The sequence below is a fragment of the Phaseolus vulgaris genome, chromosome 9, assembly GCF_051622355.1.
Source record: "Phaseolus vulgaris cultivar YP4 chromosome 9, ASM5162235v1, whole genome shotgun sequence".
Taxonomy (NCBI): Eukaryota; Viridiplantae; Streptophyta; class Magnoliopsida; order Fabales; family Fabaceae; genus Phaseolus; species Phaseolus vulgaris.
Window position 1 is genome coordinate 3,297,901 of NC_143506.1, and position 60,948 is coordinate 3,358,848.

Here is a 60,948-nt window from a genome sequence, read left to right on the forward strand (position 1 = left end):
ACGAGGACGCGATGCACCCTCCTTCCTACTGTTACTATCGAAATCACCACTGAATCATTGTCATGCGGAACGACGTCCTGGCGATCGGCCTTGGTGAAGACGAGGTCGACATCGGGAGTCTGATATGCCTCTTGTACCTCTACTACTATCACCTCTCGTGCATACTTCTTCCGTTGGGAGGCGGTGCATCCTCCTCCTGAGAACCCTCTAGAGATGGTGTTGATATCACCATGAATAGGCACCTCGTGCCCTTGATCACCTCCTGGGGCTGCTGACGCTTGAGCCCCTTGTGACTTTTGGAGGTAGTCCTTCAAGAAGCCGTTTTTCACTAGTTCGTCCAATTGGTACCCCAATGACAAGCAGTTGCGTATGGCGTGGCCATAGGCTTGGTGGAATTCGCACCAAGCGTTCTTGCTGGACCTCAACTATTTGTCAGTCTTCAGGGGTGTCTTCAACCTTTCCATTATGTTAGGAATAGCGATTAGTTCCTTGATGATGGAGGAGGGCCCAAGCTCACCACACGATGAAAGTCAAGCCTCCAAGACTAGACAGTCTAGCCTATGATGAGGAGCGTCTAGACTCAAAAAGGAGTGTCTAGCCCATGAAGAGGAGCGTCTAGGCCATGATGAGGAGCAGCTACATAAGGAGCGTCTAGGCCATGATGAGGATTCCTTCTAGACCGTCTAGCTTCACATACACATGGGTCAAAGCTACGGTTTTGGGAAGAGAAGACCTTTGTAATTGTTACATAAAGGCCCATTAGGGGTGCTTAGTAATTAGAGTAGTGTAGAAAGCATATTTGTGTGAACATTCTAGAAAGACCATGGAGGGGGTGAGCATAAAAACTAGACACACCCCTCCCCATGTGCTCATTTGTGCACCCATGTGCCATGTGCACCCATGTGCTTCACATTTACATTTCATTTGGCTAGCATTAGGGTTGCATTATGGTCCTCCTTAGCCTATAAAAGGAGGAGCCTACACCTTGTATTTTCAAGTTTATTGTGAGTAAAGTTATGCTGCCATTTTGTGCCAAACTTTGCTTATCCCTAGAATCCTAGGCTCTAAACTTCAATTCCTTCATCTTTTCCCTTGGGCTGGCCGAACCACCCAATAACCACACATAGCATGCACCTACAAGATCAACACCACTCCTAGGAGGATCTTGCTCACCTTCATTCATTGCTTCCGCCCCATTACTCTACATTGATTCAAGAAGAACTTCATGAAAATGCCATCATTTGGTATCATGAGCTTTGGTTCTTCAAGATGAGTAGCTCTTAGTCTTTTCAATTTTAGTTCTTCTTTATTTCATATTGTCATTTAATTTCCATACTTGTCTTGCTGTTTTTTACATTTTAATTTGTTTGGTGTGCTTTGTGAAAGATCCAACCGAAGCACTCTTGTTCAATTGATCTTGAACAAGTTCTTGTGCAATTTGTGATAGGATTCCATACACCTTGAGTTGCTATTTTCTTTTAGGCTTTTGAGTCTTTATTGCTTTCATTATTTGGTTCATATTATGCTTTGAGTCTTTAATTTTCTGAATCTATACATGTTTTGTCAAGTCATGTTCATCCATATTGTCAACAATTCATAGTAGTCCTTTTATTTGGCTTGATTGTTTCTTGATTTTGGGTCTCTTTAATTGCTTAAATCTGCTGTTCTTTGATCTTTTGGTGCCTTTTTAATTTTAGTTTGAGTTCATATTGTGTTTAGATCCTACACAATTCTATTTCACAAATTTCCATTGTGTCTAAACTTTGGTATCTTGCTGTTTTTGTTTCCAGTTTTCAGATTCCCCTGTTTTCACCTTCTCTGTTTTGGCTGTTTTGATCCAGAAAAATATTTCCACTCATAGGAAAATTTTGATTCTCTGGAATATGCAAGTTTAAAGTGTTATAGAAAGGAAAAAAAAAAGAATTAGGTCAAAAGAAGCAACAGAAAAAAATGATAAATCTTTTAAAATCAGAGTGCAAATCTGAGGCGCTCCAGCTGGCCTAACTGAACACCAAAATTGCAAAATTTATTAAAAAAAAATGGTGCATGCATTTTGAGTGATTCCAAAGCCAGATTTTAGATAAGATCCTGAATATCTTGCATATCAAATTTCAGAGTCAAATTTTAAAAATACAGCTCAGCATAAATTGGGGAACAAACACGTTTCTGGCCCACAACATTTTCCAGTGGTGCTGTTTTTTTTTCTTTGGTCATCTAATCTAGTGGTTTTCTTTAGGAATTCTTTTGTGTGCCAACCTTTAATTGAGTACCTTTATTTGTTTGCTTTAATTTCTTGACTCTCTTTCTAGTTGTCATCATCTAAATCCTTTTGGTGGTACTGTTTTATTCAATTAAATTTGTTTCTTGCTTTTGTTCTTTGACCTCTAATTTGGGTGTTGGAATTTATTCTTCTTTGGTGCTTATATGAATGGGAACTTGATTTGGTTAAGGTTTAGCCCTTTGCTAGGTGCTGAAAATTGGAGAATTAAATACCATCATTCTAAGGAGAAGACAAGGCCAAAGCCGAAACAAGCATTCTTGAAAAAAAATTCTACAAACACTTGGAAGATCAACAAGCAAAGACAACAAGGAAGTGCACTAACCAAAAAGAGGATCAACAAAGGGAGTTCTCTTATTTCCTTTGCAACTTGGTTTATTGTTAATTACCTTTTTAATTACGTTTTAGATGGTGAGTGTGTCTTCAAGGGCTCTAAGTGTCCAAGAAGCCTCACCTAGGGCCGAATAATATAGCATTCTTGTTTAGTAATTGTTACTTGTTTGAATTTGCTATTTTATTGCTTTAGTAGAAACGCTTTGCATGTTTAATTTTGTTTAAATTTTGTGCTAAAACCGAATAGCTTTGTTGCATAGTTAGCTTACATTGTTTTCTTGCATTTATTTCTCAACTTATTTGTGTTCTAAGTGTTTCACTAAGAGAAAGTCTTGTGTGAAGATATTGGAGGATAGGTTTTGGCAAGGAAAAGGCTTGGTACTTAAGTAGTCATTTGTGACTCACCTCCCTTACCTGGAAAACTACCTTCTTTAACTTTCCTAAACTTTCTCAAAGTAAAACACCTATATACACAAAGTTTTAGCCATGTCTTCTTCTCCTCACTCTCCAAAGTCTATAGAAAGTGAAGTAAAATCTTTGAAAACTCTTTTGAAAGAAGTATCACAAGCGGTCCAATTAATTTCTTTTAGACAATTGGAGAATGAGAACAAAACCAATGAGTTGGCTAAAGCTCAAGAAGAGAAATCACAAAAAACACAAAAATAAAAAAAAACGCTTACTCATGCATCTCAAAGTATTGAGTCTCTAGGGGAGGGAAGCCGTAGAATCAATGATTATTACCAACCACCCCCTAGAAGAACTAGGCAAAGGGAACAAGAGGTGCCAAGGGAAACTAGAGTAGACCTACCTCATTTTCATGGTAAGGAAGATGTAGAAGCCTACCTAGATTGGGAGATGAAAGTAGAACAACTCTTTGCTTGCCATAGAGTGAGTGAAGAGAGGAAAGTACCCTTAGTAACCCTTAGTTTCCAAAGCAATGCCATGTATTGGTGGACCTCTCTAGAGAGAGACCGACGTCTTCATAGGGAGCCTTCCATAGAATATTGGAATGACCTTAGGGGAGCCCTAAGACGTCGCCACATACCTTCCTACTACCATAGGGAGTTGATGGACAAGCTCCAAAGACTCCAACAAAAGAACTTAAGTGTGGAAGAGTATAGGCAGAAAATGGAACTCTACATGATGAGAGCATCCATTAGAGAGGAAGAAACCACCACCATATCTAGGTTTCTAAGTGGGCTCAACCTTGAGATAAGGGATAGAGTAGAACTATTACCCTACCAAGACTCGAATGATTTGGTTCAACTTTGCATTAAAGTTGAACAACAAAATTTGCGCAAAACTTCAAGTCAAAGGGTGGGTTCTTACTCCAACTCTTATCCCAAGAAAGACTTTAAAAGGGAGGGTAGTACACCTAGAGACGAATCCAAAGAAACTACCAAACCCTTAGTAAAAGATGCCTCCACCCCATACATCCGTGCTAGGGACACCAAGTGTTTTAAATGTTTTGGAAGAGGGCATGTGCAAGCGCAATGTCCAAACCAAAGGGTTTTGTTTTTAAAGGGAAAAGATGAGTACACAAGTGGTGAGGATGAACCTAGTACACAAGGAAAGGGGGAAGGAGAGAGGATAAATCCTTTGGAGGGGGACTTATTGATGATTCAAAGAATCCTCCACAATCAACCTAGTGCATCCATTGAGACACAACGAGAGAACATTTTTCATACTAGATGCAATATTTTAGAAAATATATGTTCTCTTATTGTGGATGGTGGATCATGCTGCAATTGTTGTAGCACTAGATTGATTGAGAAACTAAATCTACAAGTAGTTCCTCATCCAAAACCTTACAATTTACAATGGATCAATGAGGATGGAGAACTACGTGTAGACAAACAAGTGGAAATCGAGTTTTCTATAGGTAACTACGAAGACAATGTTTTGTGTGATGTAGTACCTATGGAAGCTTGCCACGTCTTATTAGGTAGACCATGGCAATTTGATAAGAAAACCTCGCATAATGGTCTAACTAACGAGATTTCTTTCATCCACAAGCACAAAAAGTTTGTACTTAGTCCTTTACCACATTCCCAAGTGGTAAAAGACCAAATACAAATGAAACACAAAAGGGATGAAGAAAAAATAGAAAAAGAAAAAAATTTTGGGAAACAAAAGGCGTGGGAGAATAGTGTTCCTTCCCACAAGGTCATTCAACAAGTCAATCACAATAAAACTACCTTTACAAACATGCTTCTTGTTGAACAACCTAGCCTTTCCTATTGTAAAGGAACACTTGCAAGCATGAGCACAAAAGAAAAGTCTTTAAAAGAAGCTTGCATAGATCAAGACTATTTCTCAAATGTGTTAAGATATCCCCAAATGAATGACAAGTTATCTATAAGCACCTACCAATTTTTGTATGAAGTAGTGCCTAGAACAACTTGCCATGTCTTATTGAGACAACCATTGCAAAATGTACAAATTTTCATAAACAATGGTTGTACCAACGAGACTCTCTTTGCACATAAGAGAAAAAGTCTACAAGAAGGAGAACTCATGGGACAAATGAGAGTTGATAAAACTCTAGAGCTTTTAAGAGGAAAACTTTTGTCACCCATGAGAAAAGAAGTTCAAAGACATTACTTTAGGTATAACTCTTGTTTTCAAACTACACCTAAGGCAACGTCCCAAGAACTCTATACTCCTTCACCTTTTGTAAAAGATCCATGGGAAGACACACATTTCAAATTAGAGCTTCCTAGGACGACAAAAGGTCTTGATTCTTTCTTCATGGAAGTGGATAAACTCTTCTTAAGAAAAGTGACAAGCCTCCATGATTTATTTTCAAAAATAAGGGATAGAGCTCCAAAATTTGAAAACATAGCTCTCCCTTCTATGTTTCACGAAATCATGAGGGACACCCACAATTCTTGGGATAAGAATCCTTTTCCTTTTATGCATGCATACAATGGAGTAGTCCACAAGATTACTCATATCTCTCCATTTGAAGTTGTATGTGAACATAGTCCTCTTGCCTTTTTAAAGTTGTCACCATTTCCTAAAGGGATTATGCCTAAGGAAAAAGTAACTACTTTTGGAAATTTTAGAAAACATAAGAGGATTAGAAGGCACCTACAACCATCAAAAGGGAAGCATTGTGAGAAGTTGACCAAAACAAGAGAAAAACAAAGATGGCAACTTCACACAATTAATTGTTCTCCAAATACTCACTCTAACTCCTTTGCTTTGTTTCAGGATTCTCATAGGTTGATATTTGATCCGGGACGACACACCTTGACGAAGCAAGAGGCTGCTATCCGAGATCAAGTTAGCAAATCTGAGGATAGATCTTTTCCCGAAGGAGGAGATGATGGACACCATCCAGCCACAACAAGCCCCCTCAAAAGCAAAAGCTTTGGATTTGAGGAAAAATCCTTTTCAAGAGGGAGAGGATGATGGAGGAGGGCCCAAGCTCACCACACGATGAAAGCCAAGCCTCCAAGACTAGACGGTCTAGCCTATGATGAGGAGCGTCTAGACTCAAAAAGGAGTGTCTAGCCCATGAAGAGGAGCGTCTAGGCCATGATGAGGAGCGGCTACATAAGGAGCGTCTAGGCCATGATGAGGATTCCTTCTAGACCGTCTAGCTTCACATACACATGGGTCAAAGCTACGGTTTTGGGAAGAGAAGACCTTTGTAATTGTTACATAAAGGCCCATTAGGGGTGCTTAGTAATTAGAGTAGTGTAGAAAGCATATTTGTGTGAACATTCTAGAAAGACCATGGAGGGGGTGAGCATAAAAACTAGACACACCCCTCCCCATGTGCTCATTTGTGCACCCATGTGCCATGTGCACCCATGTGCTTCACATTTACATTTCATTTGGCTAGCATTAGGGTTGCATTATGGTCCTCCTTAGCCTATAAAAGGAGGAGCCTACACCTTGTATTTTCAAGTTTATTGTGAGTAAAGTTATGCTGCCATTTTGTGCCAAACTTTGCTTATCCCTAGAATCCTAGGCTCTAAACTTCAATTCCTTCATCTTTTCCCTTGGGCTGGCCGAACCACCCAATAACCACACATAGCATGCACCTACAAGATCAACACCACTCCTAGGAGGATCTTGCTCACCTTCATTCATTGCTTCCGCCCCATTACTCTACATTGATTCAAGAAGAACTTCATGAAAATGCCATCACTTGAGCTCTACTCGAAAATTGTGTTTGGGGGTGCGTCTTCCCTCGTTCGTGCCCTGGTCTGGGGCTTCCTTGTCTCATATGGTTGCTGCTTTCCCGAGTCTTTCTTCTCCGTTGTCGCCTCATGCACCCTCATGGGTTGAGCTCGACTGGTTCCTCGAGGTCAGACATGGCCAACGCTACTGCGTTTTTCTGTGACCCGATCTTCCGCGACGATGTGCGCCATAGGTCGACGCCTGATCTAGCAAAACGTATTTGGGAAACATCTTATCAGTGAGTCGCTGAAGGGCCCTGGTAGCACTCCTTTGGTGAAGGCATACACCGTCATGGCTTCATCCTTGGTGTTTAGCCTCACCACTTGGACCCCAAATCCATTTAAGAACTTTTTCAAGGACTCTCCCCGGTATTGCTTTATGTCAAAGACATCGTAAGAGATCGGAGGGGGAGCCCTGTTGATAAGGTACTGTTCTCTGAACAACGTTGAGAGTTGGTCGAATGAAGTAATGTGTCCGTCAGGGAGACTGACGAACCAGTCCAACGCTGCGTCTGCCAACGTGCTCATAAATAGCTTGCAGTACACAACATCGAAACCTCCTGAAAACATCATCTGGGTGTGGAACACTGTGAGGTGAGCCTCTGCGTCCTCTACACATGTGAAGGTGACCTTTGGGCCCATGGAAATGGCTAAAAGCACAACGTCCATGATTGCCTGAGAGAACGGCATGAGACGTGCCCTAGTTGGTATGGGTGGGGCACACTCATCCACTGCACGCTCCCCCGCCTGTTGCAAACTCCTGCACAGTGTTAGAATGGATGGCTTTAAACTAGAGGGAGGGTGAATTGTTTAAAGAGGGTTTTCGCAAACTTTTAAGTAAAGAATGAAATTACTTCAAGAAACAATTGATAAGGAATCCAGTTTGCCAAATCAACAAGCAAAAACAACAACACCAGAAAAACAATCGGTTGTTTATACCAGTTTGCAAATATCAAAACTGAATTTAAAGAGTTTAAGGATATAGAGAATGCACATAGATGTTTATACTGGTTCACTCCAAACCCAGAGCTACATCCAGTCTTCTCAGAAACCACTGAGGAAATCCACTAAGCAATCAAACCTAGATCACTTACAACACAACCAAGAAAGTGACCTTGATCCCCTCAAGACACACACTTCTCTTGGCCAACACACCAACACTAAGAATGCTGATCTTGATCCCCTCAAGAACACACAACACTTCTCAGCAAACACACAAACAAACTTGTTCTACAGAATACAAGGATTACACTTGTTACAGAAGCAAATCTGAAATCAATACAAACAGAAATCCTATCTCACACTCTTTGATCAATCACAAACTCTAAGCAATCTCAACTCTTTGAAAAACTAAAAAACTTTTGTTCAAAAGATTGTTACTCAAATCTGTTTTTCTGAATTTATTCAAAGATATTGTTTGTTATCAAATTTTAACAAACTTATTCATTGCATTTAATGATTGGTCAATGCATTTAAAGACTGGAGCGTAAACAATTAAAGCATTTAAAACTCAGTCAAATCTAAAACAGTTTTTCTGTTATGTTACCAAAACAAACAATCAGTTGTTTCCTCGAATCAATCGGTTGTTTTGGTTTTAACAGCTCAACCATTTGAAAAACAGTTTTCAATCTTTTCTCAAAACATCTAAGTATAAAACAATCGGTTGTTTCGACTAAACAATCAGTTTTTTTCACTTAGTTTGAAAAACACTTTTTCTTTTAAAAGATTGAGAATGCCTATGCTTTGGATTCAATCTAGAGTGGATTACAAAACTCAAACTACCCAGATCCTAACTAAGACAGCTCAGCAACAGCAAGCACAGCCAAGCCTTCAACATCCTTCAAAGGGTTTGGATTCTTCAAAGCTTGAACACCACTTGGTTCAACACACAGTTCCTCATTGGTTCTGCGCAACTTTTCGTTGCTTGCTTGTGACGCGGCTAGGTTAACCTGGAAACGGTCTTGGTCGACCCTAGACGTCGCTACCGCCTGCTGAAGGGAACGTATGGTCTCCATCATTTGTTGTAAGGTAACGTTCTCCCCTCCTTCGTTCGCAGTTGATCCTTGCCTCGTACTCCTCATATTGCTGGTAAGCTCTTAACACGATTGTGAGTGAGACCTAGTTTTATTGGGCCCCATGGTGAGCGCTAAATGTTCTCGCCGGTTGACTTGGTTTTCGTTTGACTCCAATGACAGCTTCAGGCCCCACCTGTCTCCTCCTTCTCACGCCCTCCTCTTGATTGAAGAACATTGTACCTGTAGAGACAAAAGGCGCCCTAACGGTCGTTTGCACTCCGACACTCAAGTCAGTACTGGGGCAAAGAAACAATAAGTGAATAAACTAGTTTCAGTCTTAGAAACGGTGTACCTTGTTAGGGTTCTTTGCACCCTTTATAGAGGTTGTAACTAGGGTTAATTCTGTTACCCATATCTAGGGTTCCTGGGAGAATGTTCTTGCACCACTATTACACAATCTTAGCGTAATCTAGCACATAGGACTTCCCTTTACCGGAGTGTAACGACTAATAGTATGGCCGCCAAGGTACTAACTCATGCATCAATGTTGCGGGGTCATCCGTTTTATGGGTGCTCTAAGTATTCACGTGCCATGAATGCAGTCTTCTCTTGGAAACCTTAACCCTAACAGGCCTCAGTGCCTCCAAGGAACACTTGCTTGTGTCGTACCCGAATGTACCATACACACCCCATGCATGATCCTCTCGTGACTTAGGTCCTTTACTGGTATCTGGGTGTTGACTTCATGTCAACTCATAGTGCTTGTGGGACTCAGCTTGCAAAGCCCACCATTACTATCAGTCCACCGATGTCCGATGTCTTTCTCTTAGGCCGATGACCGAGGTCTGGCCTGTACAACACCCAATCCATAAAGGAATGGTTATAAGAGGGTACCTTATGTTTTAGCCACAACCAAGATTTGAGTTATGCCTTCTAAAAGTTCTCTTCTGCATCATCAATGTCTTGCTTGAAGATAAATTTATTCTTTGGTCCCATATACTCCATACTAACGTTGCCTGTATACCTTTCCAAATCAGGTTTTGTTTATTGCTAACCTAAAAAAGATGGAAACTCTCGAAGTGACGCTTCAAATCATTATGTTGGACACCGAGGATACCTATCCATCTATAACACAAAGACCAGACGCTTTGAGCATGTTTACACTCTAGAAACAAATGTTGGCTAGTCTCTTCCTTAGCTTGGCACATACCACATAATGTGGTTTCAACCAAAACCCCTCTCCTTCTTAAACACATCTTAGTAGGAAGTCTGTCCAACAACACCCTCCAGACTGTAGTCAACACATTGGGTAGAGTTTTGACCTTCCACATACATGTGAATAAGTCATTGTGCTATCCACTCGCGTGCTTAGCAAGTGTATCATACGCAGACTTCAAGGAGAACACCTGATGGCATTTCATGAAGGTCTTCTTGAATCATGTAAGAAAAAGTGGTGCGGAAGCTATGAAGGTGTGTGAGGAAGATCCTCCTAAGAGTGGTGTTGATCTTGAAGGTGCATGATGAGTATGAAGCTAGGGAGGTTCGGCCAACCCAAGGAGAGGTGAAGGAGATGAAGTTTAGAGCCTGGAATTCTATGGAGAAGCAAAGCTTGGCACAAAATGGCAGCATAACTTTACTCACAATAAACTTGAAAATACAAGGTGTAGGCTCCTCCTTTTATAGGCTAAGGAGGACCATAATGCAACCCTAATGCTAGCCAAATGAAATGTAAATGTGAAGCACATGGGTGCACATGGCACATGGGTGCACAAATGAGCACATGGGGAGGGGTGTGTCTAGTTTTTATGCTCACCCCCTCCATGGGCTTTCTAGACCGGCCTTGGTAAATTTAGAGGTTTTTTTAGAAACTCTAAGTTTACCTAGGTTGGTGTTTTAGGTGCCAAAATTAATTCTAAGAAAATTACAAATAAAGTTCCTATGCTAATTTTGACAAGAAATTAAAGTCTACTTTACACTAGAGTTTATGGCATTTGAACATGTAAAAGAACGTCTTCTTGGATCCTCTTGGCCATAACTCTATGGTTGGCCCAAATCTACCCTTTGGTGGGCTTGCATGTGGGCTTGTGCTTGGGCCTCTTCCATCATCCCCTCCCTCTTGAAAAGGATTTGTCCTCAAATCCATTGCTTCTTCTTCTTTATGGCTAGGGGAATGGATGTGGCTGGATGGTGTCCATCATCTCCTTCTCCTTGAGAAGATCTATCCTCAGATCTAGAGATTTGATCTCAGATAGCAGCCTCTTGCTTCTTCAACTATGCTTGCCCTCCCGGATCAAACGTCCATCTAGGGGAATTATCAAATAAAGCAAATGAGTTAGTTGAAGCAGTTATATACAAATCAATTTTATGAAGTTGCCATTTTTGTTTTTCTTTTGTTTTTGGCAACTTTTTACAATATTTCTCTTTTGATGGTTGCATGTGTTCTCTAATCCTCTCATGCTTTGTAAAATTTTCAATAGTGGTTACTTGTTCCTTAGGCATAATTCCTTTAGGAAGTGGTAACAACGCAAAAAGAGAAAGAGGACTATGTTCACATACAACTTCAAATGTAGAAATATTAGTAGTCTTGTGGACTACTCTATTGTATGCATGCTCAATAGAAAAAGGATACTCATCCCAAGAATTGTGGTTGTCTTTCATGATTTCCCTAGGCATAGTAACAAGAGCTATGTTTTCAATTTTATTTTGACCATTCTTTTGAGGATGATAAGAATTTGAAAAGGACAACTTAGTTGCAAGTTTTTCCAAGAGAATCCTCAAATGATGGTTTTCAAATTTTGGAGCTCTATCCAACACTAAGTTTGAAGAGAAATCATGAAGACTTGTCACTTCTTTAAGGAAGAGTTTATCCATGTCCATGAAAATGGAATCAAAACCTTTTGTTGTCCTAGGAAGATCTAATATGAAATTTAGGCTTATGTCTTCCCAAGGATCATTTGCAAAAGGTGAAGGAGTATAGAGTTCATGAGACATCGCCTTAGATGTATTTTTAAAACACGGAATGTATCTAGGGTAATGTCTTTGAACATCTTTTCTCATGGGTGACAATAATTTTCCTTTTAAAAGCTCTAGAGTTTTATCAACTCTAATTTGACCCATGAGTTCTCCTTCATGAAGAATTTCTCTTTTATGTGTGAAGGTAGTCTCGTTGATACAACCTTTGTTCATGGAAATTTCAATTCTTTGCAAAGGTTGTCTCAATAAGACATGACAAGTTTCTTTAGTCACTACTTCACATAAAAAATTGTCTTTGTAGATGCCTATAGATGACTTGACCTTCACTTGGTGATATCTTGGCATGTATGTAAAATAATCTACTATATTTTTACCTATGCAAGCCTTTTTTAAGGATTCTTCTTTTTTTTCTAGGCTTGCAAGTGTTCCTTTACAAAAGGTAAGGCTAGGTTGTTCAACAAGAGGTATATTTTCAAATGTATTTTCAACTTTTCCTTCTTGTTGAATGACCTTGTGGGAAGGAACACTCTTCTCCCACGCCTTTTGTTTCCCAAGGGTTTTCTCTTGCTTTTCTATTTTTACATTTTCTTCACTCTCACTAGCTTCTTTTTCTTGTCTACTATTCTCATCTTTGTCCCTTAAGATCATAGATCTTTCATTGAAACATTGAGATGCTAATTGATCATTGCCAAGGTATTCTAAACATGGAATTTCTCTAGCTTGAGTGTGAGAGTTATGCTTGGTTAGGTTTTCTTGTCTCTCTTTCCTAGCTCTCCTAGGGAATTGTTGATGATATTCATTTTTCCTAAGACTTTCTTCCCCAAGATAATTATGATGTTTAGAGCTAGATGCATGAAAATGTAATTTTTTTGAAAATTGAGACTTCTCATTCTTTGCTTTAGTCAAAACATTAAGTTTAGTCTCACTCTCCAATTGTCTATAAGCAATTGATTGCACAGTTTGTGAAACTTCTTTCAAAAGAGTTTTTAAAGATTTTAATTCACTTCCAATAGACTTTGTAGAATGAGAAGAAGAAGACATGGCTAAAGCTTTGTGTATACAAGTATTTTACCTTGAGAAAACTTAGGAAAGTGATGGCATTTTCATGAAGTTCTTCTTGAATCAATGTAGAGTAATGGGGCGGAAGCAATGAATGAAGGTGAGCAAGATCCTCCTAGGAGTGGTGTTGATCTTGTAGGTGCATGCTATGTGTGGTTATTGGGTGGTTCGGCCAGCCCAAGGGAAAAGATGAAGGAATTGAAGTTTAGAGCCTAGGATTCTAGGGAGAAGCAAAGTTTGGCACAAAATGGCAGCATAACTTTACTCACAATAAACTTGCAAATACAAAGAGATGGCCTCCCTATTTATAAGCTAGATGGCCGTGATTCTTAAGCTAATACATAATGAAATGTAAACCAAATGAAATGCAAAGCATAGGCCATGTGCTATGACTGGTCACACCTAGCAAGTTTCTAGAATGTTTCCATCAAATGTGCTTTCTACACTACCCTATCTACTAAGTACCCCTATTGGGCCTTTATGCAACATGTACAAGGCTTTCTCTCTTCCATCCGTGGCTTCATCCACTTGTGCTTGTACATGCTTAGCCATTGACCTTGTGAGAGGACCTAGACGGTCTAGTTCCACATCTAGACGCTCCATGGGTAGCCTCCCTTCTTCACGTCCTAGACGCTCATTCCTTGGAACTAGACGCTCTCCTTGGTCTAGACGCTCTTCATGGTTTGGGCTTTGGCTGCCTTGGCTAGACGTGCTTGGCCCTCCTCCATCAGAAAGTCAAAGAAGGTAGTTTTCCAGGTAAGGGAGGTGAGTCACAAAGGACTACTTAAATACCAAGCCTTTGCCTTAGCCAAAAACTATCCCTCAATGTCTTCACACAAAACTTTCTCTTAGTAAACCACTTAGAACACAATTAAGTTGAGAAATCAAATTTTCAATGAAAGAAAACAATGCAAGCTACTAATCAACAAAGCTAGTCGGTTTAACACAAACTTAACAAAATAACCATGCAAAGCGTCACTAACTAAGCAAAAGAAAAGGCAATTACAAACAATTAACAATTGCTAATTAAGAATTCTATACTAGTCGGCCCTAGGTGAGGCTTCTTGGACACTTGGAGCCCTTGAAGACACACTCACCGTCTAAAACGTAATTAAGAGGTAATTAACACAAATTAAGTTGTAAGGAAATTAAGAAAAACTCCCTTTGTTGATCCTCTTTTTGCTAAATGCACTTCCTTGTTGTCTTTGCTTGTTGGTCCTCCAAGTGTTTGTAGTGTTTTTCAAGAAAGCTTGATTCGGCCTTGGCTTTGTTTCCGCTTAGAATGAAGGTCTTAATTCTCCAATTCCAGCACCTATCAAAAGACTAGACCTTACCCAAGTCAAGTTTCAATTCAATTAAGCACCAAAGGAGAATAATTTCCAGCACCAAATTAGAGGTCAAAGAACAAAAGCAAGAAACAATTTAATTGAATAAAACAGTACCACCAAAAGGGGTTAGATTATGACAACTAGAAAGAGGTCCAAGAAATATTAAGCAAGCAAAAAAAAGGTACCAAAATAAAGGTAGGCACACAAAAGAATCCTAAGAATAGCACTAGAATTAGATGACCAAATAAAAAAACAGCACCACTGGAAAATGTTGTGGGCCAGAAACGTGTTTTTCCCCAATTTATGCTGAGCTGTGTTTTTAAGATATGATTCTGAAATTTGATATGCAAGATATTCAAGATCTTAGCTAAAATCTGGCTTTGGAATCACTCAAAACGCATGCACCAATGTTTTTTAATAAATTTTGCAATTTTGGTGTTCAGTTACGCCAGCTGTAGCGCCTCAGATTTGCACACTGATTTTAAAAGATTTATCATTTTTTTTTCTGTTGATTCTTTTGGACTAATTCTTTTTTTTTCCTTTCTATAACACTTCAAACTTGCATACTCCAAAGAATCAAAATTTTCCTATGAGTGAAAATATTTTTCTGGAACAAAACAGCCAGCACAGAAAATTTGAAACAGGGGATTCTGGAAACTGGAAACAAAAACAGCAAGATACCAAAATTTAAACACAATAGAATTTGTGAAATAGAATTTTTGTAGGATCTAAACACAAATAGGAACCCAAACTAAAATTAAAAAGGCACCAAAAGATCAAAGAACAGCAGATTCAAAGCAATTAAAGATACCCAAAATCAAGAAACAATCAAGCCAAATAAAGGACTACTAAGAATTGTTGACATTGTGGATGAACATGACTTGACAAAACATATATGGATTCAAAAATTAAAGACTCAAAAGCATAATATGAACCAAATTAAAAGTGCAATAAAGACTCAAAAGCCTAAAAGAAAACAGCAACTCAAAGGTGTATGGAATCCTATCACAATTTGCACAAGAAATTGTTCAAGATCAATTGAACAAAAGTGCTTCGGTTGGATCTTCCAAATAGCACACCAAAACAAATTAAAATGCAAAAAACAGCAAGACAATTATGGAAATAAGATGAACAACATGAAATAAAGAAGAACTAAAAATGAAAAGACCAAAAGCAACTCATCTTGAAGAACCCAAGCTCATGATACCAAATGATGGCAAATTTCATGAAGGTCTTCTTGAATCATGTAAGAAAAGTGGTGCGGAAGCTATGAAGGTGTGTGAGCAAGATCCTCCTAAGAGTGGTGTTGATCTTGAAGGTGGATGAAAGATATGATTATAGGGAGGTTCGGCCAGCCCAAGGAATGGTGAAGGATGTGAAGTTTAGAGCCTAGAATTCTAGGAGAAGCAAAGCTTGGCACAAAATGGCAGCATAACTTTACTCACAATAAACTTGAAAATACAAGGTGTAGGCTCCTCCTTTTATAGGCTAAGGAGGACCATAATGCAACCCTAATGCTAGCCAAATGAAATGTAAATGTGAAGCACATGGGTGCACATGGCACATGGGTGCACAAATGAGCACATGGGGAGGGGTGTGTCTAGTTTTTATGCTCACCCCCTCCATGGGCTTTCTAGACCGGCCTTGGTAAATTTAGAGGTTTTTTTAGAAACTCTAAGTTTACCTAGGTTGGTGTTTTAGGTGCCAAAATTAATTCTAAGAAAATTACTAATAAAGTTCCTATGCTAATTTTGACAAGAAATTAAAGTCTACTCTACACTAGAGTTTATGGCATTTGAACATGTAAAAGAACGTCTTCTTGGATCCTCTTGGCCATAACTCTATGGTTGGCCCAAATCTACCCTTTGGTGGGCTTGCATGTGGGCTTGTGCTTGGGCCTCTTCCATCAACACCCCAGAATCCTCACTCCCCCACTCCTGAATATCTTTCACCTCCCTTATTATAGAAGCCCCAAATATATATGAAAACAGGTCAGTCTCCAATTGAGACTCCCAAACAAACCTTTCACGTCTCCACCTAAGGCGCCAACGCCATACTGACTCTTCTCATCCACCTACCTCTCCCACTTTCAGGCCCTAACCCAAAGATAAGAAAAACAACCTTGAAAAAAGAGTTTTGAGGTTGTCGTTCACCCATCCTCCCAAAATTTATTTTGTGAATTCCATATATCTTAAATGTGGAATAGAAAATAATTTAAAAAATAATAATATACAAGTTCAGATTAATATGGTAGAAAAAAGATTTGCCAACCAGATTAAATTGAAAACTATTGAACATTTGACACATGGAGTTGCTTCTGAAGTACGTACACTTTCATTCTTAAGAGAAGATAGTAATGTCTAACCATGATTCAGTATAGAAGATAAGGATAATTTGAAACATATATTTGGACTTTCAAAGATATTAACACCAAATTGGTCACTACCTAAACTTTTTCTTTGACAAAAAATAATTAAAAATTAAGAAAAAGAGATAAATGAAACAAGAACAATATTACTATATTAGTTTATTTCAATACACACGTTTGTTTATTTTCCGTCAATAAAAAATTAAATATGTACAAACTCTAGATGGGAAAATGGATGTTTTAAATAAATTTTAAACTGAATAAATAAGTTTAAAATAATATATTTACTTATTAAAATATATTGAAAAATTTCTGGATCCTATCCGGCTTACTAATAAATTTTACCATTTATTAATATATATATATATATATATATATATATATACGGTTGAATAGAAATAAATTGACTCGTTAAATCATATATGCATGTTTCCACTATTTTATAGTTTTAGTTCAACACATTATTTTTAGTGAAAAAATAATAATAAACATAATGAAAGATTGTGATTTAGAACTTTATGATAAATAATAAGATAAATAAAATCCATTCAAAAAATTTATTCATCCATTTATTTAATAAAAAATATTTAGCATATCCATTAATTACTTTTTATGAGAGTATATAATTAATCTATTATGTATTCTTAATTATTTTTCACTCATTAAAAGAAAATGCCTTATGATATATATAACAAGACAAACTTACCAATCAAATAAGTTAAATAAGTTTTGACATACAACTTAAGTTTTTCTTGAAAATAATGTGAGAAAAATTTAGAAAAAAAATATATGCATACAAAATTTTATATTATTAACTTGCTAGAGACATGTTAAACTAGTTGGACATTCATATGTAAAGTGAGATTGTATTTTAATAGATTTTCTAACTCACTTAACACATACATTAATATTACCCAAGAGTTTCATCTCACCTCTTTTAGACTTTCTTCTTTATGTATTCACCTCATATTATCACTCAAAATTCATTTTTCAGAGTTTCCGCCAGAAAACATTTAGCTTCATCCAAAGACAATTCAGAAACAAGACAATGGAGCCAATATGAATTTGAATCATTTGCAAAATATCTTATCATAAATTATTTCAATTTTTTATAACAATTTTTTTTTAAAAGTTCATCCAAATAAACTATAAAACTAACTAATGTTAAAAAATGAAAGATGAAGTAAAAAAAAAAGTGTAAAAAATAAAAATAAAAAATAAAATTAAAGAGATGGACTGAAAAATAATTTTTAAGGTAATTTAATTTAAATATGCATTGATATGAATAAACACATGTCATTTTCTGTAATTTGGTGTTTACAATGGTTGTGTAAGAAATCCTAATCCTTCAAGTTTTTTGTATACCACATACAATTAGGTGGTTTGTCTTTATTTCCTCCTACTAATAAATTATTCTTCATAACTTTTTCTTTTTTAGTATACATTGAGAAAAAAACTTCATAAAATATTGTGTGAGAATACTCTTTCCATCAAAGTGGTAATTTCTTCTAGTTCTTTGATACTTTCTCAATACTAGTATTAGAAATAGACTACATCATATCAAACATATCTATCAATCACTGATTTCTGTATTTATAGTTAAAAACTGCATGGAGTTTTTTCCTTTGTTATCTCAGAAACTTTGAAGTTTAAACTATAATAATCAATTCTTTTAAGTTGGATCTGTATGCTAATGCTTTCAACATATTCTTTCATCTAATTATGTATCTGATAGAGACAAACTAAGAATGAGTTAGGTACCTAGCTAATGGTATTTCTCTGTAGCTCTCAGACAATAATAAATTCATGTCACATGTATCTGTGGTACTAACTACTGAAAAAGAGAATAAATAATTGACACAAAGTAAGCAATTTTGACAATGGAAATGCCAAATACAAAGAATCCAAGGGTAGTATGCAATTTCATGATCGATGTGGGACTTGCTAGTACCTCATAAAACACAAGCTTGACACATGAAGCCACGCCAACAGTGACTCGCATATTGTGATATATACAAACTTTTGTCTAAAGTGATCTACATTATTTTCTAGCATCATAATCATATCTGACATATAGGTATATTTTATGTGCACGATTCTAGTTCATTCGGTGGAATTCATCTGCAGTAACTTGAAGGCGTTTTCTGGAAAAGGGAGTGTGATGATCATCAAAGAGAGTTGAGTTGAGTCCCACCTTTTTGGGTATAAGGCTGTTATAGCTCCAAAACTGGTCCACCATTATTCAACTCATTACTCAACCAGATGATCATATATAGCACCAGAAATTGCCCTATTTCCCACCACACCACTAACGTACTAGGAAGGAGCCAAAGAAGTCAAAACATTGATAAGTTGGAATTGAAATTGTACAGGCCAGACCTCGGACCTCAGCTGAAGAAGAGGTCGGTATCAGATGTCGACATCGGACCTTGGTAGTCCAACAGTAATAGTGGGCGATGTAAGCTGAGCCCACAAATAACGTGAGTTAACACTAAGATACCAATAAAACCTAAGTCACAAGAGGATCATGCATGGGTTCACTAGTGCAGATAAGTTAAACAAATGCGGCTATTTTAAATTTACAAATGCGGTCATAGAACCGCATTTGATCAACACGCATTTGTAAATCTGGAATTTACAAATGCGGTCCTATGACCGCATTCATAAATCACATTTACAAATGCGGTCATTTTAGGTAACCGCATTTGTATATTATTCTGAATTAGGGAGTGGGTTTGGGGTTTAGGATTTATGAATGCGGTCTTGGTAAAAACCGCATTCATAAATCACTATTTACAAATGCGGTCATTTACTAAGACCGCATTTGTAAATGCGAATTCACTATTTACAAATGCGGTCTTGGTAAATGACCGCATTTGTAAATAGTGCTTTTTTTTTTTGGGTATATCCTGTTTTGTGCAGAAACCATATATTTAAATAACCTGCATAATGATTAAACCCAGCCAGACAAATACAAAAATGTAGTAACCAATTGAAATCATCAAAATGTACATTTACAAGTGATCAAATTACATATAATAAAACCACTAATATTGTTTACTTATGCTAGAGTTATAAAAATTAATGAAGTATATGGACCAAGAATCTCTAACATATGAAATGCCTTCCTCACTCATTGGTGTTTCTTCTGTGAATAACTGCATTGCAAAGTTGACATAAATTAGTTTCTAGATATATATATGTTCAAGAATTATAAAAATGATTTAACATATACCTCCTTCCAACCAGTTTTAACACCTAGTCTTATAATGGTAATCATCCATTGCATAATGTAATAGCCACACTCATAGCTTCCTGGTTGTTTATTACACTATATAATTCAATAAAAAGTAATATGTTAGTATATTGATAAACAATGATAATAGAGAAAGAAAAAAATTACAAACCTTTACTCTTATGTAGTTCAAATTATTTGAACTGGATCGACCTTTTAGGATGTTATATCCACGCCATGAACTGGTTAATACAAAAAACCTCGTTAGTAGATGGTTAATTAGTAACATATACAAAGTTAAGTTTATACTATACTTACGTATCAATGATATCCTTAAATTTTGTGGGCATCTTCTTGTGTAGGGAACAGAACCACACAGCAGTCTTATCAACCATTGATAAGACAAGTAACTGTCAATGATGCCTATATGATCATTGAAAAGAGTTAGTAAATATTTAAAACATGAAATAATAATAATTGATGACATATAATTAAACATACTCATTAATGTAAGGGCATAAATAAATTTGTTTTCCCTCTTTTTCCAGGATGTTAGTGATGTATGCTTGAGTCTCAGTTGAGTTTGGTCCAACGGGATTAGTATATGCAGGATCTACGAATCCATACATATTTTCCTTCCCCTCAGTGATACAGACTCTATGCAAAAACCTACAAGTTTTTAGTTAAAGCATAATCAATAATAATTTAACATAAAGTAAATTGAATAATAGGTAAAGATACTTACATCATAAAAAATTGAATTATACTTATATTGAGCTCCTGGTTCCCAGATATAAATTCTGATAAATCTGTGTTGTAAATCATCAGTGGCAGTTCAGTGTTGATTTGAAAAAATGTATTATCCCACGGAACTGGAAAAGGATCATTGCCAATCTGACTAGCAATGAGACGTAGGGAAGCCATAGGATCGTCAACTGGAACCTCACGCTTCTTTTTCGGACTTGGTGGCTGAAAAGGTTCCTACAAGATAAACAACATTTGTATTAAATTATATGTAATATATAAATATAAATAAAAAATAATATAATGAAACGAAATTATTACATGAGGTTCGGGCATAGATCGAATGAGCTCTCTGGGCCAGGCAACGAATGTCTGAAATGCATCGGCCACAGTGGTTACCTCATCTGAAGGTAGTGGAACACGAGCATCAGGAAATCGTACTTTTTCAACTGTTACCTTTGCCACATCAGGGGAGAGAGGAACGTTATGTAAGGTGGTGGCGTTTTTATAGACTTTTCCAAGTGCCACCACCCGAGGAAGTTTGCCGCCCACTACCAGTAGCTCACAATCCTCTGTCTGCCCATTGATATCATCCCCTAATGTTGGAGGAGCCGCACAACTCCCCTTTGTGCTCTTGGGAGTGGGACTAACAAGGGGTTCAATCGGCTCAGCACAAACTTGTTGCGATAGAAACTCTTGTCGCATTCGATCATTCTCCTTTTTCATCTCCAGCCACATCAAATCAGTCTCCTTTCTCATCTCCTCCATTATTTCTTCACGTAACTTAGTCTTCATTTGAGTTTCCTTCTTGGAGGAGGAGGATGGCTGTCGTTCTGAAACTCCAAAATAAAGTTTAATTCCGACCCCTTGTCCAGCGGCACGAACACGACCAGAGTGTTCAGGTCGTCCAATTGCTTCAACCAGGATATCGTGACGACCTTCAGCAACAAATGTACCGTCGGATTCCAAGGAATCCTGCAAGAGTACACAAAAATCATATTTTCAATCATTAATATAATTAATGCTTTAAAAAAATTGAAAATAACAAAAATAACTTACAATTTTTTCGATTATAACCCCGGATTGCTCGGAACTTGGTGCACCCGACTTTTTAATTCGGCCCTCTTCCATTTTTCATGGCGAAAAGGTGGTGGAGGAGAAGTGACCCCTGTTTCCACATTCTCAGAATACATCCCCTGTTGAGATTTCTCCTTTTCCACCATCAGTGTTTGCTCAAGTTTTCTATACCCCGAACGAGACATAACGTGCGGGGTAAGATTCTTCAAAGCTATCTCTTGAGCTTTCTTCCGACGATCCTGTCATAATTGAAATAAACAAACTGAAGTAAATAAGATAAACTTATTAATGTTATATAAACAAAAAAGTTACTTCACTTACCATCCAAGCCTCATTTTCACGGCTTTCTCTAAAAAGACGCCATGTCTCTTCATCAATATGTTGGTACTTTAAACATGGATTTTCGTCTTTAAGGTCGCCAAAAATGTATCTCGAAGTCAGTCTTGACTTAAAGGTACGAAATTTAAGTGCGATATTGGATAATATCTTTGATCGAAGCGGTTCCACATCAGGAATGTCAAAGTTTGCCTAGAAAATAACATCATCAAATTAAAATTAATTAATCAATATTAAAAAGCATTATATGATAACAATAATAATGTAAAGCTTACCAGAACATCCTCCCATAGCATGTTCCGATCAACCTCTGAAACCTCATCCCATGAATTAATCAAAATGGAGAGCCTCTCACGAGAAACAACTCCAAGATAGCTCATAAACTCATCTGCCTTAGGACCAAAAGCCACTCCAGTGTTGACGTCAATGTCAACATGTGTCTTCTCACCAGCAGCACGTCTCAATGCAAGACGCTTCAATCTAGTAGGTCCTCTACTGCCTCGTCCAGATCGAGGTCTGTCTGGAGTCTGGTCGTCATTCATGTCTCTGTTAAAAAAATTAGGTAACAAACATTAGTTAATGTGCATCGAATTAAAATCATATAAAAATAATACAAAAAATTCTAAATGTTTATTTACATGTTGCATGTGGGTTGAATGTTTATATGTAAATTCCTTCACTATGGTCTTTACGGGTTGCATGTACATCATCAAGTACATCGTCATCTTTATTAGTTATCATTGGTGTGAATGAACGAGTTTCGCCATATTCAATATCATCTATGGCTTCCCCTTGTTTTTTCCCGTGTAAAACGACATACCAATGTTCTGACGTAGGATCTTTCACATAGAAAACCTGAGATGCTTGTTGAACCATTATAAATGGCTCATCTCGATACCCTATCTTTCGAAAGTCCACTAGTGTGAATCCTGATTCATCAATTTTAACCCCACTTTTATTATCAACCCATTTACACTTGAAAACTGGAACGGAAAACTTAGTGTAGTCAATCTCCCATATCTCTTCTATAAACCCATAGTATGCCATTGATCCAAGTACTGGATTTGTATCTTTCGAAGTCGAAAACTGCATTGACTCGGCTTCAAGAGTAACACCAGAATTTTGAACTGTACTCTTTTCATCCAGGGACTTCGTGTAAAATATACAATTATTCACTTCGTACGTTGTACATGAAATGACATCAAACTTCAATCCAGCAGCCAACCAAGTCAAGGTCTCTGATGCCGTTGAATCCTTGAACACCTCATCTTTAAACCAAGGCATGAAAGTTCTATTATGTTCCATCAAGACCCATTTCTCTGCTTGTCTTGGGTTATTTGCCTTCACAATGGCTTTATGAGCTTCTATGTAAGGTACAACTTCATCTGTGTTATTCAATATGTACAAATGTGCTTGCAAGACTTCTGATCGAGATTTGCTTACAATATTCACACCACGTAAACATTTACTTGTAGAACGCCTGTGGTGCCATGAATTAGCTGGAACACCTATTGGATTTGCTTTTGTCATGTACTCTGAACAAAATTCAATACTTTCTTCAGCTATGTACCTTTCAATCATTGAAGCCTCTGGACGATAATGATTTTTCACATAACCTTTCAAAATTTTCATATACCGCTCAACAGGATACATCCATCTTAAGTACACTGGTCCACACAATCTAACCTCTCTTACCAGATGCACCACTAGATGAACCATGATGTCAAAAAAAGACGGAGGAAAAAACATTTCCAATTCACACAAGATAACAACAATTTCATTTTGAAGTTCATCTAGTTTTGAGGGATCAATGACTTTACAACAGATGGAAGAGAAGAATGAGCACAAACGGGTTATGGTGTGTCTAACTTTTTTGGTAAGATCCCACGGATAGCTACCGGCAACAACTGTTGTATCAAGATGTGACAATCATGAGACTTCAACCCAATTAACTTCAAATCTTGCATTGACACTAGACTCTTCACATTTGAGGAATGTCCTTGTGGCACTTTCACACCCTTTAGACATTGACAAAAACTAATTTTTTCATCTTTTGACATTGTGTAACAGGCTGGGGGCAAATATGTACGCTTACCCATTTGTATGGGTGCCAACTCGCCGCGTATGTTCATCTCAATCAAATCTAAACGAGCATTTAGACCATCCTTCGTCTTCCCGTTAATGTTAAGAAGTGTACCAATTAAGCTATCACACACATTCTTCTCAACATGCATTACATCTATACAATGTCTGACTTCTAACCTCGACCAGTACGGAAGATCAAAGAAGATTGATTTCTTCTTCCAAATATTTGTCACAGATGACTTTTTTTTGGACTTGCCGAAGGTGTGGTCTATGTTATTTACCTTTTCGTAAACCTCAACACCGGTTAATGGAATTGGTGGACCACTACCCTCTTGGTGTCCATTAAAGGCTTTTTTCAACCTCCGGTAAGGATGATGACTTCTAAGAAACCTCCGATGCCGAAGATATACTGTTTTCCTTCCATGTTTCAATTGTTGAGAAGCAGTGTCTTCTTCGCATATTGGACACGCTTTGTGACCCTTAACACTATAACCTGATAAGTTACCATATGCTGGAAAGTCATTGATGGTGCAAAATAACATGGCATGAAGCTTGAAAGTTTCATTAGCAAATCCGTCAAATACTTCGACACCCTGGTCCCACATTAACTTCAAATCTTCAATTAGGGGACTTAGATAAACATCAATATCATTCCCTGGTTGTTTCGGACCGGATATCATCATAGACAACATCATGTATTTTCGCTTCATGCACAATCCAGGAGGTAAGTTGTAAATAACTAGTAATACAGGCCATGAACTGTGATTTGTACTCATATTACCAAACGGATTCATTCCGTCTGTAGCTAAACCAAGTCGGATATTTCTTGATTCTTTACCAAATTCTGGAAAGTCATCATCAAATTTCTTCCATTGAATAGAATCAGCTGGATGTCGGTACATGCCATCGCATTTCCTCTCATCTGCATGCCATCTAAGATTCTTAGCATCGTCTGGGTTTGCAAACAAACGCTTCATCCTTGGAATGATGGGAAGATACCACATAACCTTCATTGGGGGTCCATGCTTTTCCATGTCATCAATAGAATCGTCATCTTTTTGTTTCAACTTATAACGTGATAACCCACACCTCGGACAACTTTTCAACAATTCAAAATCTTTCCGGTATAATATACAATCATTAGGACATGCATGTATCTTTTTGTACTCCATACCCATTGGACAAAGAATCTTTTTTGCCTCGTAATTACGATTAGGTAGACTATTTCCCTCTGGAAGCATATCCTTCAACAGCTGGAGCAATTCCGTGAAGCTTTTATCAGTCCATCCGTTTATTGCCTTCAAATTCATCAATCTTAACACCGCCGACAACCGTGTGAAGTTAGTTGATCCAGGATACAAAGGAGTCTCTGCATCTTTTGACATACTTTCATATCCATGCGCTTTTGCAAAACACTCAGCTCCCACATCACGAATCATGTCCTCCAATCGATCATCATCTCCATCATCGTGTACTGCTTCATCCATGGTAGAACCCACATATTCTTCAATTACGGAAACACATGGTAAATTTAATAATTCACCATGCCATGTCCAAGTTGTATAAGATCGAAGAAACCCATCACATAGCAGGTGTTCCCTCATGATATTCACATCCAGTATCCTTCCATTCAAACAGTTAACGCACGGACACCTGATCTTTGCTCCATCATGACCACTAATAATCGCGTTACGCTGCGCAAATTGTATAAATTCCTCTACTCCCCTTTCGTACTCATCACTTATACGAACAGCATTAATCCAACTTCGATCCATTATATATTCTGGAATATAGTTAGGATTTTCTAATAATTAGTATTCTCTTCAATCTCACACATTTGCCGAGGGTCGAACACCCCCGGACTCAATCCAAACACAATATTTCTATTCTAAAAGTAACAATAACTAACATAACATAAAACTTTTATTAAAATGTAATTAACAACTAACTAAATATGTCACTTCTAAAATTAAAATTCTAGAACAAAGTTTAATACACTATAGAATTATAATTCCATAAAGATTAATATCATATTCATTTTTATTTAAGTAAAAGTAGTTTAAAGTGACAATTATAAAAAATAAATGATGCCAGGGAAAAAAAGAAAGATATGCAAAGAGAAAGTGCAAAAAATAAAAATAATTACAAAAATAGAATTTATATATAATATAAATTTAAGAAAATAGAAATTATATAATACAAAAATTCAAAATACACACAAATATATATAAATTATTAGTTATTAGTTATACCTTCCAAGTTGTATTAGTTATTAATTAAATATATATTATAATACAGAAAAATAAAAATTCAAAATATTAAATATGAATTCAAAATTTTAAATATAAATTCAAAATATTAAATAAATACAACACCAACCTTTAGGTTGATGGTGATCGGAGACGAAGACGAAGGCGTAGGCGAAGGCGGTGGCGGAAGCAGTGGCGGTGGCGGAAGCAGTGGCGGTGGCGGAGCAGAAAAAACCAGCGAACCAATAGAACAGTAACCACCTATATGCAGAAAACGAGTAAGGAAACGAAATGACAATGCCAAGGAAGTGAATAATGACAATGACAAAAACGAAAACGAAAACAAACGTTGAAGCAGAGAGAGCTGAAACTTACAATGCAAAGCGGAGAGAGCTGAGAACGTTGAAACGAAGAGCGGAGAAGACGAAAGTGAAAGTGAAAACCAGTGGCGCGCTTCTATTTTTAGGGTAAAATTGATTTACAAATGCGGTTCTAGGGTAAGACCGCATTTGTAAATCAATTAAAATGAATTACAAATGCGGTCTTTACTATGACCGCAGTTGTAATTCATTTTAATTGATTTACAAATGCGGTCTTACCCTAGAACCGCATTTGTAAATCAATTTAATTACAAAAATGCCACCGCGTTTTTTACAAATGCGTTTAAACGCAAAGCCGCACTAAATAAATGGTCGTTGTTTTCAAATTTTGTACTAGTGGTTGTGTATAATACATTCGGGTACGACACAAGCAAGTGTTCCCTAAAGGCACTAAGGCCCGCGAGGGTTCGGGTTTTCAAGAAAAGACTGCATGCATGGCACGTGAATAATTAGCGCACCCACAGAATAGATGGCCCCGCAGCATTGGTACATGAGTTGGTACCTTGGCGGCCATACTGTAGGTCTATGCACTCCAGTAAAGGGAAGTCGTATGCGCTAGATTACGCTAAGATTGTGTAATAGCGGCGCAAGGACATTCTCCCAGGAACCCTAAGCCCACTAAGAGACGTGTGAACATAACAAAAGTAACCTATAAAAAGAGTGGTAAGAACCTAGCAAGGTACGCCGTTTATAAGACTGAAACTGTTTTACATACATTACTGTTTCTTTAACCCTTACTGACTTGAGCGTCGGAATGCAAACGGTCGTTAGGACGTCATTTGTCTCTACAAGTAAAGCGTTCTTCAACCTAAGGAAGTGCGAGAGAAGAAGGAGACAGGTGGGACCTGAAGTTGCCGTTAGAGTCAACCAACAACCAAGTCAACCGGCGAGAACAAAAATATTTCCTGACACGTATGTTATGCAATGAATAGTTGACTATGGTGTTGAGGATGCACGACATAATAATTGTTAAAGAAGAAGATTATAAAAGTTATAAATAATAGAAGGGTAAGGGAGTGTAAATTTTGGTGAGGCAAAATGTTTATCTGAATGTAATGTGGTTACAGTTACAGAGATTCAGAAAACCTTTTGTTTGCGTATGTGCATGTGGGAGGCTGCAGATGGCGAGAAGTATACGTCACAAACAACAATGCAGAGCACTTTTAAAGGCATTCAAGATTGCCAAGTGTGCCATGGAGAAAACATGGATATAGGAAATTTCCATTTTCAATCATTACATTGTTTTGCTTTTTGATTAATGTTTAACAACTCGATTATATATAACATTTCATAACATCTTTTTTTATAAATATAAAATTAAATTAAACTTAAAATTTATTTTTTAATAATTAACATAATCGATCACATAAGCTTGTTTTAGACACATATATTTGATGAAAATGCATTGTAATTATGGAAGCAGATTATAAAGCTCACATTGTATTTTATTTAACTTACAGTACAATTTGCTTTCATTTACTAGATCTGAGAAAACATGGCAGTAAGTTGTTGTCATTGCCCTTTGTAGAAATTCAAACTTTGGTGGATGTTTCTTTTGGTAGTGTAATTGAACTCAGTGAAATGCCACTGGTCTTAGAACAGAAGAAAATATGAGATTGAGAGAAACCATATATAATGGCAGATTGAAATGGTCCACTCAGTTTTTTATTTTAAAATTTCATTTTTTTTTCAAAATTTAATTATTTTATTGAGACTTGACTACCCAACACACTCGAATCCATTAGGTTAGTTTGGTTAGAATTGTCCACGGAAAAACTACAGAACCCAATATGCTTTAATTGATTTGGACTTCTAAACACTTCAAACTCCACTAATCACTGGCCAATAACATCCTTTTGAAAGTTATTGAACAATAATTAATGTTTTTTTTAAGATAGAATATAATAATTTATGGTTAACATGAATTTATTTTTAACATTATTTGTTTAAATATTAAGACGATACACGTTAATTAGTTGTGAATATATGCTAAAAAACTATCAAGTTCAGCAGTAATGACAAAGAATTAAAGAAAGGAAAAAAACTGAGAAAACAAGTTTGCTAAGTTTTTTTTTTTTTAAATAAAAATTTTCATGTTAGTCACCACTATCCAACTTAAGATCTCAAATAGGCTGACAACTCAAGTAACAACAATCATTTGTCATCACATGAAAAAATTATTATTAAAAAAAGAAAGAAAATACAAAAATACGGGAGGACTAGACCAAAATCCATATATTAATAAAAAACGATACATAGGTAGACTATACATATTCATACAAAATTCTAAAAACATACAAGATGAAAACCTATTATACCAATGAAAAGATTCTCTATGAATAAATCCTAAATTAGCCAACTTATCAACATACGCATTCCCTTCACGAAAAATATGAGTAACCCTAAACTTAATTTTCCCACAGTAATTAAGACAAATATTTCATCAATTACAAAGCATTCAAGGAACATTTGTCCTAGCAGTAAACGCAACACAAGTCAAAGCAGAGTCACATTCCAAGTAGACATTAGTAAGCCCCATCTTTTGAGCTTCCTCCATAGCATGTATAACCCTATAAAAGTCAGCAACCAGAGTAGTCTGAACTTCAAAAAACGTAGAAAAAGCTCCAATAAATTCTCCCATACTCCCACGGAAAATACCTCCACAAGTAGCAAGACTAGGATATCCCCTAGCAGCCCCATCAATGTTAATTTTAACCCAACTTGATGAAGGAAACTCCCATCTAACCGGAAGAGGACGTAGAACTTTACCAGTATGAGTGTTAATAACAAAAAACTTGAGCACATTGAAATCGAACATATCATTCTTCATTGAAGCTTTATACGAATTACCCACTAGACAAGTTAAATCTTTAATAACCAAAATAGCCCTAGAAACCTCAGTTTTATCCTGAAAACGAGCATAATTCCTCATACGCCATATCATCCAAATAGAAAAAGTTATCACAACAAGCTTAATCAATTTAACCAACAGACTACCATCACTCTTAATAAAAGAAAGAAAATCATCCTTATTAGAGAAATGATAAGTAGGAAAAATGTTTCGAACCCAACTCCAAATACGCAAAGCATTAGAACATTCAAAAAATAAATGTTGAATAAATTCCTCGTGCTTTTCACAAAGCGTACACATAGAATAAATATGCAGACCTTTATTTTGAATATGTTGATCTGTAGGAAGCCGCCCATGAAAAACTTTCCAAAGAACAAGAGTTTTGGAAGGCAGAATATATGAAGACCAAATAAATTTATCCCAACCACAGGAAACTCTTGGATCAAAGAAAAAAGCCCTAGCCGATTTAAGAGTGAGACAACCAAACTCATCTAGAATCCAATTAGGAATATCCTGTTCCGCCCCAACCATGATATGACTAAAAAGATGATGCATCTACTGTAAAGACAATGGAATATTATAATCACCACTTGTCCAAACCTGAGAGACTGTATCCGGAATACTAGCACCATTAGATAATCCTACAATATTTGCTAAAGAAGTAGTAGCACACCATTTATCATTCCCAAAATTTGGTGTAATTCTATATATAAATTTGTCTTATTTCACATCCATATGGAAAAATTCACAATTTATGGGTGAAGTTTTAATGCAATTTTATTGATGGAAACACAACCATAGATGAATCTCTTATGCAATTTTATGAATCTAAATCAGTTAGTAATCTCACAAATAGTAAATTGATTATTATTTTATCTTATATTCATATTAACGAATCTAATAACAACTCAACTCTAATTATTCGTAGCAACAAATTCATATTAAAGTTCCATTTCTTTTTATATTCTTATCCACACTTTGGAGTTGAAAAATCTTTCAAATCTTCATCTATTTCTAAATCTCATTTTTGCTCCACACAAAAGTTTCACCCTCGGTAAGTGTAAATTGTATACATAATCCAGATGTGCGAATTGGGGTACTAAATCTATGAAGAGTCCTTGTCATGCATCACAAACATAACATCATATCACTTTGGACTACCAAGCAGGGAGTGCCCTATTTCATGCTCTCTTTATGTACGTTTGCACAGTAAAGCAGAAAGAATGAAAAAGAATAAATTTATGGAAAATTATAAATAGTTTTTTAATTACTTCTGATATATTCTGACGGGTGTTGAACAACAAATCTAGAGTAGAGGACTCTTGTCTCTCCATATGTGTTTGTTAAAAATTTAACTTATCATCCCACTATTTTTTCTGAAATTGAGATCATAAAATTATCCAAATCTAATTTTTATTTAATTAAATTATTTCGTAGTTTATAAATTTTATCAAAATAAGATAAGTTGATCTCACTCTTTTAAATTATATGAATTAAACTTATTAAAAAATAAACTTTAAATCTAACTCAACCTTATAAAACTAATATGATAATGGATGGTTTAGTAAGTCCAACAAACTCTCACTAGAATATGTTATAAATGACTCTGATACTATATTACGAACTTTAAACATAACTAAATCTTATAAAATCGACTATGAGTTTTGCACCCACTTATATTATGAATGTTTTTATCTCAGTTTAATATGAGATCTCTAGTAAAACTCAAATTAAAATTTAAGCTCATTGATTAAATAGTCTCTGGATTGAGCCACACATAATTCAATTTCTTTACTTCAAGAATTAGCTAATAAATATCTATGCTAAACATATGACTGTTTAAACTCTGATATAAAAATCTTCAATTTCTTTAGTTATAATATTGATATAGATTATTTATACACACTTCTATTACTAAAATCATAAAATTTAATAGATTCTAAGTCTTGCCTGATCTTTTTTTTTATCAGCAAAAAAGAATTAATAAATAAAATGAATTGTTTAAGGGATGATCCAACCCTTTTACAAAACAACTCTTAAAAAACTCTTCCTCCCTCCCTAAAAAAAAGACATGCTGAACATACAAAACCACAATACAAGCAAAAAACGCACACATAAGAGGTCAAATAGTCATCCTTATACAAGTTACCGGATCCAAGCACCAATCAGAAAAAAAAGAACATCCTAGAACGAGACTTAGAATAGATCCAAGACCAAACCTTGACTTGAACCATTGCAAATACTTCAGATGCATCAACATTTCCCCTATTAAAAATGACATTGTTCCTTTGTTTCCAAATTTCACTCACGACACCAACCCAAAAAGCTCCCCAAAAATCATTAACCAGACCAGAAGCATTACACAGCCCGAACTGAATAAAATTTAGCATAGGGTCAGAGTGAGTGATAGACACCATGCCAAGCTACTCAAACAAAGACACCAAACAAGTCAAGCAAATCTACAAGTAAAAAACAGATGGTAGTTAGACTCCTCCTCCTTTCCACACAAACAACACAAAAGGTTATCAACCACTATTCCACGCCTTTCCAAGTTTACCGTAGTAGCGATCCTATTCTCCAACACCCTTCAGGCCGTGAACAGAGCAGAAGGCAAAACTTTACATCTCCACAACTTACCATAAGCAGAAGACAACTCCTCCTCACGATCCTGCCTAAGCAAAGTGTAGGCAAAACTTACCTAATATGTTTGAAACTCTCCAACCTTCCACACCCACCTATCCTTCACTCTCGAAATCAACACCGCCCCTTGCAACTCTTGAAGAAAACGACTCTCTAAAGACTTCTCCCACTCAAATAATGACCTTCTCCAATCAACCTTCCAAATCCATACCTCGTTAATCCAATCCCCAAACTGATCCACCTTTGCTTCTTTTGTCGAGCTCAAAGAATAAAGTCTTGGAAAAGCCCTCTTCAGTGCACCATAGTTCAACCAAATGTCCTTCTAGAACATAATATCTCTCCCCTCACCAACTTTCCACTTAACAGCGTCTTCAAAGTTCCTTCCCCAACCTTCCGAAGTTCACACCTCTTTCAGATCCTTCCACCATAGCGAACCTCTAGCACGATTCTTGTCCTCTCTCAAGCTTCTCCAACCACCATATTTAGAATCAATAATCTCCTTCCACAAACCACCATTTTCCGTCCCCAATCTCCAAATCCACTTTCCCAACAAAGCCAAGTTAAAAACCCTCAAGTCAATAATATCAAGGTCACCAATCTCGCGAGGCTCACAAACCTTTTTCCAAGAGGCCCAAGCAATTTTCCTTCCTTCTGAACCCCAACCCCAAAGAAAGTTCCTTTGAATCCTTACTATCTTATTCGCCACCGCCGACGACATTTTGAACAGACACATAAAAAACAGCGGTAAAGAAGAGAGGACCGACTTTATCAAACAAATCCTCCCAGCTAAAGACAAACACCTCCCCTTCCATTTACTTAATATTGCCTTCACTCTTTCCACCACCCCACTCCAAAAAGCGCCACGTTTATGACACCCCCTATCGGCAGACCCAAATAAATAAAAGGAGTAGTCATCACATCGCAATCCAAAATTGCCGCAAACCGCTAAAGGGAAAACTGGTCTATCCCAATCCCTCCAATTTTTCTCTTCGAGAAATTGACCCTTAGCCAAGAGGCAAGTTCAAAGCAAAGCAGAATCGTCTTTAAGTTGAAAACACTTTTATTGTTGGTGTCGCAAAAACACAAAGTATCATCAGCGTATTGTAACATGTTTACCCTTACTTTATCCCTTTCAACCTCCATACTACCAATCAAATTTTTCACTTCTGTCAGCCTTAACGCCCCAGCCAAACCCTCTGCCGCCAACAGGAACAAAAAAGGAGCTAAAGGATCACCTTGACGTAACCCCTTCTTAGGAAGAAACTCCTTAGTAGGACTTTCATTCATGAGAACAGACATGGAAGAAGGTTCTAGACAACCCTTTATCCACCGGATCCATTTACCGCAAAAACCTAACCTATCTAACATGTAAAAAATAAACTCCCAACTAACTGAGTCGTAAGCCTTCTCATAATAAACTTTAAAGAAAACACAACTCTTCTTTTTTCTTTTAACTTCTTCCAGAACTTCATTACTAACACGCTATCTAGCAACCCCCTTCCTTCAAGAAAAGCCGACTGTCTGATATCTATAACTTTGCAGATTTGCAGATCACCTTCTTCAAGCGTAAAAACAATGCTTTTGAAATGATTTTATATAAACAACCAACAAGCGAAATGGGTCTAAATTCTCCGAGTTGCCGAGGGTTGTCTACTTTTGGAATTAAGCACAGGAACGACGCATTAGATTCCCTAGGCCATTTCCCAATGGCCTCAAAATCCTTTACTGCCAACATCACGTCCTTTTTAATAATATCCCAGCAGAACTTTAAAAAACCAAAGTTAAAACCATCAGGGCCAGGACTCTTTGAACTGTCACAACACCAAACAACCGCCCTAATTTCCTCTTCAGAAAAGGCGTCAGTCAACATCTCACTATCTGCCTCAGAAATAGTATTGAAGCTCGCATTATCCAACCTAACCTGGCAAACATCCTTTCGGGCAAACCTTTCTTCAAAGAATACCTTAACCTTGTCCTTGACCACATCCTTATCCTACACCAGCTGCCATTAACAAAAACTCCATGTAACGCATTCTTTGCCCTTCTCCAGTTAACTTATGAGTGAAAAAACTTTGTATTAATGTCCCCTTGTTTCATCCACTTTTGCCTAACTTTCTGATGCAAAATCGCCTCTTGTTTGAACAAGAATTTGTTGAAATCAACTAAAAGAGTCCTTTTATCCTCCCTCTCTGACTCATTTAGACCTCTTTCATCATCACGTGCATCAAACTTGTTAATCTTCTTTTTCAGCTCCTCACTAATTCGATATATGTCCCCGAAAACTTCTTTGTTCCACACTTTTAAATCTGCTTTGAGCTTCTTCAGTTTTTCTTTGAAAATAAAAATCCCACCTCCTTGAACATCATAATTAGACCACTTTAACCTTACCAATTCTTTAAACCTTCTGTCTTTTTGCCAAACATCCAAACACCTGAAAGGTTTCAGACCCCAATCTACATACCCGTCTTTTAACACCACGACAGAATGATCAGAAACTGTTATGTTTAAAACAGATTGTTGGCAATGTGGCCAATTATCGAGCCATTCCTTTGACACAAGCACCCTGTCAATCCTACTTTTCACCATACCATTGGGTTTATACCAAGTAAACTTCCTTCCAACCAACGGGATATCCATTAGTTCAGATTTTTCAATAAACACATTGAAACCTTTAATTTCTCTAGAATAATCTGACTCAAAAATCATACTCTTCCTTTCCTCCTGCCGTCTGATAGAATTAAAGTCCCCTAAAACACACCAGGCCCTTGACATTTGATTCATTATGAAACCGAAGATCGCATCCCACACCTCTTTCTTGTCCCTCAGAGAACCAGAACAATAGACATTCACTATTGTTACAGGAACCCCGTTACCAACCTTCCAGAGTCCCTCTATAATAGAAAAATTCCTGTCATTGACAAAGCTAATCATCTGGAAACTCTTAATACTCCAAATCGTGATAATCCCACCAGCATTATTAATACCCCCATTTACAACCCAATCTACTTCGTTGGAGCCCCATAGGAGGCAAACCTTCTCCAAGTCGAACTCTGAACACTTCGTCTCTTGTAAGCATACCATATCCGCCTGCTCCTTACCAATCAGCTCCCGTATGTATTTTCTTTTAATGTTTCCACCTACCCCTCTCACATTCAGGCTAATTATCTTCATCATTTAACACACAATTCTCCCTCCTTACCTTCCTCACCTTGCTACCATCCTCAAAAGTCAAAGGATGTAAACTACTAATGACGAAATCCTCCCGCCCTGAAAAAGAGAAACATGATTCCTCACCTGAAATTTTCACATACCAATCCAGATTACGTCCAGCTTCCTTTCCAATTCAGAGGCGTCTAATATTCCCTAAAACCGGACAAAACCAAACCTCTGATTCCTTGAGTTAAGTTTTCTGAAAATGAAGACATTCGGAACTCTTCCCCATCTCATAAAAACTTTGCATAAATCCCTTTCAAAAAAGTGATTAGGAAAGTTAGTGAAAAAGAAGGAAGTCTCTGCCATTTACATGCACACAACCTCACCCAAAAAAACACTCCCCCTCTCTCTATGTGCTTTTTAAGTCTTGCCTGATCTTAATTTGAAAAGTTTGTAATATTAGCAACACACTGAATAAATTATCTTTTTTATTGTTTTTATTTATTGTTTGGTGAGTATTTGTATTTTTTTATCAATAAAAAATAAAATAAAATAAATAATTAAAGCATATTTTAACCCTAACTCAACCTTATTATAATAAATAAATTATATATATATATATATATATATATATATATATATAATCAGAATAGTATGTATACATAAAATCCTCTACAAAACCGCGTTTTAATTAAGAAGAAAATGATGTAAAGAATGATGAGATGTATTATGAGAGGTTTGCTACCATGGTGGGAACCTTCCCAGCATACGTCCAAAAAAGTGAAAGTTAAAGATTTTAAACGCAGATGTTGACCTGCATGCACCTCAAAGTTCCACATACAAAATCACGTGGACTATATCTTATTTTCATGTCAAAACTATATACTATAATTATCACATATTCCCAACTATAAATTCATAATGAATATAATCATATCATCAACTGAATTCGGTCCATATTCGTGCATATCATATATAATAAATACTGTACATGGTTTATCAATTGGTAGCATTGCAGGATACAGTTTTTTTTTTTTTTATCACGGAGTGAACAAAATCTAAAAGGAACTTGATAAATAAAAATTGTATTGACAACATTTGCGTAGTTGATTAATTGTATATCTTAACAAAAGTTGCCCAAAACCCTCCAATGCACGAGGAAATAGGGCACCCAAGAGGAATGATCTTAATAATATTATTTACTGTGTATGATTCTATATAAGTATTTAATGATATTATTTATATGATACTAGTTTTAGGATTAATTACCTTGTTATATATGGTATTTTTCATGACTTTTGCATTATTATCTGCCCAATCACAAAAATTAAGAGTCTATCTTTACTCTTTTGTGAAAATTCTAAATAAACATCATATTTTCATAAAAAATTAAATATTTCTATTTTCTTATAAAATTTAAATAAAAATACATTTAACTTTTTGTCAAAATTTTAGCAAACTTCCAGAAAAGGCTCGAAATGTCTTGAGAATTAATTAATGCTTAAAATAAGTCATGATTATGCATATTGAGATTTAGAAAACTAATCATTTACAAATATGTAATCTTGTAATATATAAACTTATCGTACAAAATTTATATAGATTACATTTACTTGTATAAAAGGATTTAATTAATCCGTTTGTTAAATTGTTAAAACAAAATATACAAATGTACATAAAAAAAATTACATCATTTTATGATGAACTAATTAAAGTGTATCTTGACCCATAAATATAAACTGCGTAACTGTCATAGATAACATTACTACGAACAACTGTTCAAAATGCATGACTTATTACTGTGTGTTGTCTTAATCAGGTTATTTTTTCTTAATCAGAAATATTATTATTTCTTCTATCCTTATTGAAATTCTGTTTTAAAGAGAAGCTCAACAAATTTAAAAGCACATGCATCGTTTCTATAAACAACAGATAATATCATAATAACATCATCAAATAGTTTTTCATAAGCAATTATAAAATATAAGAAAAAAAACTTTTTATAAATTAAAATTAATATGCATAAGTTAATTTATTGATCCTTTTGTATCTAATTTATTTTTAATATATATATATATATATATATCTTTTTTTTCTAAAAATATTTATGGAAAGATTCACTTAATAATAAATCCCAATTTTACTTCTTTTTAAGACAAAATCATCCTCAACATCCAGATTTTGTAAAACTTTTTTTTTTTTTCATGAAACTCTAGAACGCGTAGTTTAGAATGATAAAAGGATTCGATCAAAACTTAAAATTCAGATTTGTTTAAACAAGCTATTCTCTAACACTTTTAGGAGAGAAAATAATGAGAAAAAGTTAAAATTAGTTTAGATATGAATTAATTTGTAAAATTAACTTTTTAAATTTTTTTATTTTAATTTAAACTTAAACTAATTTTGACTTGTATAAAAAAAATCATTTTAGTTTTTGTAATTTTATAAAAAATAAATAAATTTATCTAATTTATTAATATAAAAACAATCTTGATAATGTTTAACTGAAAACATAGAAACTAGGAACAATATTTTTATACTACACCACTGAACTAAGGTTTGAAGACCTGAAAGACGCAATAAAAGACACTAAACACTCAGTAATCCACAGACTAATAATCAATCCATGGTGTAATTAATCGAGAAACAGCAATTAATGGTTTAAAGTTTAAAGTGTGTAGATTAAGAAATGGATGGTTTATTAAAAAGAAGTAAAAAGGAGGTGGTGACTTGAGAGAGGCAAACCCATTAGCCATTGTCGCAATTTTGAAGCAGTAAGATGAACAACAATGACGACGACGTTTCTAAGAGAGGGGACACCTCTGTCTAAGCTCATGTGAATCTCCTCTATATAAACCATTCCTCCTCCATAACTTTTCTTCCACCTCCTTCTCCCAGTATCAGTATCAGTATATCAGTAGTATCAGTGGTTCTCATGGCCACTCAAACATAGACTGCATATAGTGAAGATTAGAGATATAGTGAAGATGGAGGAGGGCAAAGCAGCAGCTCAGAAATCTCTTGAGGATTTTGATCCTAAAAAGGCTCCAAAAAGGAACAAGTTTGCTTTCGCTTGTGCCATATTGGCTTCCATGACTTCCATATTACTTGGCTATGGTGAGTGAGTGTTGTTAATAATATATAATAACTGCACGTGGACATGACATGCATGAGTAAATGAGTTTTAATAACTACCTCCTAGGTTTAATTAACGTTATTTTTTTCCTCTTCTGCACCAAGTACTATGCTACATTCTGTTTTGTTTGATGATGATGATGATGATTACAGACGTTGGGGTGATGAGTGGAGCGGTGATATATATAAAGAGGGACCTGAAACTGACGGACGTGCAAATCGAGATCGTGGTTGGAATCATCAACCTGTACTCTCTGATAGGTTCGTGCCTCGCCGGGAGAACCTCGGACTGGATCGGTCGGCGTTACACGATCGTCCTGGCCGGAGGCATCTTCTTCATGGGAGCCATCCTCATGGGATTCTCTCCAAACTATCCCTTTCTCATGTTCGCGCGATTTGTGGCGGGCGTTGGCATCGGTTATGCTCTCATGATTGCCCCCGTCTACACGGCAGAAGTGTCCCCTCCTTCGTGTCGTGGCTTTCTCACCTCCTTCCCCGAGGTATATATATAGGTAGTAGAATGTAAGTAAATTTGAAAGATGATTTAACTGACATGGTTGATATTGATGAAGGTATTCGTGAATGGAGGGATATTACTGGGATACATATCAAACTATGGCTTTTCCAAGCTGCCGCTTCACATGGGATGGAGGATGATGCTGGGAGTGGGGGCGGTGCCTTCGGTGATCCTGGCGGTGGGAGTGTTGGCCATGCCGGAGTCCCCACGGTGGTTGGTCATGAGAGGTAGGCTCGCCGAAGCCACAAAAGTCCTCAACAAAATCTCTGACTCTCCCCAGGAGGCTCAGCTCAGGCTAGCAGATATCAAAGCCGCCGCCGGAATCCCGGAGAACTGCAACGCCGACGTCGTTGAAGTGGCGAACCAGAACAGCGGCGGCGATGGTGTATGGAAAGAGCTGCTCCTTTACCCTACGCCCGCGGTGCGTCACATCCTGATCGCCGCTCTGGGCCTCCACTTCTTCCAACAGGCTTCCGGCATAGACGCCGTCGTGCTGTACAGCCCCGAGATTTTCAAAAAGGCTGGCCTGGAATCCGATGGCGAGCAGCTTCTCGCAACCGTGGCCGTTGGATTCGCCAAGACGGTTTTCATCTTAGTGGCTACGTTTTTGTTGGATCGGGTCGGGCGCCGCCCCTTGTTATTGACCAGCGTTGGCGGCATGGTCTTCTCGCTTCTCACGCTCGCCGTTAGCCTCACCGTCATTGAGCGCTCACGCGCCGAGCTGAAGTGGGCCATTGGTCTGAGCATAGCGACGGTTTTGTCGTACGTGTCGACGTTCTCCGTTGGGGCGGGTCCCATCACCTGGGTATACAGCTCGGAGATCTTCCCGTTGAGGCTACGCGCCCAGGGTGCGGCTATGGGAGTTGTGGTGAATAGAGTGACGAGTGGAGTGATCTCAATGACGTTCTTGTCCCTGTCTAATAAGATAACTATTGGTGGGGCCTTCTTCATCTTTGGGGGAATAGCGATGTGTGGATGGATCTTCTTCTTTACCATGCTCCCTGAAACACAGGGCAAGACCCTTGAGGAAACGGAAGAGTGTTTTGGTAAATTCGGTTCATGGTCCCACAGCAAGGGTAATAAGGACACTCACAACAGTGCAGAGATAGAATTAGTCAATTGAAATAATGGCGCTACTAATTCTCCACTTCTTCACATTATATTACATATTATTAGGATTAAATATGTTTGTTAAAAAAAACACAAAAAAATCTTAGTAAGATCTATTTTAATAGTTTTTTTATTAGAAATATTTAATAAATTCAAAGTTTAAGCTAAAAAAAAAACCAATTTCGATATCACGACAAAACATATATAACCCGTATTATTACTATACTTCTATTATCTTATGATCACGATTTGTTATGATGGGGAGAAGAGAGAAGCAGGAGTGTGAAAGTGTGGTAATATATTCCAACCGAAGCCACCCTTTTAAAACACTAATATTGGTAATATTCGATGGAATTTTATTACCTACTTTTTTTCTTTGTGTATTTTATTTCAATTACATAAACATGGAAAGATCTGTATATTCTCTTTCTAATCGAACTACCAAACTTTCAATATCCTGCTATCATATATAACTAATTCACTTACAATGATGACAAGTGTTAATGCTAATTGCATCCACACAAACAGTGAGTATCGAATACGAGTAAATATTTATTATCAGGCTTAATTTATTTTACTACTTTTATTTCTTGTATTCAGTTCCACCTTCTATTAGTATTAATAAATGGTATGCTGTCCCATTCTTCTAAATTGACTTTAAGGTTTTTTTTGGGTCAAGAAAATTTGAAAAAAAAAAGTGGAAATGTTTGAATTAAGAGAAAAAATTGTAAGATTTCATTAATGTGATAAAATAAATTTAATTTTAAAAGTTAAATTTTGAAAATATAAAATAAATTTTAAATAAATAAAATATTATAAATTTCTAATAATTAAAAATAATCATTTTACTTCGTATTAAAATTTAAATTTGATAATTTTATTTACTGATTATTTTAATTACTTATTTACAAAATATAATTATTATTAAAAGTTAATTATATTACAAAATATTATCAATTAACATATATATATATATATATAATCAAATAAGATGATATATTTTTAGTGAAAGATTAACCTCGTTATATATATTTTACTTTTTTATGCACTTTTCATTCGAAACATATAGGGGCTGAGTGCTAAAAAGCCATTGATAATTCTAAGTCAATTTAAACTAAAGATACAAAGTTACATCGATTTTTACAAATTAAGATATCAAATGACATCAATTTGAAATTAAGTGATAAAATTTAATTATTTATTAATAATAACACAAAATTACTATAACGAATAACTGGTGGGGAAAAAAGACAATTAAAACTTATTTATAAAATAAAGATTAATTCACTCTCATTATTAAAAGTAGTATTGAAAAACTTATAACACATTCAATATTTATCATAAAATGCTTATTCTGGTAAATCTAATATGCTGTTTCTTTTGGCCGAGTTTTCGGACATGTCTCATAGAGAAGCTAACGAGAATGCTTGAACGTGTGACCTCAATGAATTGTATTTACCATTAATAAATAAGATTACAAAGCTGTATTTTTACACTATGAGGAACCCTCAAAAAATATTACAGAACTTTTGACATTAATTCGCAATTTACTACAATTCCCTCCTCAATACTACTATAACCGTGAAAATTCCTCAAAAAAATGAAAGCATAGGACAACAATGAATGTAAAACTACAAGCAACCATGTACATGTTAGGTAAGGTCTATATTATCTTACTTCTCGATGCCTTGCTGCAGATACTGTATCAAGTCATAGCCAGCAGTGGTCCACTTGTTGTAAGCATCTTTACAAACATGGGTCATGAAATTGGCTGCTTCACGCTCACTCATTTCCGGATGAAATCTCTTCCGAAGATTGCCAATCGGATCACCCCTGCTGAAGCAAGGCAAACCGCTGTCTAGCATTAAAGCTACAGTAGTGATGATCCCATCCATACGTCGACGGGCAGCAAGGTACCCCTTCACACACAAACTAGATGTGCAATAAACAGTGAAACAACGCTTAGTTTTTTATACATGACTTTCAGGAAAAAAAAAAATAAGTTTGTAATCTACATTGATAGGAATGTCATTACTACCTTAAAAATTGGCTCCATGTATCACTCTTCATAACACCAGATGGATCTAGTAATTGCGTCATCTCATGGCTCAGCTTAAAATGAGCACTTTCAAAACGCATATTCCCACCCGGAGAAGTTTCAAGGATGAAACCGAAGTCAATATGAACTAGCCTTCCAACACTGCATCAGAGCATTCATATTAGATATGCCATTTATTGGACAAAAAAAACGGAGGGGCAAACAATGAGGATGTTCTAATGCTTCAGAGGCATCCAAAGCTAAATTCAGATCCACTAGAAATTATAACTGACTTTGCTGACACAGTAATGGAAGAAAGATAGAGATCTTACTTATCAAAGAGAAGGTTCCCATTGTGTCTATCCTTTGGTTGAAGCAAAAGACTGGCAACGGCATAACCAGCACTGCTAATGATGAAGTTCTGGCGTGCAGCCTCAAAACTGGCAGATCCTACGGGTCCAAAGTCTTGCTGAAATATCTCAAACAAACCTCCATCCGTTGTTTCCCCCATCTGACTTCTACTACGCGAATTTGGCACAACCTGGAAATGTAAAAAATAAAAAAATTACAAATCCAGAAAACAATTACCCCATACAGGACACTGGTAACTAACATTGAACCTTGATCCAAGGAAACTTATTAGAAATCACTTTATATTTTAAGATAAACAAGACCAAAATACAAGTTAAAAATTTACATCAAATAATAACAGAACTTTTTTAGTATTGCTAGCTCAGCACTTACATTATCTGTTAGATTAACAAAACAGAAAATAATAATAATAGTAATAATAATAATATTATTATTATTATTATTAATACCACAAAATTAGTACCATAGACCATCATACGTATGTTGTTGCAGGAGTACCCAACAAAATCAACCAAAATTGTGTGCTAAGTCAAAACAGTGCGTCATGCTTGATAAAAAAAAATCTTTACATGATAAAACTTGTGTCCTAGGATCGTAAAACTTGTGTTTAACATGATAATTTGACAACCAGGTCAGTTCCACGTCCTAGACTGAGAATCCAATTGCCCAAAAGAAATAAATTGCTCAAAGGTACACTTCCAAGGACTACCATAAGTTAGCAGCTGTCACTGTACTGGCATTCTCCATTCTGATCAAGAAAATACATAGACTGACGAGCCACAGAATTCTCACAATGTTGTAGCATAACGATATCAAACTCACCTCTATTATACCTCTCTCAGGACCAGTTGGCAGAACACCATAAGGATATAGGTAAAGATTTATTCCAACAGCTTCAAATATATCACTAAGTAGTGATATTACTTGAAGGGCGAGAACATCTTGTCTACAGTCATCTCCGACCTTCAATGTAATAAAACAGTCAGCCCAAGAACAACAAAACACTCAAATTAAGCATAATTGCAAAAAGCAAGAAAAATCACGCGTTGCAAAAATATTGGTTTATCTAATACTAACCAAACATGTTGCTAACTACTATTTATTTGGTACATATTTCATATGAAACTATCTCTAGCCATCTACCAACCCACCCAAAAAAGAAAAGAAAAAACTTCAGCGTATTTTAAGAAAATATACATGTATAACTAGGGTAAACATGAGCCATACTAAGAATATATTTTGAAGAGGGCTAATTTTCCAAATCACTTGGCGTAATGTTCTGCAGTTTTGCTGACAGGATAACAAGGTATAAACTCATCCTTGAATTGAGCCAGCAAAGGATATCATGAATAAAACCCAGCTAACCTTGAAAATGCAAGCTTGTGGCTTTACATCATTTCTGTCCCCATCTCGATCTACTACATTAAAAGTAATCATGATTGGGACTTTAGCGGCTGATTGTAAGGGAATACCACTGTCAACTCGAATACCCGTAACAAGCTTGTTAGGAGCTGTTGGTAGATAAAGGTCCTCGCCATCCATTTCAATTTTCTCCAACTCCCTAGCAGATGGTAAAACCAAACATTAGCTTCCACCAAAAGAACATTGAAAATTTAACTTAATTCACAATAAAAATGTCTTCAGACATTTGCTCAGTACCTTCTGATACCAGCTCGGCGTTCTTCTTTTGGGAGTGGATATAGTACACCGGAGATGGATGTAACTTTGTCAAAGAAATCAAACTCTCTTTTAAATATGTCACGTGCCTTTGCATTAAAACCATCAATTATAAGCTGCCTTACAGCTGGCAGCAGTTCTAGAAATGAACCATTCTGAAATAAAAACACAAACAAACTATATAAAGCATGATTTAAATTATAAACTAAAAATAAAGAATTCAAATCGAATATATTTGAATGCTGACAATACATTCTCTAATATACTCTAATCTAAATTATAAACTGAAATGTACCATTTTGCCCATATCTTTAGCCACACACGTGACTTAGGAGCAGTGCTGGCTCGAGGTTACAACAAGCCAAAGCAACGTACCTCATTTGAATTTAAATTATTTGGTATTTAAAACTGACATAATTGATTATGTATGGCCCATAATTTACTATGTAGGTTGTTTTTGCACAAGATGTCTGTTTGGAACATCTTTTCCACCAACAGGGGCCATTTTCTGCGTTGCATGCTTAAATTTACAAAATAAGGTAGAAGGGCAGTTTGGACTTTTGACAAAAAAAAACCTATAAACCTTTTTCACTTCTATCAAATTAATCACATACAAACTTGTCACTCATTTCTACTCTCTTTCCACTAATTCAAACAACCTCCTTATTCACTCTAATTAGAATAATTTATCTTGGTTATATGACTTAACTTGTCTAGATAGGTTAAGTAGTGTGCCCTTAAAGACTGTTTTTCTTAGCATTAATTACCTAGACATAGCTTTTTTTGTACCTCTTGGTATTTCTAATGTAATGTTCTTCTATAAATAAAAAGATCAATCAAGAGATAATCAATCCCTTAAGCTCTTTTTATCATATTTTCAGTCTTCAAGTACTCTAATTCTCTTGAGTGTGTCACACTCAACCTGTCTTTCCATCTCCAAAATCTTCAACTTAAATATTAAAACAAGAAGATGTGTTCTTAGAAAGGAGTGCACTTCATCAAAAAAGTCAAATGAGAGACGTAGAAAAGTATAACAATACTTTTGAAGCCAAACTTGAAAGAGTCAATCAATAGCATAAACAAAGCTCTTAACTATTTAACTACACAGCATATAAAGAAACATTCTTTTGGGCTTTAGCATACCTTCCCACTGCTTGGTTCTTTTCCTGCCTCGGGTACAGTCTCACCCTGCCCAAAATAAAATCAGTTATAACGACACTCACTAAACTAAAAAACAAATAACTTGCAATGCATACGTTGAGAATAAAAAAGGGACCACGGTCTGAAAGTAAGAAAAACACAATAACAAGGCATACCTGCAAATGCCAGATAAGAATATGGGCAAATATGTCACTTCTTTGAGCAGCTCTAAGCAAATAACCTTCAACTAATTTCTGCAAAAAATAATGTATGCATTTTGGTTACTGAGAAAAAACATGAAAGTCATTACTGACCTTATTAGAGATTAACTTCAGAAAATGTTCAATTTAAAAAACATTAAAAAATGGTTAGAAAATTTCATTTGTTAAATGTCTGAGCTGAAGATGTTTCCCTTAATGAGATTTTTCATGAAGTCAAGATATATTATAAGTGACTAAACAAATTAAGACAACAATGCATAATAGATTCAACAGGGTTAAAAACATTAGTTTTACTGTCGCATTTTTGTTTTAGCTCCTATGCTATTTTCAAAATCTAAATGCTCTGTAAAAGCACAAGGCTTATTTAATGAGGAAAAAAAGTTAAATCGGGTTTTATATGTCCATCATGAAACAGTAGGAAGAAAGGACACACTAAGGGAATAAACCATGAAAATATATTTCAGTAGATATCTAACCCCGTCATCATGTCGCAAGGACTGCACCAGCTGTGGCATGAAAAAAGTCACTCGTTCAGGAGGATAGGATTCCAAAACCCTTAGAACATATGCCATAACACGTGGATGCCCCTTGTATGCTGGAGTAAGGAACTCTAGAGCTTGTGTAATAGAACAAGGAGCCCAATGAGGCAATTGTTGCAAGAGCACTGAATTATCATCAACTGCCTTTGGGGTGATAAAGAAAGGTAAGGCCTCTGGTATGTTGCGTACATCCACTATATTTGCCTGTAAAGCAAAGGTATTCTCATATTTTACAACATAATGAATTTCAACGAGTTAATGACAGAGAGCAATGAGAATCATTGGAATGAATGAAAAAATAAAAAAACTACACAACACGCACAAATTCTTCCCTTGACTGGTAAATAAATAAATAGTCTTTGAACATGACAAAAAATATAGCTCGGGTAAGGCTGATTATATTTCCTCCTTGAACACAAAGCACATTGCTTTTGAACTATAACAATATATATAACTATGACTTTCCTATTGGAATTTAGAAGTATGAAATTTCTGTTCCTAATACACAATTTAACAGTTGAGCAATAGATGTATTTGTTTACTCTAGGGGCGTTTGCTAGATGGAATTCTTTTAAGCTTCCCAAGAATCATAGGTTAGGAATGTTACACAAGGAAGTTTAAAACATAGGAGGTTTATTAATGTATAAAACCAGTTTTTGTTTTTCCTTCCTCTGAACACCTTAAGCTTTTCAAGTGGAATCTATGCCCCTTGAATGCATTACTGGATTTAGTTTTATTGGAATCTTACGATATATGAAGTTTGGCTATCTACTAATTCATATCTCAAGATGAATCTTAAATGACTTTGTATCTTACCATACATGAATGAATCCATGTAACTTCATAACACCAATATAATTCACACGCGATGAACACCCAACGCAACCACTAGGGAACCAAACACATAAATATTAAAGAGTGAGAACCAAACACTTAAATATTTCACTGAACATCCTATACTACTCACTATGGGACGTAGGGACTTCACAATACTCAAGTTCCTATCATAACACGGCCCTTAAGAGCCCACAATTCAGCAGCTTTCCCTCGATGACACTTCACTCAACTCCCGGGTTTATCAAGCCACTTGTTATCAAGCCGATATTGGACCACCCATAAATGTATAGTCCCACGCACAAGTTGGTTGGTCCTGGTGTGAGGGGATGTGTTGGAGATTTCACATCGACTAGAGATAAGAACATTTCATGGTATATAAGTGGGTGCAAACCTCACCTTATGAACCAGTTTTATAAAGTTAGGATTAAAGTCCACTTCTTAATACTCATAACCCTCCACCAGTCAAAACCCTCCTTAGGTAGCCCTTTTTGAAACACTAGCAACCAGCTCTTATACCAATTTGATAAGAACCAAGGTATAAAACAAGAGAATTATCTAGGTTGGTGTTAGGCATAGAAGTAATGAGAGAGTTTGGAAAGTGTATTATAGGAAGAAATTTAAAAATAAAAGTACTTAAACAATTAGTTGTTACAAGGGTGAGACTTTATGGGAAAGTCCATATATTCTTATCTTGTGGGATGTTGAGATAAGAAGATTTTAGTTGTTATAGGGAATGCCTTGTGTGAAAGGAAGAACTTTGTGTTATTTTTCCTCTTTTGCAAACCTGACATGAAGGCCTAACAACACACCACTTTGAAAATTCACCTGGTCCTCAAGGTGAATGTCCGAATGAAATGTAACTACTGTCATGCTATTGTGTTGCTTGTAGGGGATGTTTGCTGATTTAAAAATGAGTTGATTTGAATCATTTTCTTCAACTGGCTGCTATAGCTTCCACCTCTGTTTGTAATGTAAATTGCCACAATTATCTAATGAATGTTGTCCAATGTTGGTTAGTATGAACAGTCAACTCATCCCCCAAAACAATTTTGCAACCCCTCATTAAAGTAGCTTCAATAACTCCTTTCTTGATAACTTCAGTAAAATGTTTACTAGTTCTTGTAGTCCCCCACAATTGCTTCCCCGTCAACATGTAAAACTTGTTGGTTGTTTCTTGTGAAGTTCATATTGGCAACAAGCCAGCCAGTGTTAAGCTCAACAGAAACTAACATCTAACGTATCAATACTGTCAAGCATAATATGGATCACCTTTCCCATTGCTGCAGCAGCTGCATAACTTGTATCAATTGGCTCATCATTTTGCCTCCCTTTTTCTTTAATGAGTTGAAAAAAATTGTAGTCCTTACAACAGGTTCAACACTTCCATTCTTGGGAATTTCATGTTTCTCTAATGGGCCCAAAATCTTATACATTATTCCTGACTTACCTCCTCCTGGATGAGCAATGTCAGTAAATTAGGCCTTACCAATTAATCCAAGGAAATTTATATGGGCAAGAGTCCAAGTTTACCTTGTGACAGCGTAACACCCCATTCTTTAATATTCATTTATTTTCTGCAATGAATTAGGCTAAAGATCACGAAGTCACTTGAAAGACCCACACTGCATAATTATTTTACTGCCCTCCCTTCCCCGTGCTTCATTTGTACATATCATTTCTTCAATGGGACATGACATATTAGACTCTTCACAATAACCTCTACCTACATTTTCTACCATAAACCCTCATAGAAAGTGCACTTTAAGATTAACCCAACCGCAGATAACCAACTTGTAAAGTGAGATTTGCACTTACATCTCTAGTTGATGTCGATGTAGAATCTCTAACGCACACACTCACATTGAGGACTGAACATCTCAAGTATGAAACTAGATATTTAAGGGTTACTTGATAGCGGCCCAATAACGGATGGCACAAGGATAAGCTCTGATACCATCTTTAGACAGTAGACTTTAATCCTAAGTTCATTACACAAAACCAACTTGTAAAGTAAGATTTACAACCAACTATATACAATAATTTGATTCTATCTCTAATCAATGTGAGATCAACAACCTTTTACTATCTCACAAGACTCAAAATAGAACATGGGCAACAGAAGTTGCTCAAAACATTTAAATTTTAATCTTTAACTTTATTAAAAAAATTCCAATCTTGCAGACACTAAACTGAGTACGGCTTCCAGTTAATCTTTATTATTGAAAAAGAACATACCTGTACAAGCTGAGTTACTTCGGTTTTTACAAATGTATTGGTAGGGAACCTTGAGGCCAAAGATAAAGCAATCCTAGGATCCACAGAGAAGGCAGTCCTAGTATATTCTACCCATTTATCTGCACTAATCTTGGGTCGGGAACTACTTTCCCTGAAAATACATACCAGATATTTGAAAGCTTAGGACGAGTAACACAACATATAATGAAATTCAAGTGATAAGAAACAGATAAATATATACTTTGTGTTAGTCGGCTGTGCCCAGACGTCAAGTCTATCAGCCTCATACTGGCATAGCATTAAAAGTAGCTGCCTCCGCTTTTCTCTTCCTAAAGCATAGTTCTCCATTTGACCCCAAACAGGATGATAGTGATCACTCTATCATAAATGTAGAAATTCAGATTAGGATATTTTGAAGTCCATATGAAAAATAAAACCACTTGCATAGAGAAAGATAAAAAATTAAAAGGACAAGATAACAATTTTAAGTTTTGAGTTAAACAAATTAAAGTTTTAAAGTTCACAGTGTAAGTTGATGATAATGCTAGAAATATTACCGTGTCAGTCAAAGAGTTCCCATTTTCTTGTCCATTTCCTTTTGACCCAACTTGAACAGAATCTCCTTTCATATTCGAGAGGTGTTGAACAAATAAAGAAACAGACTGGGCCTCACACTGAGCAAAGTTTGCATAGTTTGTGTCATACCATTCAGGCTCGAAAGCAAACCAACCCAAAGAGGCCCTAGAAATGCACCAAATAATATTTTCAATTAATCCAAGGAAAGGTGAACATGATGAATTCAATCTATCTTTGCAAGAAACTAATTGTTCCAGCAGAATAGCCCATGTAAATGTAAAGATGCATCATATGAAAATGTTTATAAAAGCCTAAAAACCGACTTTATTGTAGAGCTAACATGAAATGCTAGACAGGTCCTCCGCAGTTATACCAGGCCCCCACTCACGCATATTCAGCTGATTAATCTACCAAAATTTCCAACTCAAAATGAAATAAATGACACATTTAACATTATTAAGACAAATATTTTGTCAGTGGAACAGGATTTAGTTCTTGATTTTCATTAGAAATGATAAAATAAAAGACTACAGAAGATAAACTGATTCTTTTTTTAACAGGGCAAAGCATTCAGATTGAAAAAAATAAATTACAGCACACATTCCAAACATATTTTTTTTGTTAGAATTGAAAGATAAAGGATGATAATTAACGATATTTAAGTCCCAGAGGACATATAGAAAAGATTGGGATATTCGGCATACAAATTTCAGGGAGGGGGTTAGAGACTGATTTGACTCAACAAGCAGAGTTAATCTACATAACTTCACCAGTTCCATGTCCCAACTCATCCCAGCAAGTCCAGACAAAACTTGGCCATCTAAAAGAGCAGGCCAAGTTGTGCAGTTTCCAGAAAATGTTTCAAGTCACTAAGATTAGAGAATTAAAACAATGCAAGAAAGGAACTGAATCAAGAATACAATTTATGATTATGATCTTTCATGAATTCTGGTAAGAACTTACAAAATACATGCTTCATGCAGAAGAAGGGCACAAATTGATGAATAAATAATAGCAAACAAAGTGATATCGCCAGCACTACTAGCAGTTAGCACTTATAGAATTTGTAAATTTAGATAAACTAAACAGAAAAAACAGAAGGGTTTTATTATTAGTGATTACTAATGAATGGTACAAATTTATAGAAAAAACTCCAAGAAGAGTCTTCAAGAAGCTAGCTAGAGTGCTGACTAGACAATAACTAACATGCTAACTAACTTGTAACAAAGTCGTAACTGACTGAGAGTTAGTTACAGAAAGAAAAATCACCTATTACATGCTTTACAATAGTACTTTAAGCCTTAAAGGCTTACAATCTAACACGCCCATATAAAAGAAAATGAAAATTTTAGGAGAAATTCAACAAAAATGCCAAAAAAAAAACTGTAAGACACATGTGTTCACCTATAAATCCGATCTTCCAACAGCTGAAGCCCCAGGTGAAATTTTTGCAGATTTCCCTGAAACTGGCAAGAGCAGTACTTGAGCCCTAGAAGCATCAGAGTGAAAAAAGTGCCAGTGGCTGCAGGATGGTGTGAAAAATTCCAGGGAAGCTTCGTTGTCCCCTGCAGCATCCTACCAAGGAGCAGGAGTTGCTCCACACTTTGGTGTCGAACTACCTACATGATACAGGATAAAAAATGATTCAGGGAGGCAATGCAAATAATTGCAATATTTTAAGGTTGAAACTAGATTCAGTATTTTACAACGTAAGGGGCAAGACAATGCCTCCTTCAATCACGATGTGTATAAATATATTGAATGTTTTAGAAAAATTGTAACAGTAAGCACTAGAAACTAACATTTGTTGGCAATTCAACCCGAAAAAATAGACAGCATGATTCTCTAATCAAGAACTGGGTATCAATCTTTAAATAAAGGGTGGTGCATGAATATGCTCCTGAATTCATTAATCCATGTCATTGTTCGCTATAAACACAGTAGATTGATAGAGAAATCAAAGATTCTACACAACTAATTAACATTTAAATATGCCAATTTAAATATAGCACCAAGCAGAACAGAATTTCCTATTTAAATGAGCAACTTCAACTGATAATTTGTTGATTATTAATTTATTAGCAATCACAATACAAACAGTGATTTAAGTGCCAATCTTAGCTTCCTCAAACTAAACAATTTACCCAATATAGTTGTGAATTTCTTTTGAGTGCCATAAAAATATGAAAACATACTGGACACTTAGAATCAAAACAAACATTTATATAAAGCAATCAAAACAATTTAGATAGTGTGGGAAAATGAGAAATGTACGTTAATAAATAGGGTAACCTCAAAGCAAGCAATGCCTAACCTCAAAACGATCAATAAGAAATCCAAGCCATAGTCGATGAGCAATTATCTGCTCAACAGGATTAATCTCAGGCTGCAATTCAGGCTCCCCAGGGGACAGGTGAGGCCTGAGTTTTGCAGCAGGTCCAGAAAACCTTGTTTCAGAGGCAAAAAGACCCCGCTTGGTGTCAAGTGTCCATAACCATGCATCAACAAGCTCCGCAAGAACGAGAGCTCCAAGCTCTGGTGCAGCAGAAACCAACCATGTCCATATGAAAACACCAGTTTCCATTGCATCATGGGTGGAAATGTAAGCAGGACACCAGCAAAGGAGACGGAGAAGCTGTGAGAAGCCCTCCATGTTCGCTTTGGATCCGGAACTCTTGTCCATAAGAAAAAACATAACTCAGATAAAGGTATGACATATAGATTCCCTGAGTTCTAACTTCTAGTAACCAACTAAAATACTAGCAAGAAATATGTTTACCAAATTTGACAAAAGGAGCACAGTGGCCTGAGAGCAAGTATCACGAAATTCAGATCTGACCACTTCCCCACCTTTCTCTGCTATGTTGACGAACTGCTGAAGTAAACGCACAAACTTATTAAGCAACATTCCATTAAAAGAATCATCCTCAGCTTGTGGGTGCTGAGGAAAAGCTCCCGATATAATTCGTTGAAGCCCAGCTCCAAGCCCAAGACCAGGAGGTGCAGTACTAGACTGAAATCCACCAATGCTGTTGTACAACCTTCTCATTCCAGCAATTTCTCCAGCATGGTTGCACTTAACTGTTGCTGCAGCTTGGTTACACTTACCAGAACTGATAACATCTAAGTTAAAAGACTCCGATGCTTTTAAGTTTGCCCCTGAAGCTGCTGCTGCTGCAGCCATTACTGCAGGAATATTTGCTGTTTGTATTGGCCAGTCATTTTTCCCAGTGCCAATTCTTATCTCAGATAAAAGTACAACAACATCAATCGTGGGCTGTGCTCTTTGCCAAGTATTTGCTTTACAAAGTTTATCCTGACGTGGAATACATAGAGATAGTGCAAAGAGACACTTGTGAGTACTTAATAAAAACAAAGATATAATTACAATGTCACCGATAGAAAATTTAAATGGACAGATATATATGCATTAGAAAGTAATAATCAAAATGAAAGCAATTTAGGCACAATAAAATATATGCAACCACCACATTTTTGGACCAGTTTCAGAATGGAAGTTAAGAACAATCAGTAGAGAGCAAATTAAAGGAACTTCAACAGAAGAAGCAGAAGCACAAAATCAAGCCTCAAATTTTCTATAAAGTTACTTTTGTGTGCAGGGAATGATGATAACCCCAAGCAAAAGATAATCGACCATTTGACACTTGCTTAAAAAAAGGATTTTAATTTTAATTTTCAAATAAAATTATAATTATGGTCATACAGGAAACAGCATATCACATGATGCTCCCCAAATTGTGGAGAATATGATGATGATGACAATGTAACTACAAAAACTTAAAATATTGGTTTTTGAAAATGAAACAGATTAGCCCAACCTGAAGAAGGCCTTGGCTAGTGCATGGAGAACTTGAAAGTGATTTAATTATCCATTCTCGAACAATTCTCTGATACAAGGTACGGACTGTTGCTGTCCAAGCAGGATCATTGATGATGGAAGTAGAAGAGTCATCATTAAATGAAAACAGCATAGAGTCTATGCAGGAAGAATACCATAAAACCTGCAAATATACCATTAATCTTAAATATATTCCAGATGTCAAGAAAGAAGATTGAGACACATTAGGCAAGTAACTAAATATACATGTAACCATAATCATAACAAATACTGTTGAAATTTTACCTGTGGAAATTTGTCTCTAAGTTGAGTCAACAAGTTCTCAGCAATATCTCGTATATGATCCTCCCTCTGGGACAGACTCTTTATTAGAAAACAGGTATGCATTGTAAGTATTGAATCTCGGGTCTCAGCTTCATGCCCTATTTCAGACACTTGATCTTCCTGAAGCCAGACCAATCAATTGTGTCCAAGATCCATACAGTCAAAGACACAGCAAACAACACAAAAATCAGTCTTTAAGCCCAAAAAGCATAAAAATGACATAAATGAGAGCACCAGTACATAGCTAATCACAACCATAATAGGTCATATACACCTAATCTACATTACAACCTAAAAATTCATAATCACTTAACTGGCAATGAACCCATTGAATTTGTCAATACAGTATACAACTATAACAATCTTCAAATTTTTCTGAAGGAGTTCAATTTTGGAAATAAAAAAAAAAAAAGCAAATGCAGATGTTAATTATTTAAAGTGTAAACACTTTGGGCCTTTTGGGCTTAGAGTACAATTCAACCCCATAAAACCAACTTGTAAGATAAGGACAATTCACTTCACTCAATCTCTTGGTTGCAATTAAGACAGGTTGGAGGTGATCACAATTAAGACAGCCTTCCAACATAGTCTCTCACTCCCAAGGTTATAGACGAGAGTGTGGCAATGCAAGTGACCTAATAATGGACCTAGGGTCTACCCTAATACCATCTTAGAAAATGGCCCTAAGACCTAACTCAACTCGACAATCTTTTTCGATCATCCCTACATAGGCTGCCCTTACTGAGACACTAACAACCAATTCTAATATACGCTGCAATTAAGCCAGGCTATGGATGACCACAATTAAAGACATATATATTCATCCTCTTTTATCACCACTACAGTCCTCCACAAGAAAAAAATCAGGTGACATTTTAGATGTTTCTGGGACTGTTCTGGACAAACTTCTTGATGCTACTTAACAAAGAATTATGAAGTTGTATTCATAAATATAAAACAATTGGTGCAACAAAAGTAACTTGCTTCAAACAAAAAACAGAATATAGACTTGTTATACATACTTAGCCATTTTTCATACCACCTTAAGCCTTTGGGATGAATAATAACCAATTGCTAGCTCAATTTAGACAGTAACTGCTTATCACTAAGTAAACATGTCCCAGCTTCATGGGTTGAGGTTTACAGGCCTCAAGATTAGCAATAAATGAGGTCAAAAGTTAAACAAATGCCTACCAGCCACAAGACAGCTGTTTCAAAAGCCCTGTGGACAATTGCTGTTAAACACTGGAAGACAGCTGGCATTAAATTTGGAGTCTTGAGATACTCAAACACACAAGTAAAGGCACTTCTTGCAGCATCAAAAGTAGTGCCACCATTTAGGATTCCACCATTGCTGCTGAAGCGGATGATCTCAAGAAAAGCTACAGCAAGAAGGTAAGTCGCCTTCACTCCTGCAAAACAAATAAACATAAGTAAGGCACAGTCAAGAAAGAATGAGGGTTGTACAAAAATGAATATATAAAAGTTAAGGAGAGATAAGGGTGTACACTCCAACCTAAATAGAAAACAAGAAACCTTATTATAAATTCAATTTTCCAACTTCTCAGGCTAAAATAGTGTAAAAACTAACCATGCTGCAAAAAATTGGACATGAGAATTTAAAAATACAAAATAGAGGCAAATAAAATTTTAGTTGCTTGCAACACTCAACAGAACAAGGCTACAAAATGAGTGGTGGGTATAATCAATATGTAAAAATGATTAAATGGTTAAAACAATCAAATTAACCTTGAAAGGTGGGTTTGTGTCACAAACAAAAAATAGCTAGTTCATACTTCTATATAATATGAAGCTGATCACAAAACATGTCATAGAAGAAATAATAATTAATTTTGATGTTTGCTAGTGTCATGTGGCTATGCACAAGTCATATGGAAAATGCCAGTCTAAGACATGCCAACATGTTCAAACACTGTGCAAGGCATGTGAAATATTATTAGGACCCAATCGCTTTTATGTATGGTTCTCCAAAAGCTCTTATCAAATATCATCCTGAATTTACAATGAATTGTTTCCAACAGCAATGTGTAAAACATGAAAAGGAGTGCTGAACAAATAAAGGGCCTGATTAGCCTGACACAAGATGCAGCACCTCTCTATAAAGCTGAAGGTGTTGACAATTCCTATACTAAGAATTAATGAATTATAAAGCCAGTGCAATCCACCTGAGATTGTGGTCATTGCTGTGACATCAACTCTCCCTCCTAAAGCTGCAGAAAGAGCAGCTCTTTGTGAAAGAGCAGCTTTCTCATTGCCACTGCCTTGACGGCTACCTGGGTTGTGCAAGGCATTTAATTCTAACTCGTCCTCAAGCCATTTCACAGAGCTAACAACCTGGGCAGAAACAGGATGATATAATATTAAAGGTTCAGTTCAGTGCACAGAAAAATCAAATTGGGGTGAAAGAGAAAGTTATTAAATTCATAATAATTTAGAGAAGCATGGGAAAAAAAGTAAACAGTACTGCACTCCTTGATAATGAAGAAATGAAACACGTAACAAGGCAAAGCAACAATATTCCCAATGATATAATGTAAAAAGTTTTTAAAAAAAGTTGAAAAAGCATTTTACATTTTAAAATATTACTCTAAAGTTGAAAAACTTATTCACAACTCTCTCTCTCATGGTTGATCTTCTCTATTCTCTGTTCATCTTCTCCCATCTTTTCCCGGGTTCATCTTCTCCCTTCTCACTGTTCATATTCTCTTTTCACTTTTTCTCTTCTGCATTGTTCCTATTCTCTAATGTTCATCTTCTCCACTATTAGTCTTCTCTACGGAACTTTGTCACTGAGTTTCTTCTCCTGTGTTTCTTCCTGATTTTTCATTTTTTTGTCCATCCTCACGAATTGTCTATAACGGAAACTAAGTCGCAAATCATATGATTCACCCAATGCATTTTACGATTCAGGCTAGAAAATGATTTATCAAACAAAATATATCGTGGAGGAAGAATGTTGTAACGAATCAAGATTTGAATCGTACAATTCTAATTACACTGATAAAAACCATAAACATACACAGCAAAAAATTATCAAAGGAGTTGTTTACCAAAAAAATTGAAGATCTTCAAGGATCAACTTACAAGTGGAGGAGTCCCCTGAGAAATTCCTTGAACAGCAGAAGACCACTCCACATTCCACATATATGGTCCATTTACAGCTTGAAGGGAAATTGCACCGGTGCTTCCCACACTGTTCAGTGTGGTAGAAACTGCCTTTGCAGTCCCTGGAGTCTTCTGTATTGGTGGTGCTAGGCCAAAAAGAGCAATATAGAACCATAGGTTGCGAAATAGTTTTAAAAGTGATGGCTCCGCATTTAAAGTAGGATCAAAATCAGAACAAATCGCAGCAACTGCAGGGAGCAGCGGACCCAGGAAATCTGCTCCACTCCTACAGCGAGTAAGCATCAGATGTGAAATCTTCAGAAAGCATAATTCATCAAGTAAATAAAGTTTAATTTAAACCTATCCAAATTTTAATCAAAATTTAAACATTATTAGAATATTGTTGTCAAGTGTTTTAGCATAGCAAAACAGGTATACCTTCCACTTTTAGCCTCCGCAGCTAAACCAACATCTGAGCATAGGGAGAGCACTCGATGACGAAAATCTGAGCGCAATCTATCACCAGTAAGACCACTAGCAATAACAAGAAATCCTGCAGGTAGAGTCTAAAATGTAATTCAACCAGTGAGAATCCATTTGACAGTATACACCAAGCAAACCAAATCTAATGTGTTATTGAAATTTTTAGATACACTACATACCTCAACACGCTCAGTTGTGGCTTCGGCAGCCTCTGTTTTGCTTTCAGCTGATCCTACATTTGATAGTTTGTTCAAGTAACTTCTAGTCATCAAAACCACTGTTTCACGGTAAGATTTGTCAAAACCTAAACTGGCCATTCGAGCCACGGCATCAAGAAGCTGTATGGATCAGATTACAAAATTGTAAGATTCGTAATAGAAAAGATAAGAAAAAAGATAAATGAACAAATGGGAGGTCATAAAATAAGTAGACAACTTTCATATCAATTTCAAAATACATGCTCAAAAGACAAAGTTCCGTACTCGGAGTCTCAACAAACTAGGTGTTGAAGCATCACCCTCTTCTAGGCTTTCAATAAAAAGAGGTAATATCACATCTACCAGCTCAGACTTGTTGACTGCAACACTCAGCTCCGCGAACAGGCGTATAACATTAAGCTGTACAAAAGGTACTGCCGATTTCTCTTGGTTGTCCTAGTGGCAAAAAAAGATTCCGTAAGCATTCAATTCGCTTAACACATGACCAGATACATTAAATTAGCATGCTTAAAATTACAAGGATGTCAATAACTGAAGATCCCATTATGAAACAGGAAAACCTACTAACCATATGAATTGATAAAATTACAAATGCAACTGGAGATTTAAGCAAGTGAACGCTGAATTTGTGAAATCAGTTAAACAATATTTGGGAACGTATGAAATACAAAATTAACATGTATCTTTTGTATACAAACGCACAAAATCAAAACAAATAACACAGTAAAATGCTGACTCGACCAGATATACATTTACTAGTATTTATCACCAGTTTCTGCATTATGGGCTTGCGACCATTAGTGAGTGTACCTGCTCTTCATAATCATTCCGTTCACGTATGCTTGTCGCTAATCCCATTATGTATGTGTCTACAGGGGCTCGCTCCTTATTCCAGCATGATTCAATAATCCTACAGCTGGCCTTTGTGACACTCTCAAACATGGTCCCCTGGTTGTTACTCCATGTATCAGGCTGTCACAAAAATATTTTGGAATTTTAAGAAATATCAATTGGAATGTAATTTGAAAAGAAATCATCAACGGAAATATAATATTGAAAAGTAACAAAGCATACCTGAGCACAAACGTTGAGAACAATTGGCTTTAGGCGAATGAGCAAAATGCGCAGCGGCTGTCCTCCTCGAGCAATAGCAATTTGTCCTACCCCTAGAAGCAATGAATCGAAGAGCTCTTCACACGATCTCAACTTACGCCACCCAGAGAGTAAGCATGCCTCAGCAGCATCTATTAAAATTGCAACAGCCTCATAAACCAACCTCTTAACAGACCTTGAATCAGAATCCAGTGCTGAGAGGCTCTTGATTTTCAGGTTCACTGCAGCTTTATAAACTGAAAGTTTCGTATTAATCCTCGCTTTTAAAAGCGACCCCTGCTCATGCCAGTCCCTCTTCCGGATCTGCAAGAAAATACAAACACGAAACGGGCCTCATTCTTAAGATTAACCTAAATAGAAATGCAAGCAACACATTCTTGTAAACAGTTTCTACTGTTGGCTGGATTTTATTGGAACTCTTAAAATTTTGCCGGTCTCACTCCTTATTTAATGTGTCATTCACAATGTTGTAATTTCCAATAAATGATAACCTTCAACAAAAAGGTGTGTTAAATGTGTTGCTAACACTGCTCTTAGCCTGAATCTCAACAATCATCCCCAAAGTGATGAAAGAAAGATACTCGCTAATTCACATAAACATAACAAATAAAGTGACCTAAGAGGGAACTATAGAAACATATTTATACCTTCAGAAAAACAGACATGGACTGTATCTGCTTCTTCCCAATTAACCTAACCTGCTCCAAAAGTCCAGACTCAATGGGGACATTTTGCAACACATGAGCAATCAACTTAAAAGCTATCTCCTGCCTTTCCAAGAACTCCACCGACTCTTCCTCGAAGGAAGCAACTTGCTGGCTAGATGAGACTGGTCCAAGAGTACCATCATTTAAACCCAAATTCAGAGCCAATTGATCAGCACTGGACCTATAAACATGGTGGGGGCCGTTCACCACCCCTCTCGAGGACGCCGTGCTAGCATCATCCGCAGCCTTAGAAGCCACACTGCTCGAAGAACCCGAAGTATTCTCATTCCCGGGACTGTCATTGTAATTGGCCAGGGCTTGGTGGTTCACACTGAGGGGCGAACTCTGAGACGAGGAATTTTCCGCAATGGCCAGTTCCTTCGGAGTGCTTGGAACAACAGCAATATGCGTGGAGAATTGATCGATTAAACAAGTCACCAATTTGTTGGCATCGGAGGACGAAATTGGGACATAGTTCTGCGCCACACCGGCCAAAAATGCCCTAGCAATGCTGGAGCGCGGTTCGCCGATCGCGGAAATGATTACTTCGCCGGAGAAGGCGGTGAGCTCATCAGTAAAATCCGGCGACTCTTGCGCGGCCTTGGAGACGTAGCCGGTGAAATCGAGGAAGAAAGAGGCCACGGAATCGGCGTTGAAAGGGTGGGGCCAGAAGGACTGAGTGAAGGAATGGGGAACAGCGCGGAGGAACTCGACGACGACGGACTTTGGGCGCAGATCGGCAGAATCGGGGCACTTGGAGAGGAAGCGCGAAACGGCAAGGACGGCATTGAGCTGAGAGCGCGAAACCCTAGGAGATCCTGCCGATAGGTACTCCGGCGGAGGGCATTTACTGCATATCCAAGAGAGCTTTTCGGAGAATTGCGTCGGATTCTGCGCAATGAGGTCGCATAACTCGATCAGCGCTTCCATCACGATTTGCAGGGAAAACAAATTCGAACGGTGAACGAGGGGAATTGATCCCTACGCGAGAGGTGTCGCATTCGTTTCTGTTTCTCTCACTGCTAACCACGCAGCAACATTGTTGCTGTTCTTCTGGTCATTGGCGTGCCATCGACACTTTCTTTCTCTTTTAATTCCTTTTCGTTTTTTTTTTTAATTTCGGTTTTGGCGTTGTCTAGGATTAGAATTACAATTAAGTTTAGAAAATTCAGATTGGAGTGAGAATAGGATAAACTATGTTTTTTCTCCTTATAACATTAAAATGTTTACATTTTCTTTTCTTCATTTTTAATATGTTTTACTTTCTCCATTCTTGTTCCTGTTGACGTATATTGACTTATAAAACAAATTATAAATGTCCGTTTTCCATACTTTTAAAATTTTTAATATTTTTTTTACGTTTTTAATTCTAATATTTAATCCATTTTGTAAATGTAAATCAAATATGCTAAATAATTGATTGA

The 60,948-nt window shown here is 36.5% G+C and overlaps 3 protein-coding genes across 3 annotated transcripts; 1 reads left to right on the forward strand and 2 right to left on the reverse strand.

Moving 5' to 3' along the window:
• Window positions 1–7,011: 7,011 nt before the first annotated feature.
• On the reverse strand, window positions 7,012–21,515 carry LOC150025112 (uncharacterized). Its single transcript, XM_090295101.1, has 4 exons — window positions 20,848–21,515; window positions 20,528–20,763; window positions 20,284–20,451; window positions 7,012–7,564 (listed from the first exon to the last, which is right to left on the reverse strand). Exons 1-4 carry the CDS (start codon window positions 21,319–21,321, stop codon window positions 7,012–7,014), a joined length of 1,431 nt encoding a protein of 476 aa, XP_090151227.1. The 5' UTR covers window positions 21,322–21,515.
• A 16,647-nt stretch (window positions 21,516–38,162) lies between these two features.
• On the forward strand, window positions 38,163–40,417 carry LOC137822683 (polyol transporter 5). Its single transcript, XM_068627630.2, has 3 exons — window positions 38,163–38,414; window positions 38,586–38,932; window positions 39,005–40,417. Exons 1-3 carry the CDS (start codon window positions 38,285–38,287, stop codon window positions 40,070–40,072), a joined length of 1,545 nt encoding a protein of 514 aa, XP_068483731.1. The 5' UTR covers window positions 38,163–38,284; the 3' UTR covers window positions 40,073–40,417.
• A 1,078-nt stretch (window positions 40,418–41,495) lies between these two features.
• LOC137823185 (Phosphatidylinositol 3- and 4-kinase family protein) lies at window positions 41,496–60,657 on the reverse strand. Its single transcript, XM_068628346.1, has 26 exons — window positions 59,465–60,657; window positions 58,779–59,120; window positions 58,515–58,676; window positions 57,969–58,139; window positions 57,666–57,824; window positions 57,442–57,569; window positions 56,983–57,289; window positions 56,064–56,232; window positions 55,072–55,289; window positions 53,839–53,997; window positions 53,534–53,716; window positions 52,474–53,010; window positions 52,009–52,368; window positions 51,099–51,313; window positions 49,676–49,859; window positions 49,360–49,496; window positions 49,119–49,269; window positions 45,984–46,250; window positions 45,463–45,540; window positions 45,290–45,334; window positions 44,129–44,301; window positions 43,835–44,030; window positions 43,292–43,432; window positions 42,430–42,638; window positions 42,098–42,259; window positions 41,496–41,991 (listed from the first exon to the last, which is right to left on the reverse strand). The coding sequence occupies exons 1-26, from the start codon at window positions 60,452–60,454 to the stop codon at window positions 41,733–41,735; spliced, it is 6,102 nt and encodes a 2,033-aa protein (XP_068484447.1). The 5' UTR covers window positions 60,455–60,657; the 3' UTR covers window positions 41,496–41,732.
• Between the last annotated feature and the right edge of the window lie 291 nt (window positions 60,658–60,948).

Coding starts and splice junctions, on each gene's coding strand:
- LOC150025112 (XM_090295101.1), bottom strand. CDS start 21,321: ATGAAGACTAAGTTACGTGAAGAAATAATGGAGGAGATGAGAAAGGAG. Junction 20,764..20,847: donor GATCTATGCCCGAACCTCAT/GTAATAATTTCG, acceptor TTTATCTTGTAG/GAACCTTTTCAGCCACCAAG. Junction 7,565..20,283: donor TTATGCCCTTACATTAATGA/GTATGTTTAATT, acceptor AACACTGTGCAG/GAGTTTGCAACAGGCGGGGG.
- LOC137822683 (XM_068627630.2), top strand. CDS start 38,285: ATGGAGGAGGGCAAAGCAGCAGCTCAGAAATCTCTTGAGGATTTTGAT. Junction 38,415..38,585: donor TTCCATATTACTTGGCTATG/GTGAGTGAGTGT, acceptor TGATGATTACAG/ACGTTGGGGTGATGAGTGGA. Junction 38,933..39,004: donor TTCTCACCTCCTTCCCCGAG/GTATATATATAG, acceptor ATATTGATGAAG/GTATTCGTGAATGGAGGGAT.
- LOC137823185 (XM_068628346.1), bottom strand. CDS start 60,454: ATGGAAGCGCTGATCGAGTTATGCGACCTCATTGCGCAGAATCCGACG. Junction 58,140..58,514: donor GGAATGATTATGAAGAGCAG/GTACACTCACTA, acceptor TTTTGCCACTAG/GACAACCAAGAGAAATCGGC. Junction 53,717..53,838: donor TTAGAGACAAATTTCCACAG/GTAAAATTTCAA, acceptor GTATATTTGCAG/GTTTTATGGTATTCTTCCTG.